Below are 67,962 nucleotides of genomic sequence, written 5' to 3'. Positions count from 1 at the left end.
CAATGGGGCATGCCTTTCCAGTTCTTGATTTTGTGTTGTTCCATTAAAGGATTTGCCGAAGAATGTCGTTACCAGTGAAAACCCAACTCCCAGTGTCTAAATCAGAACTCCTTGATGTCCTAAAATATTATACCATATATTTGTGTATTCATTTGTCAATCAATTTATAATGGTAATATTCAAGCAAAAAATCAAAATTTATATATAATTCTTAAGCAAAAAATTCTTATCGGTTAAATACAATAAATTTGTTTTCGGGGCCTTGACCAATTTTAAAACAACGAAGCCCTTATCCATTCTGTCTTATCAAAACTTAGAAAATGAACTGGACATAAAACATAGACTAGAAGAACAAGACAATAAACTAAAAGTGGGAGATTGAGATTCTTTGTATACTAAATAGAATGACGAATGTTTCTTTGAATAAAAAAATGTCAAAAATTATTGCTTGTGTGAGTGAGAGACTTAGTAGACTTACTTTACAGCTTTAATATTTTTAATGGAATTTGCTATGGACCACATGAGAGTTATGAAGACCTTATCTCCAATCTCCAATGTATGTGTTAAAGAAAGAATATTAAAAAAAATAAAAAGGAAATGCCCTTTTGGCTACAATAAAGACAAGGATGGCTCTTGAAAGATCTTGAAAAAACAATGCCGTATGAAAGTAGATATGTTAGGTGTGGATATTAATTATTTTGCATCTGTGTTCATGTTAACTAAAATGATCAAACAAATAATTGTTTTAGTGTATGCTACACTTTTCCTATTTTTAATACAACATATTTAATAGATAATCGAATTGAATTGACCTCATATTTTTTATTTTGAATTCAGATGAACATTTATCCATGTCGAAATTTGTCGTACTCTAAAATTTCATTGCAAATATCGGGACAAGAACTTCAGCACAAAGCTTTGGATTATGGACAGCAGAGGTAAAATTCACAACCACAAAATTTTTACTCAAACAAAAACTTCAACTAAACCCACTGTTACTCTACCCCATAGGTCTTCTGCATCAAAATTCCAATCAAGAAATAACCTTAGACAATGTTTTATGTGTTCCATCCTTTCATTTAAACCTTCGTTCTTATTAATACTATCGGGCTTCCTAATCCATCATGAGTTATTACCCGAGAAATATCACATCAAGCCCATTATTTTATATGAGGCCCAATTTTTTTCATTCCGATTCTGATTCGGAATCTGAGTCCATCAAAGCATGAAATCAGCTGACTTTAAATAATAATATATTATTGCCAAAATATATATTTTTTAAAAAAAATATCAATAATAAAAGTTGATATATTATGGATTTGGGGTAGAAAAAATTGAAATAAAAAAAAATGAATCGGAAAATGTGAATGATTTTTATGTTTGGTAGATTGTGTTCACGCCTGATTTCTTTTTATCTTTTTTTTTTTAAAAAAAATTCTTATTTTCAGAATTTGAAATTAAATTGGTCGTAGACTTGAAACCTGTGTGTTGTTTATCCAATATTTAGAGAAATTGATGTCGGCGCAAATATGTGAGTGCTTACGCATGTAAATGAAATCAACGCTGGCAGTAAATGCAAACAAAAACCAAGACCTGGACTTAAATATAAGTAATTGAAATAAAGTTTGGATTAAATTGCAAATTCCGTGTGCTCATCGGGAAATAATCATTGCAGAATTAAGTAAAATGATGAAAGACGCAGAGGAATATAATTTTTTATGACTTAAATGATTTTTTTTTATTTTTTTAAAAAAGATTTTATTTCGACATCTGTAAACTTTTTTTTTTGGGTTTTATAATATTGCAAGAATTAAAAGTCAAAACGGAATCTACGAATCTGAAAGCTATTACAATAATAATATTCATTCTATTTGACTTTTCTTAAAAAGATCCACCACGTGGGAAATGAAAGTCAAAGAGTCGGTGCATGGCAGACGACCAGTCCAAGTCCAAAGCCCCAAAATATTTTAAAATAAAAAAATAACATATCACCGAGTTAAGCACACCCCATGCACACAAAATTGCGTGTGTTGACTTTTTAAAATTTTGACTTCCCATTTCGATCTCTTCCCTCCCAACATATAAAACCGATCCTCCAATGCAAGATTTCTCAAAGCAAAAGCAAATAAACAATTACAAGACTCCATATTCTCCTAAGTCCTGTCTAAAGCTATACTTCAGTCATTCTCGATATATATATAGTATATTTCAGAAGAAATAAATGGCGGAAGTAGAAATTCCTCCATATTTTTTGTGTCCCATTACTCTAGACATGATGAAAGATCCGGTGACGATCTCTACTGGCATAACATTCGACAGGGATAGCATCGAAAATTGGATATTCACTCGCGAGAACGACACATGTCCGGTCACGAAACAGGTCCTCTCCGACTCCGAATTGATCCCAAACATCACCCTCAGGCGCCTGATCCAATCCTGGTGCACCCTCCACTCCTCGCATGGCATCGAAAGGCTCCCCACACCGAGATCTCCAGTCAGTAAGTCTCAGGTTCTGAAATTACTCAACGATGCCGATTCTCCACAGATGCAGATGGGTTGCTTACGAAGACTTAAATCCATCGCTTCAGAGAATCAGGCCAATAAAAGATGCATGGAAGCTGTAGGAACTGCCGATTTCTTGGCATCGTTTATTGTAAATAAAACCCTGGAAACTTATCGCGCTGACAACGAATCTGAAGCTAAATCGGAATCGAAATTGATGTGCGAGGAGGCTTTAAGCATTCTTTACAGTCTCCATCTGTCGGAATCGTGGTTGGAATCAGTCTGCAGCCAAGAGTTAGTCGAATCCTTGACCAATATGATGCAATTTGGGAGCTACGAATCACGGGCTTATGCTATCATGCTACTGAAGTCAATTCTTGAAGTAGCCGATCCAGCTCGAATCGTCATCAACCTAAGTTCCGAATTCTTTGTTCAATGTGCACAAATCTTGAATGACGAGTTCTCGAAAAAGACTATAAAATCCACGCTCAAAGTGCTGATCAACGTCTGTCCATGGGGAAGGAACAGGATCAAAGCATTGGAAGCAGGCACGGTCCCTTTATTGATTGACCTTTTACTAGATTCATCGGATAAAAGGGCTAGTGAAATGATGCTAGTGGTGCTGGAGATACTATGCCAGTTCTCGGAGGGTAGAGCCGAGCTGCTGAATCACAGCGCTGGAATAGCCATTGTTTCGAAGAAAATACTTCGAATCTCTCAGGTGGCAAGCGAGCGGGGTGTGAGGATTTTGCATTCGATTTCAAAATTTTCGGCTACGCCCGGAGTTTTGCAGGAAATGTTACATGTCGGTGTGGTGGCGAAATTGTGCTTAGTTCTTCAAGTGGATTGTGGGAGTGAGATAAAGGAAAGAGCGAGAGAAATGCTTCGATTGCATGCTAGGGCTTGGAGGAATTCTTCATGCATACCTCAGCATCTGATTTGTGCATATCCATCTTGATCAGTTGGGAATACATTTCTAGACTATATAACTAGTCGGGAAATTTTGATTTTAGCTAGAAAATTACACGGCCAACAAAAAAAAAAAAACTGGTGCTCATATAGAACATTTTCTTTGAAAATTTGAAGTTTCAGAACTTATTATTATTGGTGTAACTCCAATATATAATTTGTTTTGCTACATTAAACAATTTGAGTTTAACCAAACTGGACTCCAAACAATAAGCAAATTATTGTACAACTGGACTATCTGATTGGCCACAATTCAATTCTTGTAAGTTTGTAAATGTATATATAAATATATACACGAGTTATGGATCGTTTCACTGGAATTTATATCATAATATGATCACAAGACAAGCCACATTTGAAGGACTAGAATTTGGTTTCCATGAAGAAAATTCCACAAATAATGAGTTAAATGATTGACTTAAGGATATGAAACAAGCACCGGGAGATGAAAATAATCGCTTAATTTTCAAAGAAATAAAAACAAATATGCAAGCAAATACAACGAAAACAAATAAGAATCTAACAAAAAATAAACATACAAAAAAGATACAAAGAACATAAGCATATGAATATCACCATGATAAAACGAAGTAATTAAATCTCCCAAGATTGAAACTCAATATGTAATTCACTAGTTACTTCCATGGCCGAACAGATAGATCATTACTTCCATGGCCGAACAGATAGAACAATGATCCAGACTTCCATGGCCGAACAGATAGAACAATGATCCAGAAAATAATTATCAGCAGCAGAATAATCCCATAACAAGTCCGTTTCCTCGATTTCTTCTGATGTTTCCTATCAACCTCGAGCTGCTCAGTCCCACCTCACTCAAAAGAACTAGCCATTAAGCTGCTTCCCCATGTTCACGAAAACCTGATGCAGTTCCCGAAGATTCTTCTCTATTTCCTTTACAGCACCGTGCGTCTCTTGGATCTCCATTATAGTATCCATCACTTTCCTCTACCCTGCTGCTGATCTATCGCCTTTTGTAGAAAGCTCTCGCTCTTGCCTGTTTCTATCAACTGACCCAAAACTCCCTCATCCGGATTTTCACCAGTCACCGTGTAGTATCTCCGCTTAACCGTTTTCCAGTACTCGGATCCCGGAAAATTTCCATAAAGAATCAGCGACCACCTTACCAGGAATACAAGTTTTACTCAAAAATATGTTTTTGAATTCAGTGCTTGTTAAAATTCTTCAGATGGCTAAAATTTAACCTATGCATTGACGGTTTATTCATTTGAGAACCTCTCATAGGATAGGAGCATATATTCATACTCCACACTTGAGCTTGCGGATAGCCCTTGAGCTTATTTCTGAAGTTTCTTATATTCAGCGGTGCTCTCTTCTGAAATTTTCTTTTAATTCAATTTGTTGAATTAATTTATACACAACTAGTTAAAAGCACCTGCCTCTATTATTTTCATGATCGTTTTGAAAAAGAATTAAAAATATAAAACATGAATTTAATCCATCAACTTCATTAAGTAAGTTTTTGTTTTTCACAAATTGTAATTAAGTTTTTGTTTTTCACAAATTGTCTTTTGAGACGGAATTTAATCCATCAACTTCATTAAGTAAGTTTTTGTTTTTCACAAATTGTAATTAAGTTTTTGTTTTTCACAAATTGTCTTTTGAGACGGTCTCAAGATCAATTTCGTGAGTCAAATCTCTTATTTGGGTTATCCATGAAAAAACATTATTTTTTATGCTAAGAGTATTAATTTTCATTGTGAATATTAGTAAAGTTGACCAATCTCACAAATAAAAATTCATGAGACCGTATCACATGAGACTCACTCTTTGTTTTTTGAATTAGATAGGTTTTGAGTGTTTTTTTTTTTTTTGGGTGAGACAAGTTTTGAATATTGGATACCTATATGTTGCAAGTGGGCCAAGGCCCATTATAAAATGCTACCAATAGCCCCAAAAAAAAGGTTTATCTTGGGAAATGATATTTTTATTTAATATCTATGCTAAAAATAAACCAGGCAACACGAGAAAAAGTCTCGCGTTACTCAATGTATTATCAATTTAGAGGCAAATAATGAAAATTTCGCAGGGATTGTTTTGTAAATCAATACTAAAAGATATACGAGTACACAAAAAGTACAGTTCAGCCCGAATATAATTAAAATATTTGAATTCTTTTGGTGTGATTATGTGCACAAAAATCATATGTGAATTCAATAAGTCTCTTGCGGAACGATCTCACGAATCTTTATTAATGAGACGAGTTAACTCTTATCATATTTACAATAAAAAGTAATACTTTTGACATAAAAAATAATATTTTTTTATGAATGACTCAAATAAAATCTCTCACAAAATTAGCTTTTGAAATCATCTCACATGAGTTTATGTGAGACTAATTAATTTAAATTTTCATTATATCGAAAACAATTGCTCTAGCAGTATTTTATGGTCAAATCCTTCAAGATCCTTGTGCATTAGAAAGTTTATAATAGAATACTTTGATATAATCTTATCAAGATCCAAATTTACAGTATTAAAATAAAATGTTTCGGATTGAATCTATAATTTTACAAGAAGGACCACAAGCCTTGATTTCATTTCTAGAAACATTCTTCCGTGTCCATTATTGTTTTTTTTTTTTTTTTTTTTTTTTTTTTTTTTTTTTTTNTACTTGTCATTTCGTATCCTTCCAAAATATTTTCATTTTCCATTTGGGATAACAAAATCAATACATGTGTATCTCCCCTGAACCGGAAGATCATTTCGAGATCTCCGAACATATTCGAAAGTTTAATGTGACTATTGTAAATTTTTCCAACACACAAGATGAGACTTTACCGTAGTGGACCGGATCTTTACAAAAAGATGAAAAAGAAACTTAGTAAGATGTTGGAATAACAAAATATACAAGATCACAAACGGAGATTGCTAACGGGATCCATATATTTAAAGAGTAGGTCTCATGTGAGACCGTCTCACGGATCTTAATCCGTGAGATGGGTCAACCCTACCCATATTCACAATAAAAAGTAATACTCTTGGCATAAAAAGTAATACTTTTTCATGGATGACCCAAATAAGAGACCCGTCTCACAAATACGACCCGTGAGACCGTCTCATACAAGTTTTTGCCATATTTAAATATACTTTTTGGGTGTTTTGCGATCAAAAAGTAAAATGAAATCTTTCATCTTTTATATAACTCGTCCATTCTCCTTGGTTCTTAAATACAATAATATTCTTATAAAGGGTATCAATAAATTTTTCTTCTTTAATATAGATAATCCATTCTTCTTAGTTCTTACGTGATATATTATACAGTATGGTATAGTTTGATACATGAGATAAGAGAGAGATTGATAAATAATCATGCTTATCTCACGTTTGGTATCTTTTTAGAAAGCCCGTGATAAATAGTTTTATACAAGGATAATGTATCCCTTTTATGATATGTGATAATTTTAATTTAATGATAAAAAACACCACAAATGACTTAATTGCCCTCAATATATAAAAATCTTAAACCCTATCGTTCTCTCATTTCTCCGCCCCATCAAATAAATATTTTTATTTATTTTTATATATTATATAATATGATAATTATATAAATGACTCGAGATATTTATATAAATGATTTTTATAAATCTCAATAAAATTATTAATATCACTCGATTAATGTTAGTTTTGTCATTACAAACTAATAATAAATTTAATCACTCATATTAAAATCATACCAAACATTAAATATTAAATCATACATCTTATATATCCTTAATTTATCCTTATATTATATATCACATGTTTATCCTATCATATGTACCAAAATATGCCTATGATGTATGTATATATGCACATGCATGCAAAACATAACACACTTACCTATGTGCTCAATTGCTTGCTTGTATTAATTAAGAATCGATAATGTTTTTCATAAAGTAATTAATAAATCGGTAAAATAGATATAGTGATTTCAGTTTTAACAATGAGATCATTAATTTCTGGCAACCGTGGAATTTTCGCTGTTGTAAAATAAATTTCATCTGTCATCTTCATCGTCATGATTTGCCGACAAGCACATTCACTCCTAGATCTAATCATCTTTTCTAAAGTGTTAACTCCGATCCCATTGCAAAAACGGAGATTAATTAATGGAGGGTTAACAAAATAACTAATTAAACTGCCACTAATTCTCTGAAACTAAATATTTATATAGCTTAATACCTTTGTTTTTTTCCCGCTAATACAACTGATAAACCTAATGATTTCAACATTTTCTTTGTCCTCAGTGATATTTATCTAATCTTCATTTTCCAGTGAAGACAAACATGGGCTGACTGATGAACAAGTGGAAGAAGGAACCGACATGTGAGAAGTAAAAGAACGGTGGGTAGCAGTTGAAGAAGATGAGCAGCGTTTATCGATGGCGAGATTTGAAGAAATTTTGGCAGAAACAGCAAGATGTTGAAGATGAAGCATCAAATCCACAAAAGCTCCGACGATATACCCATGGTTACTTCTGCAATTTACTCTCAGATAGTAAGACAAGAGCTCCTCCAAGCAATCCCAATCATCTTTCAATCCATGGGCTTCCACCATTTCCTCCATTGAAGCCCTGAAGTCTGTGAAGGGGTCCCTGGAATCCATAGCCAAGATTTTGACACTTTTCGTACGTGGAAAGACGTGGGTTTTCGCTTCTTCTAGTATGGAGCTCGTCTCTCCAGGTTTGAAGAACAGCCTCTTCGACTTCAAACCTTGAATCACCGCAGTAGCTGCAGATGCATCGTTGTCGTTCGGATCTTTCTGACCAATGATGGAGATTCCCGAGTTGAAAGAGGCCGTGGCGCTGAAAAATGAATCTGGGTTACTGTCGATGAATTCAACGGTACTATTTCTATCAATAAGATCTTCGAAATAAGTTGAGTTCGTAACCTTGTACGTGTTTTCGTTGGTGTAAGAACGGAAAGAGAGGGTTCTGAGGTTGTTCACACAGGTTGGCCATAGCCAAGGAGAGGAGGTAGCGGAGGCGGAATTTTCTGTGGCTTTGAGTGTAAATGGCAGCTTCATTTTCTTGCTCATTTAGTTGGTTTTCTACCAAGTTTTATGACAGCCAGGGGACGAAATGTAGTTGGGTAAAAATTTTTTTTCCCCACTTTTATTGGTACGAGTACGACGCATTAAAAGCTTGGACAGGGTCGGTTCAACGCCAACGGCAGATTTGAACACAATAAAATAAAATATTTGAAAGTAAAAATTATCAAAAATAAATCGGGAAATTGGACTTAACTCTCAGCCGTCGTTTTTTTTTGTGTTCAGTCTCTGGGTACTTTTTTAGTATCACATTTTCATATGAATTATACCACATTTCCACATGAAGTACTGTACCACAATTTGTATGACGTAGTACCACAATTTTGTGGGTAGGGAGTGAACCCAAATAAATGTTTTGATTGGGGATTTTTCATCAACTTCCCCAAAATAAATCACACAACTAATATTAGGTTCCACCTCAAGAACGCAATTTCATACGTATCAGTGATTTCAATATGAACTCAATCATGTATGAAACAAGACCTTTGAGAGAGTGTCCGAATTGACGAATATTAATCATGGTCAAGAATTCGATTTTTCTATTAACACACACAATGTTGCTTTAGTACTCAGAGTTTATTGTCGAATGAAAAAGAAAAAAAAAAGAGTAAAATATTGTCTACTGTCAAAAGTATGAGAAGAATTCAAAGTGTAGTAGGGATACGCGTGTGCTCTGCTCCTCTCCAATGTTTAGCATTTATTGTAAAGCTTAGCAAGGATTGGAAGAGAGAGTTTCTGTTCATGTATAATTTGGTTTTGTGTCAACAAAGATATATTCATATTATGGTTTCAAAATTAAATGAGAGTAAATATTTTTGGCGGAATTGGCGGCTTCGAATATCTATCTATCTATCTGGTCCTGATAAGAGTATAGACAGACAACAGTTGATTAAATCAATTCATTTATCCCGTATTCAATGCATCTACTAATTTCTTTCATTTATTATTCATATCATCACATATTAAAAATTATTCATATTATTATTATTATTACTAGCTAATATATTCATTTTTAATCATATAATTTAATTCTCCCATACTTTTTTAAAAAAATTATTCATATTAATATATATAATTTACTTGGTATTTGTTCTTCTATTGAGGAAACCATGTGAAAATTATTTGTTCTTCACCTAAATTGTCTGACCAGACAAACTAATTCTGGTAGAAATAGAATAAAGGAACGTGTTGAGGAATTTTACGACATTATTAAAATCTGTGTGCAGTACGCATTGACCTAACAGTGGTCCAATTTAATTAATTATCATTTTTTAGAAAGTAATTTAAATTATTGAGTCCGGGCAAAATGTACGAGGGGTCAACATGCTGTTAGTTTACAGGACAAAATTGAAGGTAAAATAATAACGTCAAATCTAATAACATAGCGGCGGCACACATATGCCTAGATTTATTTAATTTTGACCAGAAAGTTTGTAATAATATATCATTGAGTTAGTTTAAAAGGCATAAAAAAAATTATTTTAAGTGCGAAAAAGTCTATAGGTCTTTCGTAAGATGAGTTTAAAGATTTTTATTCGTGAAAAAAGTCAATAATACACACATTCAAAATAAACAACAATATTTTTGACATAAAAAATAATATTATTTTTTTTTATAGATGATTCAAATAGAATCTTCGTCTCATATCCCACGAATTTTTATGTTAATCGAGATATACACATAGGCTCCCATTGTTCATCAATATTTTTGTGTGGACCATAGAATTGGGGATGTCGATTGAGAGGGTCCATTACACCCTTAGACTAGATATATATACATAAAAGCAAAAATTGTTGTCTTAATTGGCTAACTGTTTTAATAGCAAGGGGACATGTAACCACGTTACGGTGGACATTTCTGTAATTGGTCCTTATCATCGCATCCCTACTTCCCGGAGATGGTGAACAATTCCAATCAACTTTAATTTGTCGAAACAAATATTGCAATCAATATATATATATATATATATATATATGTATATATATATATATGATTAAATATTATATAGACAGATTTCCTTTCTTAACTTTTTGGCCAGTCTCTTCTAAAGGAATTGAGCCAAATGTTGGCTGCATTAAGATTGTGATTTGGGTCTAACTCAACTCTAAAAACTAGTTCAATAACAAATGATTGTCCAAATCTATATATACAACTCTAAGTGGTTTTATTCAATTAATGTGAGACAACCAACAAGCTGCATTCTAGATTCAAGAAGGCACCCTGTTGTTACAAACTTCAAATAGGAAGAAAAAACTCTATCCAACAGAGATCGATTGTAATATTTATTTCAAATTTTGTATGTATATTATGATAAAATATGACAAAATAAATAAATTCACAACATAAATGTGATTTTATCTATTATATTAATAATAATAATAATAATAATAATTTTAGCTTCTAATATTTCAACTTAACATTTCGAGTCCCTACCTTTTAAAAAATATGATGTATTTAGTCATTGCCATTAATTTTATGATTAAGGATAACAGTAGAGACTAAATATGTCATGTTTTTTGAAGTTTAGGGATCACAATTGTTAAAGTAGAAATGTTTACACAAAATATGTTCTTGTCTGAAAGTAAATCATCATTTTCCGCATATTATTGTATATATATACACATAAAAATAATATTTTGTATATAGTAAATATTTAGATGAAATAAATATATATGCAAAATTTCTTATTTAATTTATATGAATATTTTTTTGAGTTTTCATTTTTTCGCTAAAGTTTATTTGTTTCTGTTTTTGTTTTGTATGTTTTAACTTTGCTCCTTTTTTCCCCCTTGATGTATTTTTCTGGGAAAAAATTAAAATCAAATATATTCAATGTAAAAAGCTCATTCATTTAAAAAAAACAATAAATGGCATAACAAGGTATATCTGTACATACTACATACAAAGCATCTTGTATAGCAAGATTTCAGAATATTATTAAGCCAAACAATTAAACTATGACCCGGATACTTAATCCGTTAGCAGTAACAGCTAACAAACACAGAAATGTGAGGCGAGGCCATACAAGCACACAAGTATATTCTCATCGATCAAGTCCAAAGCCGAAACCGTGATAGAAATTACAATGTTCATAAGGAACAGTGATCATCTTAAACAGAAGTTCCATTAACCAAATATCAACACCACAGTTTCACAAATGGAGGTCCGCAGCAGCAGAAGAAAAGAAACCACGAATCCACGAACTTGGATAAGTGAGTTCCCCTTTACATCTTAATCCAATTACGAAACACAGATATCACCAAGCCTGATTAGGTATCTTCACACTAGAAATAGGTACCTTCGGGGGGCTGGACCAGCTTGCGGTTATGAGGAGCAGCCATCTCTTTCTTCAACTGAGTCAGTACATCTTCCATGGTGTACTCTCTTTGCCAATTTGCTAAAAGTTCGAACTTTTTTGCTTCCACCTATATGGTAAACGTCACACATCAATGCGTACATTTGTATGTGCTTTGACAGAGCTAGGAGTTGATAAAATCCTCTTAAATGGAACTTTATAAGATTTGATAAAATGGATGCAAATAACTATCATACAAGCCTTGGTTCAAATGATGCAAAGTACAATGAAGAAAAAAATTTAACAAACTAGTCTCTGTATCTAATAGTCACTATCACAAAACGATACAGAGGCAAGGGGGGGTCGTCTGTATGACAAAAGTACTGAGATAGATATGACATAATTGTGTTCGTACCAGTCCATTTTCATGGTTTACACATGTCATGTTAATCCGAGAATGGAAACGGACTGCAGGAGGCTTCTCTGGATAATCTTTGTCGCAAAATAGCTTCAACTGGTATATTCGCCCTTCATGTACAGACTAACAGGAATGGAACAAGATTTCAATGCATTCAAGTTATTGGGCAGACTAGAAGAAAAATCAATTGACAAACTACAGTCATGTCAACTTTTAATGGGGGCAATATGCATCAGGAAACCTGAAGGAATCTTTAAAAGCACAGTTGCTGAAATTAGAAACCATTATACTGAAATATTATTACAATTTACAAATAAATGGTCACCAGTGCAGAAAAATTTGAAGTGATCTCTAAAAGTTTGTAAAGTCGAACCTCAAATACTAGCGCAGCTTTGCTGTTATCTAATGTAACATTAAAATTTTATTGTGATTCATCCCAACACAAATGGCTGAATTCATATTCACCGAACAATTACCACAGCCGTCCACGGGCAATGGCTTCAAGATTCTTAAACCACAACAACAAATCCACTCAACATAGATAAAGCAATTGGGAAACCTTATATCATTAATTCTCGCACGATAAAAGAGAAATTTAATATTGTGTCTATGAAAAACCAATCATGTATGAAATTCCCGTGATAGATTATACGTATGATGCACAAGAAAAGGTTTGAATTTACATCAATTCACATCAAAACGAGATGACATGTAACAAGATGCTCACATTATGAGGACCTATTATGGTACCAGTCCAGGATCGCATGTAAATGTCATCTCCATCATCCATTCCATAACTTACAGTGCCATCTCCAATTCCTTTTTCTCCACGTTCGAGTTCCTCAAGCAACCTGAAGTTTCGAGGTACTGCAAAAAAATAATAAGTCTTCAGGTTTCAAATGTTTTTTTTCTTACTTCAGCTTCAGGTTTCAAATGTTAAATACAAGCATATCATGAAAATATTTAAACGCCAAAAGGAGCAAGTTCAATAAAACCGAGTACATGTTTGTTGAGATTATAACTGGAGATTTGATTCCTATAACATTCAATAAAATTTCAAATAGAACAATCTCAATCTTTTCCTCACCACCACTCAAAGAAGTTGTAATAACAGTGACATTTCGCACATAAAGCAAACGCTGGAAATAAACACACTCCCAACACGAGAAACAAACTAGCAACTGAGATTAGATCAAAATTCTAATGCACAAATAAATCTTCACAGGGTGATAAATTATCCGACAAGTCATCCATTACAAGTAAAGAAATCAAATAGAAGCCAGATCAATAAACTCCATCACAAAATACGCATTTCTTTCAATCAAAATTTTCCCAATGATACCAACAAAAAAGGGTTTAGATCATCAACATAAGCCTAAATCAATACCCCTCGACTTAATCTTATCAATCAACTCAACAACCACCACCACATAAAATGACCCAGCATTTTAACTCTTAAACCAAATGTCCAATCTTGCTCGCGCGCGCACTAACTTTCACAAAATCAAAAAACCCTTTTGCAGATTCACCATGGAAATCGACCAAAAAAAATTTCAAAGAAAACAAGAGATTGAAAAAAATAAATAATTTCAAAAAACTCTTTCTTCGTGAACTAAAAGAGAGCTGACCCACGACGCTGGATCCTCCCGAACCAAGGGTCATGGCGTTAATACGAGAATCGGAATATTAAAAGAGATCGCAGCAAAAAAGATATTTTGGGGAAGACGGCGTTGATAGAATCTTGAGAAGAGGAACGCTAAGTTTGAGGCCTCAAGTTGAAATTCAGGACTGCAGTACAAACTCAGGTAGATGTAAATTACTGAGAGCTGCCACAATTTTAAAATACCAAATTCCTGTGGTTAAATTTTTTTTTAGACAAAAAACCTTAGAATTAGACACATGTAATATTTTTTAAATTAAAACATAATATAATCTAAACTTCACATCGACCACTAAACACACCTTTTGAGAAAATCCTTAAAAACTATATTTTTTATTATTATTATTATAGAAGTCATTCAATTAAAATTTATACAAAAAACACTATAAAAATTTTGACAAATTCTTAAAATATCGAGCCGAAACCCTGATGGCCTCATGTCTTTCAGCCAGAACATTTTAGTTATCATATAAAAAAATGTCACATTGCTAGTAATTTAAACAATTGTTTGCATGATATACAGGTTTGTTCAGGCTATTTTCAAATCATATAATGTCTTTCCTTCGAAAAAGATGGCATTTATTTTGTCACAATTGAATTACCAAAGTACCATTCCTGTAGTCGGGTAGAAGACAGTAATTTAAAACAAAATTATTCAAACACCGATTCTGTAGTGTTCAACTCAGTTTGTGTGGTTTTGGATGTTATTTTAGTACCAATTCATACTGGAATTTAAGCAAAAAAATGGAATGAGATATACGCATAAGATTGATGGTGTGATATTCTTTCTTCCTTGTTTTCTCGAGGCACTGGCATCCTCAAAATTCACTAATATCTTCACGCGACAACATGTCCGCAAAATACAGCTGTAACCAATAGAGGTATCACGCCATGTAGGAAAAGAGGAAGAGCGAAACTGAGAAACAGAACTCATCAACATAATCATTTATAAAATGATTTTTTACGTTAAATTTACGGTAAGAAATCCCAAGGACGAAAAAGAGAGTTGCGGCAGAAAAAGGGATCCAAGAGTTGACAGGAAACAGCCTACATGGACTTTTCCTTTACATTTTAATGCCAAGTTACTATACGCTAGTAAACCATTACACTAAAAATATGTCCCTTCAGGAGGCTGGACCAGCTTGCGATTGTGAGGAGCAGCCATCTCTTTTTTCAACTGTGTCAGTATGTCTTCCATTGTGTACTCTCGCTGCCAATTAGCTAGAAGTCCAAATTTCTTGGGTTCCACCTAGACCATAAACAAATAAGATGCCCACTACAACATCCTCACTCAACCATAGTTGCATATTCTTGATAAAAATCATAATATGAAATAGACAAAAGAGATAACCGTGTTCATACCACTCCACTATCATGGTTTACACAAGCCATGTTAATTCGAGAATGGAAACGAACACTGGGAGGCTTCTCTGGATAATCTTTATCACAGAATAGCTTCAATTGGTAAATACGCCCTTCGTGTACAGACTGGCATTGGAGAAAAAATTCAAGTAATTTTCGTCGATGTGACAAATGTTCAATGAGGAAAACTGCATGAATATGGAGTACAAATAACATAAACAAGGAGGATAAAAAGCCTACACGTTTCAGACTTTCAGTAGTCACTTCTGTAAGAATTTCATGACCATAGTATTCAGATCAAAGCACTCCATGAGAGGACAAACACTTGATACATTGAAACTGAGGAATGGTGTGCTTCGGTGTGTGTATATGTGCTATTAAAGAATGCGGTGAAATGTAATAATCAAAAGATACTCACATTGTGAGGACCTATAATAGTACCAGTCCAGGATCGCATGTAAATGTCATCTCCATCATCCATTCCATAGCTTACAGTGCCATCTCCAATTCCCTTCTCTCCACGTTCAAGTTCCTCCAACAATCTGAAATTTCGAGGGACTGCACAAAACTAGAGATATTGAGATGCTAAACGTTTCCATAGGTAATAAAAAAGCACAGATACTGGCAAGTATAGTCCCAGTGATCATTATTCACTAATGCCAAATGATAAGAGCACAGAGCAACAGAAATGTAAACAAAAAAAATGTAAACAATTTGCATTTACTCAAAGAAAAAGGAATAATATGATACAGGAAGTCAACTAAAACTTGATTTACCCCACCACCAAGCCAACAAAATCAATGGATAAATTCAAAATCATGCCACTAAACACCATTTTCAAGATTTTTTCTTGACTTCCTAAAGCGAACAGATTTTTAATAAACAAGAACTATCCATAAACTTAAATCCTTTTGAAACTTGTCAAAACAATAAACTCGCAACATAAGTACACAAAAGGAAAGACTACTTTTCCTTTTCATTGCCAATCAATAATCTCAATGGTGGACCAGTTCAAGATTTATGTTAAGGCTCAAATTACACCAGGTGCGTGCATGGGTAATTCCTTAAAGAAGAGAATAGTTAGCATTATAAAACACAGCACTCAGATTGAACTAAAGAGCAAGCATTACATGAAATAATTCATTCACCCAACACATAAATAATCAAATTACAGACATAAAATTTATAAATCAAAGTCTTACATCAGTTCAAACCAAAGACAACAGTAAACCCATTAAATCAACATCTTCCTTAATTTCTAGTCGTTATAGAAAACCACGGATACAATAATGAAACTTGAATTAAAACCCGAACTGCATAATTTTGATATTCAACTTAACAGGAACAACTCGCAGTTAATATCCAACACTTGATTCTTAAACCATAAAATCCAACAACCCGTTAACGGATTTACCTTTAGAATAACGGAAATCGATAAAATTTCAGAAATCACAATATTGAACAAAATACCCGAAACTTTTCTCAAAGAGAGGAATTAGTATTTACCCACGACGCTGGATCCTCCTGAACAAAGGGTCATGATTAGATATATGTATCGGCTTTCGGAGCAGATATCGATTCGATGGAGAATGGAAATTTTGGTGAAGCCGATGGCAGCAGAATCTGAAAGCAAACAGGGAAGGGAAACCCGAAATGGGGAATCAGGAAAATAATATCAATAATAAATAATAATATTATCATTAATAATAATAGATAATAATAAGTTTTGGTTTGAGAAAATCTCCGAACCGAATTTTATCTTGCTCTATTAATATTTTTGAAACGAAAATTTGGACGGACATGAGAAGTTGATCCATACGATTTCGGGTTCGAGGATTTCCCGAATCCGAAAAAAGCAGAGATCGGGACAGATATGAGGGTAAATATGGAATTCGGAGACGAAGATGAGAATGACAAACCCATCCCCGTCCCGTCTCATTGTCATCCCTAGATAGATTGATATTCAAAAGACGATTGCTGGTATTGAAACACAAAATAAAATGAAAACTTCACCTAAAATTAAAAAATAAAAAAAATCAACTTAAATTAACTTTAAAATCGACTCAAATATAAAAAACTTAATAATGAAAAAACTCAACCCAAATTAATCTAAAACTCGATGAAAGACTTCATTCAGTTATAAAAACTCTGTCCAAAATGAAAAAGTTAGCCCAAATTAATCTAAAACTCGACACAAATATAAAAAAGTCCCACTTCAAAATAAAAAACTCAACTCAAAATGAAAAATTCGACCCAATAGTTCGTTTGATTTTTTATTATATATATATGATAGAAAAAATTTGATCAATTGGCTAGATGGTATGAATTGTTCTTGATATAAATACATGTGTGGGATCGATTCCAAGACATCTTATCAAACGGTACCAATTTTTTGTTTTGTTTTAAAAAGTAGGAATCATTCAAAACCGACTCAAGGTCCATGATGTTGTCCTTTCGGCAAGATTCTTGGATTAATCTATTTATGTGTTAATAAGTTGTGTCCAAAATCGTGTAGGAATTGGTAGCTAGCCGCGATGTTGGATGATTTGATTTTCTTGGCTTGTATAAATGAATGAAGTCTATTTTTGTATTATTGTTTGTGGTATTCTGAACCAGTTGATATGCATGCTTAGTGTTATATGCTTTATGAATTGATCCCCAACAATCCTCTTTGAGAAGAGAATGTGATTTGCATGATTTTTCATTCATTTTGGTTCTCTTAAGTTAAGATATGACACGGTGGAAATTATAAATAACGGGAAGACGTGAAATATCGAGGGTGTCTGATAATGGAATACTTCTTTTAGTGTCAATTGACACCAAAATTATAATATAATTCTATTATACCATATAATTGTATATTATGATGAATAATTATCCGCGGTCGAGCATTGGGCTCCTAACCTTAGGATCCCTTCTGCTCTCGTAAAAAGTAGGTTAAGATGAGCATCGAATATAAAGACAAGGGGAAAATTTTCCATTGAATTCAATTTTGTATTCTTAGCATATGATGTATTAGCTTCATCATTCTCAACGGTCTCCATTACACTTGCATTTATTTGGTATATCAATGGTTCTCAATCTAATACGCTACACTTTTCTCCTCTTGTACAATTACAAAATCATCCTTCCACTGCTCACAACTTCTTGTTAACACCGAACGGATATTACATTGCGTTGCATCATGGAATTGAAAATCTCAGTTGTTAGTGGAAGTAAGCCTTATGGGCTATGGCCAATATGAATTTGGAGGCTGAAGTAAATTTATGCCTAAATGTATGCAACATCAAAGGCTGGTTTTTTTTGTTATACTGCAATTTTAAGGGGCTTTAGTGCTGTGATTCGATGAAGAACTCAAGTCAAGCATATGCATATCTAAAAAAGGCTTTAAAAATGCGGAACAGAGATTACATGACATTCTGATAAGGAAACTTGGGTGCATGAACCTTTTGTTATTGCAAAATATCATCACCAACACTGCTTGACTGGAACAATTTCCTAGACTGCTTGAAAAAGGGTAGAAAAATAGGCAAGAAAAACCAAGAAAGCAGCACTATAAAGGCTCCACTCTTTTCTTGCACATACTGATAAACTAAAAATGGAGCATCAATGGTGCTACTTTCCATAGACTCGAGGGTGGGGTAGAACTACCTAGTAATACTAACAGCAGGATTTGAAGATTTTGATTGCACCCTTTGGTTTTTCAACTATTTTGTGATCTTGGTGGTGAGTTTCTTATCATGGCTAAAGTCGAGTAAAACGGTGCTCTTGCATTTGGGGCATCGGGGATCCTCCTCTGTTAGCATAACATACATGAGGCACCTTGGGCACCCTGCCAGCATCATTGAAGTGGCTTCTGGGCTGGTGGAGTATTGGAGGCCCTCATCTTGCTGGTTAGTCTCCAATGACGACAAACATGAATGAGTTGGGGTTGTCGGCGATGATTGGCTTGGGGATTCAACTCGAGGATTGCTCACTTTCGGTGGTGACAAATTTAGCTTTAGATCGAGTTTTGGTTCCTTCCTTTGACTCATAGCTTCCAAGATTGTTAATCGGCAAGTGACCCTTTTTCTTCTCTTTGAAATAGTAATACTTCAGCTGCACAAATTACAACAACAAAAGAAATCAAGAGAGTTGTGAGAAAAGGATATCGTGATTACAAGAGTGTTGCAAGTTACAATCATTATGTTCACCTTCTCTCAGCCTGAGGGAATGAATAGGATTGGCTCTTATATTTGTATATGATATCAGATGAAGGTTGTAAATGCACCTCCAACATGAACTTGCTGAAATATATGTCTTAATGTGTTGGTTTTGGATCTCAAAGAATCATTATACACACACGTATATATATACATATACGCGCACGCACACACGCACGCTCACACAAGAGGGTTGAAGAGGAGAGAGATGAGATTTGCTTTGAAGTGAAAATAATTATGATGAGTGGTGGAAGGTGTAGAAAAAGCTGTTGTTTAAAGGAATGTGCCTGTTGAATTTGAAATGCATTGAATGGAGTTAAATCGAATTGGATGAAGGATGGGTGAATTGGGTATATTCCTTTTGTTATTTTAAATTAAATTGGCTAAACTTAGCTCTGCAAAATCTATATATGTGGTTAATAAAAAAAAAAAAAACCCTATTGTTTTCTAAATTGATAGTTGAACTCTCTTGTAATAATAGTTTTTTGTCTCGCATTAATTTATACTGGTCTCATGTTGCACGCGGTGTGTGATTATACAATTTTAGGCAAAAGACACATGAATGAACCGATCTTACACCGGAAAGAGAGAAATTCCAAAACTATTCAGGTATGTGACTGTGCAGTTGAAGATGACTTATAAGATTTGATAGTACTACTCATATTAAGAAATTGTATCTTCGATAGGTACTACTCATATTATAAAATTGTATCTTTTTTTCGAGAGCTCATCACATAAGAACTCTAAAGTTAAGCGTGCTTGACTTGGGACAAATCTGGGATAGGTGACCTCCTGGTAAGTTTCCTAGGGTGGGTGTGAATGAGGACATAAGCACGATAGAAAGACTCGTCTTAGTACAATGAGAACAGTCGTCGAATCTAAGGCGTTTCATTTTTTGGTAACAACACTTGTGATGCGTTTTAAATCCGTGAGATTTCGAGTCAAAGTGGACAATATCACAAATAGGCTGGGTCATGACAACGACTGGTAAGTCGGTAATTGTAGAATTTAAACATATGATGTCAATAGTTGTTTGGTGACAAGGATAAAATAGACTTGGTTTTTCTAATATACGGAAAAACGAACGCGCTTTAATTTGTTTTGAATATCTTCTTGGTCTCTATAATCTGCGTGGGAGTTGGTGTGCTTGAATTGCTTAATGCTTTACACGCAATAAATATGTTAAAATTAATTCTAATTTTGAATTTTCTCATAACCGACCATGAACAATATACAAACTTCCATTTTGACGTGCATTATATATATATATATATACACTCTTCACCCCAAATATAAATAAATATTTTTTATATATATTCTAATACTTAAATCTAATATTATTTTATCAACCTATCATAGACGGTCTCACGAATTTTTATCTGTGAAACGGGTCAACTCTACCGATATTCACAATAAAAAGTAATACTCTTAACATAAAAAATAATACTTTTTCGTGGATGACCCAAATAAAATATTTGTCTCACAAAATACGACTCGTGAGACCGTCGCACACAAATTTTTTACCAACCTTAAATAAATTTCTTATTTCCAAGAAGTTTTAAATTAAATTTTCTCTGTAAAATTTGTTTTTCTAATAATTTTCTCCTAAATTTACAATTTCATTCAATTTTGGTGGATGTCTTTATTGTATAATGTGGAGTCAACATTTGTTTAAGATGTTGGAATAATTCAAAAACAAGTAAAGAAATCATTTAATATAGCTTCATTGGTGCGACATGCTATCACAAAATAAATATAACTCGTTGATTAGTTCAACCAGTCAAGATTAATAAGCAGACAAAGTCTTAATTAAATCATGTGTAGTATATTTAAAAATTAAAAATCCAATAATTGAACTAGTTAAAACTATTTTTAAAATGTAACTATTTTTTCATTGAGAGAAACAAAATAATAAAAAAAAATATCATGTTAAGTTAAGAACGACTATAACTCGTATATATATTATTGGCGTAGAGAGAAACCAAGAAGGGACGATTAAGCATTATTTTGAACTTTATTTTAAAAGGGGAGTTGGATTTGGATTTGGATTTTGATTTGGATTTGAGGGAGTATTTGAAAAAATGATTTAAAATAATTTTATGTTGAGATGAAATTAAAATATATTAATCCAAGAAGGGGTGATTAAGCATGATTTTGATCTTTATTTTAAAAGGGTAGTGGGATTTGGATTTGGATTTTGATTTGGATTTGAGGGAGGATTTGAATAAATGATTTAAAATAATTTTATGTTGAGATGAAATTAAAATGTATTAATCCAAGAAGGGGTGATTAAGCATGATTTTGAACTTGATTTTAAAAGGGTAGTTGTATTTGGATTTGGATTTGAGGGAGGATTTTAAAAAATGATTTAAAATAATTTTATATTGAGATGAAATTAAAATGTATTAATCCAAGAAGGGACAATTAAGCATGATTTTGAACTTTATTTTAAAAGTGTAGTTGGATTTGGATTTGGATTTTGATTTGGATTTGAGGGAGGATTTTAAAAAATGATTTAAAATAATTTTATAGTGAGATGAAATTAAAATGTATTAATCCAAGAAGGGGTGATTAAGCATGATTTTGAACTTTATTTTAAAAGGGTAGTTGGATTTGGATTTGGATTTGGATTTGAGGGAGGATTTGAAAAAATGATTTAAAATAATTTTTATTACAATATTTTTTAAAAAATAAATGAATTTGTTATTCATCAAATGTCCACGGGCCTTTATGTTTGGCCAACCCGTTTGCTACAGATTAGATGTTACACGTTTGAGTGTACATGATAAAGCCCAATACATGATATGGGCCGGTTTTATGAAACCGGGCCCATTGTTTCGGAGAATTTGGAAATCTGGCAACCAAACAAAGCCTAAGAAACATGGCGAGTAGGCACTACACCTCATCACTAGCCCATGACTGGATAGTGGATGTCATAGAGAATTAATCGAAAATGGCGACTGGGAATTAACCAGAACAGTTCGGAGAAATGGGCAATTCTGGATCATCGTCTTCCGCCACCGATCCCCGCTTTGGTTCCGCTTCCAGGTTTCCTTCTCGAATTCCAAAGATTTCTTCGTTGCATAGCTAATCTTTCTGAATGTTTCTGTATTTGATGATTATAGAGCTTTTACTCACAAGGGATTGGAAGACTTGAGATCGCTATTTGACTCACTCGCTGCCAAGTCACAAAGCAATGGAAACTACGTTTCTCCTCCAGTTCTAAAGGTTCCTTTCGTACCTGATCTTTTAGCACACCACGTTACTCCTCTTTCTGTCTCATTTATGGGAACAAAACTTGCATGCCTAGGCCTATATTGGGATTGACGGGCCTCTCGGGGATAGAGTATTTTACCTGGTTTCGCAGAAACGGAGGGATCAGAAGCTTACTTTCGAAGACCTGGTTATTGCAAAGGTAAATTTAAATCATTTTCATCGACATTCCCGTTTATGGTTGCATATCAATGAACAATGAACTATCAGCTACTATTTCAAGGGGAAAACAAAAGAAGAAAAATTCAGTTCTGCTACTTCTTTGCCACTTTGGTTTTAAGCAATTTTTTCAAAGCTTCCGTGAGTGGATATGGTTGTGATTGGATGCAGAATACTTAGATGAAGCATGATTGAGTTAAAACTCAGTGAAGGATTTCGTTTGGTGGTGGTGGTGGTGGTGGTTGTTTAAATTGGCTTAAAAAAATTTAATGATTTTAATACTATTGTGGTTTACGAAATGTGGAAAATTGAAAGTAGTTGAAGAATTTGTAAGTAAACTCCTTATGCTCATCTCAAGCCCTCCGGACTATATCTACTTACTTTGATAGTACGATCCAATGCATTAAGAAAATATAACAAATAAATAAACAAAAACCTTTCTAACTGACCAAGGAGAAGAAATCATAAAACACTTATAAATTCCTGTTGGCAATTTTGTAGCACAAAGCACAATCAGTGTCCGCTAGAATAAGCACCTGGAGACTTAAAAAGAGAAAATGTAAAATGTGTGTTGTGTGGAAGGGGTGATGGTTAGTGTAGAATTGTTTTTTCACAAACAGCTGCAAAGTAAAGATTAATTATTGGAAGTCTTCAGAACTTCTATAGAGATCAATGCTGTTGAAGAATATTCAAGAACACATTGCTGCAGCAAAAAGATTTTGGGTTACGGTCTTCGGCCATTTAGCGGCGAATCAATTTTTGGAGAAAAACATGTTTTTGAAATAGCTTAATTGGATTAGTTAAGAATATAAAAGTTTTAATTTTCTTTGGATTTATCAACATTTGAAAGGGGCACACACGTTCTTATATTTCACGAATAACTATGACTTGAATTTGTGCTTGATTCTTAATAATAGGGAACATATGAGAAGGGGACAAATGATGATATTGATGAGTTCATTTACCAAATATTAGATGTTTCTGATGATGGCATCGTGGGAAGGTAAATTAGTGGGTGGTTTACCATCGTTGAATTGTTTTCTATGGGTTTTTTCTTTCAATGATACTTTTGATTTGCATTATGGCAGGTCTGATCTTGAAGCTGTTCTAACCACCATGCTTGATAACATATTTCATAAATCTTACTCTTCTGAGCCCAAAGCAGGATCTTGTCAGGAAATTATGGAGGCTTTCATCCCTGATGTGAATTCTACGAATGATGAAATGTCTTTTGAAGATTTCAGAAAATGGTGTGCCTCTCTGCCATCAATCAGGAAATTTCTTTGCTGCTTGCTGATGCCATTTGATTCAGGTATATCATATCTGGTTATATTTCCCCACTCTTTAGTATTAATTATCTATTTTATGGAATATGACAATCATATCACCTTGACTGACCAGTGGTTATGGTGTTTCTCACATATTATTTCTTCTTTGTAGGTTCTCAAATTCCACAACTACTGCGCGAGGATCACATTGATCCTAGTTTGATACTGTTGAGGAAGGAATATGCTTGGCATATTGGAGGAGCACTGCCCCAATATGAACTGGAAGAGTGGAAGCTTTTGTATCATAGTACTGTTCATGGTTTAAGTTTCAGCACATTTTTTGGCAATATACCGTGAGTAGCTCTATAATGAAAATAAATCTGCTTCTTTTATGAACATGTAGGTTATACTTGCCATCTAGATGTCATTTTAGGGTTCGAGTTTCTTCATTTACATGGTGCTTGATTTGTGTGAATACAAGCTTGGATGTGAGAGTTTTGTCATACTATGTATTTTATTTCATAAATTTTGTGAGAGGGATGATCCATGGGTCAAAAATCCTTGAGACGACTGTTTTTCTGCCAATACACATCCGTGCCGACAAGATTTCTTTCATATACTTGTTTTTATGTGATCAGATTTGTGGTATAGTCTTTCTTTTGATCATTCCCGAAATTCGTTATTGCCTCCAAGCTGATTTGCCTATGCTAGCCATTGCAGTTCGGAATATTTAGGCACGTCTGTTTTCTGTTTGTAGATATCTGTTGTCAGGACAAAAAGTTGCTGCTACTTTCTTTTAATAAGGTGGAATGGGTAATTGTTCAAATTGAACTGCCTGCAGAGATGATGGACCTACTCTGTTGATCATTAAAGATAAAGAAGGTTACATCTATGGAGGCTATGCTTCTCAACCATGGGAAAGACACGGCGATTTTTTTGGGGATATGAAATCTTTTCTTTTTCAACTGCACCCAAAAGCTTCAATTTTCCGGCCAACCGGAGCAAATAATAACATACAGTGGGTGAGTCCTAGGATCTCTCCTATAAAGTAAAATCCAGTTCTGATAGAAACATATTGTTTTATGGTTATCATATTCTTAAAATCCTTGTATTTGCAGTGTGCTGCAAATTTCAGTTCGGACAGCATTCCTAATGGCATAGGTTTTGGAGGGCGCGCAAATCATTTTGGACTGTTCATCTCCGCAAGCTTCGATCAAGGCCAGACCTTTTCCTGCAACACATTTGGCAGTCCATGCCTATCCAAGACCAGTCGTGTATACCCGGAAGTAATAGAATGCTGGGGAGTGATTCCAAGAAGGGCTGATCAAGATAGGCCTGAGGTGCTGAAAGGTACGGTACTGGAAAGGTATAAAGAAGATCGCCATATGCTCAACATGGTCGGAATTGCTAATTCGAGCGAGTAGTCAACATCTTGGTTGTGCTTATGCAACTGTCCGCCTTACTTATTGTTTTGGGGGAGCCGTGCACTCTTTTGCACATGAAAATTTGGGGCTGTGAAACAATGCATTACTCTTGGGAATTTTTCAGGACATAATAAATTGTACACATTAAGACGAGTATATTCATTGTGAAGATTTGTTAGATTTTTTTTAAAAAAAAATAGCATACTCTTATAAAGTTAGATTCCGGTGACTTTTATAAAATCTCACGTATTTCTAAATATTTACACATAATATTGAACATTTATTTATTAAGATTTCTGTGGATATTTGTAAATTTTCATATAGAATCTTATAACTTATGAATTTTGTAATTTATGACTTTTTTTTTGTTTTTTTAAACTTTAAAATATTTTTATCTATCATTACAATTTTTATTGATTTAATTTACAAAAGATGTAAATAAATCAATACTAAATTTATTGTAATTAATTTTCTTATCAATTCAACATGTTTATATAATTAATATTAATATTTTAAAAAAATATAACAATAATTTTCAACATTAATAAATAATCAAACTTAAAATAATATTATTAATATTAACTAAATTTTGTATAAAAAATATATCAATTTTGTTTTTCACAATATAATCAAAAATAAACAACATAATTAGTTATGCATGCCAGAAGAATAAATATTTTAAAATATTTATGATTAGTTAGCTTCATAAAATTTTAATATATTTGATTTATTATAATTATCTTCATATATTTGTTAATAAATTTTTATATTCAAGTGAATAAAATATTTTAACAATCAGATGCAAATTTTAAGTTATAATCAAAATTAAGATATAAACTAATTAAAATTATTTAAAAACAATTTAACATCAAATATTATATAATAATAATAATAATTAATAAAAAACTGAAATTTAGTTATTAAAATAAATTATTATTTTCAATTTATAGACAAATAAAATATTATAAATTTTTTATTGTTGTATGATAAATTTTTATCATAATTTTAAAGTTCACGAGATAGTGTGACTAGAACTTGAAAAACAAAATAAAAAATTTAATAATATTGATTTTAAACTATTGTTAATAATAAAAAATATGTTTTTAAAAAATCCAAATAAAATTATAATATATGAATAAAAAATGAATTAATTAATGTTTATATTCATATTATTTTTAAAAGAAATGAAAGCAAATACTTTTGTTTGAGATATTTCTTGATATAAATTGTTTCTTAAAAACTTGTTTTTCTAAACTTTTATGAGAGTATATAAAAATCTACATTAAATATCTTTATATTTTTAAACTCCACAAAAATCATTAAAAATCTAAACCAGTACACAGCTAAGACCCTTAAAATGACCGACTTTTGCAAAACATATCAATGAACAAAGCAGGATTTAATGAAACAACAATGCTCATTTTCTTAATAAGGGTATTGCAAGTTTGTTTCGGGGAACTTCACAGCACACCATCTTGGTTTTTTGGGTCCAAGAAAGCGTTGAGAAACTTGTACGAGTAATTGAACCGCAGCAGTTCTTCAAAGAAGTCCAAAGATTCAAACTTAGTCCAACTCACCATTGAAGTCCAAAGGTATGTATAGACAAATATCAGGTCGTTTGATCAATAAAAGAAGAGGATTTCCGAGAATTTCAACTATAAAGTAGGAATCACAATTAACTAGGAATCGTAGCTAGTAACCGAACAAAATAACAAACAAGTAACAATAGAACAAGCTGCAGGATAAACAACAGAATAACTTGCCCAAACAAATCAAGACATAGTAGCGTGAGAAACCTATCATCTTCAGCAAAGAAAGCACATTACAAACACACACACAAGACAAAACACAACAATAATCAACATCTCCAAACTCAATAGGTAATAACCAAGAACTCCAAACTCAATCGGTTCCAGCAGGATAATCAGGCATCAGCACAGGTGCAAGTCAAGCAATAGCAAGATTTTGGCTTTCAAACAAAATTATTAGCAACGTTGCACATAACAAGTAATCAAAGTCACAATCAAACAACACAAACTAAATTTCAAAGCTACCAATTATATTGAATAGCATAAAGAGAACCTTGACTATAAAAAAATGCAAAATGTGAAACATTAAAAACACATAAAAAAAACTAGTCTCAAATTCCCAAAATGCAGTCTAATATAAAGTCCCTTTATGCAACATTTAGCAAAAATTAACAGTAAACCATCACTGAATAACAATTAAAATAGAAAAGAAACCTCCAAGAAAAGCCTTTTCCTTCCTCTTAGTATCTCCTTCCACCGCCACGGCCGTAGTTCACCGGTGGCGCAACATCGATGGGTCCCTGATCCTCCCTAAGCACAACACCAGGGAGCTCCTTCATCCCCATGGACTCCAACAAATCAACAGTTTCCTGGTCAACCTCAATGCGGTCAATCTTAATGGCTGATTCATCGGGCACGAAATCCATTCGGCGCTCGCGTTCCTCCTCCTGAAGCTTCAGCGAGATACCACGAACGGATCCCTTCTGGATCCGCTTCATCAAATGAGTGGAGAAACCAGCTATCTTATTGCGGAGGCGCTTCGAGGGGATGATGGCCACCTCCTCCAGAATCTTCTTGTTGGTGTGGAAATCAAGGGTCATTTTCGAATAGTACTTCTCGATCACTTGGCGGGACGACTTCTTCACTGTCTTCGTACGAACACGACCCATTTTTGCCTATGTCTAGCCGGTGAGTGATGCCGCTGCAGATGGTTGAGGGGAGCAGGAGTTGAAAGGATTAGGGTTTGTCCAATAAAAGTTTTGGATCGAACTATATGTGACTGGGAAATGGGCTTCGCTGGGGTTTAATGAATCCAATTATGGGCATTCGCAAATGCACCCTCGTAGGTTTTTTATTCAACAATCACCCCCTAAATTTTCTTCAATAAAAATTAATAATAAAACATAAATTTGATGTTTTTACTACGGGAAATTGGCCTTCCGTCCCAGCCGTCGATTTTTTTTCTGTTCAGTCCTTGGGTACTTTTTTAGTACCACATTTCCACATGAAGTGTACCAATTTCTACATGAAGTGTGTCACATTTTGTATGACATAGTACTACAATTTTGTGGATAGGGAGTGAACCCAAATAAATATTTTGATTGGGGATTTTTCACCAACTTCTCTTTTTTACTACATGGGGGATAATAAATACCGAATAATTATTCGATATATTTCCATTACCAAAATCATATTTGTCTAAACACACAAATAGATATTAATTAATAAGAATTTTATAATGAGGTTCCTAATATCATATTGTGAAGTGACTAAATATGTACCACCGTTGTTTTCTAGTTTATCAAATCACTGCAAGAAAAGAAATTCAACTTGTGTTGCCTTTTTTGTAAAACAACAATAATTCAAGAGTTTCTTATGAATATGATTCTCTACCCGCTCAAGCTACTTGATCATCACTTCCCACAGGCATATGATCAACTTCGCCAGCTCCAAGATCCACCCGCTCTTTCCTTCCTGTGTCTTCTTTTCCTTTCGTCCATGCCGGGACATTGCATCTTTGCACCCGTTACTTGGCCGTTTATTTGTGAGAAAACAATAATATACACATGAATAATTGATGATATATAACATAATATTCAGTACATGATATATTTATTTTGATAATTGTATTTTAAGATGTGCGTTGTCGACAGTTTGATTGATTGGTGGCAGACAATGATTTATGGACGTGTCAACGCTAGAGCTTCTGAGAGATGGAGTATAGATGGACGTTTTCATGATGAACAGATCTGCAATCTCGCATAGAAGAAACAAAACCTGGTTTGTGTTGGTTCATTCTTTCCTCTTTAATTTTTTTTTTGGCAAATCATTGATACTACTAAAACAATACATGTTCATGCACAATTATGTTGATTTGGCTTTCCCTGTGGTGATAATACAATTAGTTTTTTTTTTTTGTTAAATATTATTTATGTTGATTCGGAGTATAACAGACGAATAAGAAAATAAAATAGAAATTGGCGCAGAAACCAGACATCAAAACCAATGTTGTGACTTAATTGATTTTTTTGAAATAAAAGCACAATTTTATACATTAGAGAAGAAACCCCATTACAACCAACGGGGTGGCAGAATTGCAGTAATATATCCCAGCACAAGCCCTTGGCTCTAAAACTTTCATATTCCTACACTAATTTTTATACCTTCACCAAATACAAATATCTATTTGAGTAGTTCCTATCAATTCATCTAAGCAATTTCAGCCCAAATTCTACCAGAGCACCATCCCAAATACGGCGTGTCGTAATTCACAGGGCACCTTCAATTCAAGGAATTATCGAACATTTCACGGTCAGCACGACTTGCCTTGGTTGTTGGTTGTTCTCCTCGACGACTCGTTTTCTCTCGATTTGAAGTGCTGAAGGAGGAAGATGGCTCCATGATAAACCCATTGGTCTTGATGGTGGGTTGTGCAAGGGGATCATTTCCAGAGATATTTATCTTTGCTGGGTCAATGAATATAACAGCTGGATCTTCTGAAACAGTTTCTTGTGAATGAATGTCCTGTTTCTGTTGCAACATTTCAATATGCCTCAAAGATGGCACGTCATCCTTGCAGTATCTCTGCCACATGTACCGGTAGGCTGACTCTAGGCCTCTTGTGAATTTTGATCCATCACATAAGGGGGATTTGAGCATGAGATTTCGCAGACTCATTCTCAGGCTTGAGAGGGCTGGTATATCAGAGGATAACTGTAAAGCCAGCTGTACGTATTCCTCTTCATTCTTGGCGACTAAATTGCTCAATCCTGAAAGTATTAATCACCACACAATCTGATTTATCCAACCAATATATAACATTTTCAAACGGTGCGGTGCTAGCCTGCTCGTATAATTATGTTTGAGGGGAAAAATACATACCAACTGTGTCGAGGAGACTTACACCAACGTTATGAGCATGAACTTGACCTGCCATTGCAATACATGGAACTCCCATGTATAGAGACTCGCATGTGGTAGTTGTACCCGCATAAGGAAAGGTATCCAAGCTAGAAATAGAAAGAGTTTTGTCACTCACATCAAGAAAAATGTGATTCATTTTTAAAAAATCTAGCAATAGAAGCTGGACTAACAAGGAGTGAGAAGCAAAACTGCAAACTTTATTATCCCAGCGACCATATGACAGAAAAAAGATGATACCTGATGTCCATTAAAGAGTATGCTTGCATATGATCATGGTTGAGAAGAATTAAAGGCAGAAGATCAACCCGTTGTGATTCTAAACCCAACTTTTCCAACATCGAAAGAAATTGAAGTCTCACACTTTCAGAGCAAAAAGGCTTGCACTTCACAATAAGCCGAGAATTTGGAACTGCACATAAAATCCTCGCCCAGACTTGAAGCACTCCAGGTGTTATCTGACGTATTTGAAAATTTTTGAAAAAAAGAGGAGAGAGAGAAGGCATGATTTAACTAATAAATGCGAAATGCTTAGTGAAAACACTTGCTCCACTTTTATTAATACCTTTGCAAGATTGTTGAAGCTACCAAAAGTAACAAAGCCATTGGATTGGGCAGGAGTTGGACACACTGGCCCTGCTTCTAGCGAAGGAGTGTAACAAAGGAAGGACTCTTGTAATCGAACTAACTCTTCAACATGTCTGGCATCCATGGAAGAATTGCACAGAATTTTAATTCAAACTAAAACAAGTACTCAACTTCGGAACCAATAAAGAAAAATTCAAAGAAAGTTGACAAAAACAGTTACTTTTGTTTTGTATCAGGGGGGTCAGCAAGAGCATCAGTGATTCTATAATCAATGGTAGGCAAACCAGTTGTATTCGGGTAACCAATCCAAGTCACCTAAAGCGCCAAGTTATTCAGAATCACAGATTGAGTAAATAGCAGGGAAAAAAGATAGATCCTGTCAAAATCCAATAGTTATACATGTTATACTGGTCACTTGCTAATCATCACGCTAAGATTATGGTATCAACATCTTTAAAAAATCAGAAGAATGATAGATTTAGCAGAAGGAACTGAAGAAGACAAGGAACTACAGCATTGGCCAAATTTTGACTTAAACATGGCTAACAGAGAGTTATCCATCGATTATGACTTCAAAATGTATGAAAAACTTGTTCATATCCATTCAAAAGACATATTAGCAAAAGTTTTCAAACTCGATTTGGAATACCAGTTCCCCAAAACCATAAAAGCAGAAAAATGGAGCCAGATATTGCTCAGAGATACCTGAACAGGCGCAGGTCGGCAAGCCATCATCCCCAACTTGTTGTTCGCAGTATGGCCAGTAAGTTCCACCAAGATATCAATTTCATCTTCCCTAACCATACTTGCAACTTTTTTCTCGCCAATACCATAAATGTCTCTCCACTTCCCTCCATGCTTTAGGACTCTGTCTCGGAACCTGCTAGTTTTTGCATCCGCCTGCGTCTCGCAAAAGGAAAAGCTCAAAAGTAAGAATCACAATTGAGAATCTAGATTTGCTTTTGAATTGTTAGCGCATAACCAGAAACTAATGGCCGTCCGAAAAAACCAATACAGTAATGTATTCAGTAAAACTGACCAGAAACTCAAGTACTTTGGGTTAGGGATCGGAGAAGGCGATGTAGCCGTACCTTTACAACTGCTGAGAAAACAACCACCTTGTAGTTCACATAGTCATGATAAATCAGTGGTGCTTCAATGAAATATGACACAGAATGGGTAAAATAATCAGGAGACACATATCCAATCACAATTGGCCTTTCTGGATCCTTAGGGTTGTCCCATGAAGTATACTGTGGAAACAGTCTCATAAAGCGCATACCCCAATCCCTGCAATTGCATTTTTCAAATCAGAGTAACCCAAAAATAAAAAAATTGCACATGCTACCAAACATCAAAAGGATAATCCAGCCTATCCTGATGTTAACTAGAGATATAAGTTCACTCTCATGTAAAAATGTTATCATACAGCAAAAATGCATACATACACACGTGTGCCAACTACACTTGAATAAACACAGAGGTACAAATCAATGCAAGGTCATAATACAAAAGATTTATTAATTGTTAAGAATCAGAAAAGGCCACTAAAATTGAATTATTATGACACCTATCATCAACTCAAAGATTAAATAGTTCTTACTACATTGTCACTGAATGAAACATACCCTGCAAAAAGATGAGAATTGAAAGATTGACCATTTTTTCCTCCGACCACCCTTATTTCCACTAATACCGTACACCAGATTCTCTAAGAGTCGAGGGGATTGCTAAATGTGCTTTCAATGTACTTTGTATAAATACTCTAATAAATACATACTCTTCCTAAATTCTCTTAACAAGATGAATACACTAATATTGTAGCAGAATGTATGGGGGGAGCTTCATTAAGCAGAAAGCAATCATGCATTGAAGAACATACTACTGAATGCAAAAACCTGAGTTCACAGAAATCTACAGATCTAACCCTATTCAAACACTAATATGCCACTTGAAACTACAACAGATATTGAGAACTAACCATTTATCACAATGTGAAAAATTGATAGTTGCAGCACTTGAGTGTCAATCTTATTGAAATAACATAAATTGTAAAAATATGGCCAGATGCTTGACCTGTGAGCCTCATATAACTTGTCATCGCTACTCTCGTTTATGTAGTTCATGGCAAGCAGACGATTCTGCAAGATATTAGTAAGGTGATACTAGGAATTCGAATAACTAAAGAAACAATAGATCCATCGCAAATGTAATCCAAGCAGAACTTTTATTATTAGGACAAGTAATCAACATTATTTTTAATGGTCAGTATAGAAAGAACGCCATCCAAGTACCCATTAACTAGTCAAAACCAGATACGATCAGAATACAGAGCACCAGAAATAAAGAGCCACATTCTGATGCTAGAAAAAAAATAAAAGAGCACAAATTGATCCATGACGATCACATGCAAATTGCAAAGGCTCGCCACATGATTTTACTAATTACTTTAACAACCTAACAGAATAACCTGGCCTGCATTGCGTGAATCAGGATCTATTTTGAGGCAATGCTCATATGCTTCAATTGCCAGAGATATGTTCCCAGCATCCCTGTAGAGAACCCCTGCAGAATAAAAATTACAAATTCAATGCCACACATCAGTATGACTGCTAAGAAAGGGATTCCGCAATAGATTTCAACATCCAGCTCAGTTAATAGTCTGATGACCTACTAGATAATTCTAAGCATGATTATGAACAATGCTAGGCGAAGACCAACCAGGAATATGAGTAGGTTATGTTCTCGCAATATCCACTGATGCACATACATAAAAAAAACATTATTGACATTTACCCATACAAATCCAAATTATTATTTCCCTTTCATGGGAAGCAATTTTAAAAGTATCAATCTTTGGGTGAAATCATCAAGTGCCCAAAATAAGCAACAGACTTAATACAATGGCACAGTAAACCAAACAATTTTTTTTTTCATTCCAGTAGAAGTAAAGATGGAAAGGGACCTAAATTATTATATGCTTCTGCATAGGTAGGGTTGGCAACTATAGCTTTCTCAATCATGCTCGCAGCAGCATCCATTTTACCCTGTATATAGTGACAGAGGTACAATTTTACCAACCAGACATGTCTACCATCAAAAAAAGAAAAGAAATATGAAGAGAACTACATATACAGAACCTGGACGGTATACACCACTCCAAGATTGTTTAATGACTGGGAAAAGTTCGGTTTGATCGACAATGCCATCTGTAAATACATATATGTATTATACCAATAAAAGATAAACATGTAAGATATTTCATGAAGAAATAATTGCTGGAGCCAAACTTGCCTGATAACACTCTACTGCTTTATCGAGGTTATCTCGATCTTTGTATATCACTCCTAAATTGTTACATGCCTCTGCACAATGGGGATTGAAGTGGAAAGCAAGTTCATAAAATACAATGGCCTGCATAAATAGGATGTTTTACTCATATACATAAATTATAATCAGAAGATACACCACTCATTATAAATTTAAAAGCTAAAACCACAATGCTAAAAATACAAATATTAAAAAAAATCCAAGTGATGTGTCTTATTCAAGATTATCTCTCAAAATAGCTGCCAGGATTGCAATAACAATTTGGCTTTCGGCACTAAAAGGGCAAAGATGTCCATGTATTTTATTTTCAATTACCATGTCAAACTTCAGCATTTCTCCATATGCAACTCCAAGATTGTACATGGCATCAGCATAATGCCAGTTATAATACATAGCTTTCTTATATAATGCCACCCCATGACTGATGTCACCCTCCAATTTAACCTGCAAAGCAGCAACCTCCAAAGTACTCAACCAGATAATATCATTTAATATGCGGCTATCACAACTTCATTCAAAGATCCCATTTGATTAAGTGATAGAGAAGAGGAACTGAAAACAGCCTTGTGAGACCCGAGACTCTAAATGAAAAAATATTTTAACCTAAACTGCAAATCATGATATATCATAATGGAGTCAAAAGAGTTTCAGTTTGCCAGCATTTTAACATCAACCATTGAGGAAATATATGATCATCATGCTTCAGTTAAACGCCCAAAAGATGGAAAAGGAAAAAGCAATCATTTAGGACGAAAGGAAGATGAGGAAAAAGCAATCATTTAGGACGAAAGGATAATGAAATAGACTAATCATTTACATTCGTAAAAATCAATTGGACTTGATTAAAAACATAAATGAGTAAAGAATATCTAGAAATTACCTTCGTGCCTAAATCAGTTAATGCAATAGCCATGTTGTTTTTTGCAATCTCAAAGTTTGGGGAGACAGCCAGGCACCTGCATACAAATTAAGCAACAGAATCCAGTGCATATTTTGGAGTAAAGTAAAATTAGTAAATTAATCAAAAGATGGTAAATAGTAGTAATCTGCGAACCTCTCATAACAAGCAATAGCTGACTCCAGATCCCCTCGATTTTTGTAGATGACACCCATATTGCAATATGCTTCAGCATACAAGGGTCTCTCAATTGCAGCTTTTTCATAACAACTGAGGGCCGTGTCATATTGCATCATTTCTGAATAGACGACACCCAGATTATAATATGCTGGCTACACATGAAAAGGGGGGAGAGTTAAAATTCAAATGCCCGTGCAGAAAGGTTGAAATTCATTAGAAATCACAAAATGGAAACCATGAAACATGGAATTACAGCATAGCGTGGATCAATTTTGATAGCTTCATAATACTTTTGTATTCCCTCCTGAGTGCTACCAGCCAGCTTCAAGCTTGTTCCAAGATCTGTTAATACGATTGCCAAGCATTCCGCGGCTAGCTTGAACGTAGGATCAGCCTTTAGAGCTTTCTGATGCATCTGTATTGCAGGCATCTTATAAATATGAAACAAAGCCTAGTATTCACAGCTTGAGGCAAGCTCCAATTGCAAAGACAATGACTACTAGCTTTTCAAAGTAATGGTCCAAACATCCAATAGTATTCAGGAGCTTCCCAGCTACAACTCGAAAGAGAACATAATTATGCAGTTACACACAACCGAGAAGGAAATTTTTTTTTCCATCACAAGCAAATGATAAGTTTTGTTCTTAAATCCACAAATATGTACCAAGAGAACAAATCGGGAGAAATTTATTTTTCAAATGAGAAAAAGATATAAAATCCATTTCTGTGCATTTATAATCAATCACACAGAGAGCAAAGAATACAGTAAAAGGCTAAAAAAATTTATAATGAATGTTTGTATAATGAAAGTGACCGATAACAACTGAATTCGACACAAGAGGGTGAAAAGGACATTCTACCCATCAATTGGGAAGAGGTAAAACATCTGGTTCCAAATGCCCACAAAAAATAAGGCTCCATATAGACAGATATTTATAAATGTTTTTTACAAAAAATTTACAAAAAGATATAAAAGTTATTTTAAGAATAAATATCTGTTTGGGCAACTATTCTACAAAAATGTTCTTTTAAAAAAAGTTTGAACAACTTTCTCTATTGTTCTAAAACATCAAAAAATACATCACTCATTCTTTAAAAACTATACTTGAAAAACAGTTTTTTAAATATTTTCATAAACTTTTTACAAAAATAGATTTTTAAACACATACTTAAGTTTTTTTCTCATTTGTAAAGCACTGAAAACGTTTTTAAAGTACTTATCTGAATAGAGCCTAAAATATTGGGAGGAGAAGCAACTGAAACATGATCTCAACATGGAACAAACAGCAGGGCTGGGGAATAAACATAGGGTCATGAATTAGCATAAATTACACATTTTTATTGTGCCTATCCCATAATTCAAAAATATATCAATTCAATTTTTTTACAACTTATTAATTTTTACATTGAGTACAAATTTTGTCTTTCACCAATTAACCAAACACAAGTATCAGATTCAAGCAAGATCAGCATCCACATTTAATGTGGCAACCAAAACAAAATTGGAAAAGTGACATGTTGCAACAGTCAAGCAGCACCAACAGTTGGGCTATCATACCTCAGCAGCCTCCACCAGCCTACCCTCGTCTTTAAACAAAATCCCACAATGTGTGAGAGCAAATGCATTTTGGGGTTCCAAACGAATTGCTTCGGTAAAACTTTCACATGCAAGGCTGCCCAAGTTCTGCATCTGCAGGCAAATTCCTTTGCCAATGTGAGCTTCAACATTTTCACTATCCTTTTCCAACACACTCTCATAAAAAGCAAGTGCATCCACAAACTTATTCCTAGAGCGAAGAATGTCTGCATAGGATAGGGCATTTTTCCCCTGAAGACTTTTTCTGACAAGGCCATTGCCCAGAGGGCTTCTGGTTTCAGGAGAAGGCTGCGCTGGATAAACCTGACCATCAAGTGGTTCTTCTCTTTTTTCCTCGCCAAGATCCTTTTCAGTTGACCCCATTCAAGTAAATAAAAAACTTCAGACTCCTAAAACAAGACACTGAAGAGTAAGAAACAGACAAGACTATAACAAACCATTACAATAGCTACGTATCTTTGATACAAACTCAAATATAATTCCTTCCGACCATGCCCGAACCCAGTAACTGAGAGGCAAGCACTGGGTTTTCAAGATGGGAAAAATAAATTTAACTTTGACGAGTAATTTTCAAAAGTCGTTAGCTTTGCCACCAAAATAGAGTCAATAGCCTCCTCAGTAAACAAGAGAAACCGGGTTTCATGCAGGAATTAAATTACATTTACTCCACATAATTATACATCAAATTTTATTGTCGTTCCTCACCCATCTCACTTGGTCTGTCCTGAGTTTCACCAACGAAAAAACTGCAACTTAGCATAAAAAACAGAGCGAAACTCCGTACCCAAATTAATAGTGCACAACCTAGGTTTCCCCTTCACTTCCCAACACAAGTGCCTAAAAGCTGCATAATTGGGAGAAAGGGGGGGGCGGCACAACAAGGAGGAGGAATCGAGTTCGGTTCAGAGGACGTAAGCTTATCTTTCCAAAAATTGAAATCCCAAAGCAATCACTTCATACCATCACAATTGGTTGCTTCCATTTTACTCAAAAACAAAAGGGCTGAGCAGAAATCAGACTCAGAATCAAAGGGCTTCGCCCGCGGAACAGCCAAAATTTTGTTTTCGTGGATCAGACCTCATGCGAGTAAAAATATTTGTCCAGTACCTGATCAATACAAGAGTAGAGGGAAAAACAAAGAATGCATCTATCCTAAGCAATAAAAGTTTGAGTAGGTCTCACGTGACCGTTTCACGAAAAAGACGGATTAACCCTATCGATATTCACAATAAAAATTAAAATTTTTAACGTAAAAAGTAATAATTTTTCATGCATGACTTAAATAAGAGATCCGTCTCACAAATACGACCCGTGAGACTGTCTCACACAAGTTTTTGTCTAAAAGTTTATAGCTATTTGATTTATATATATATATATATATTTTATACTAGTTTAGTGGTCAATGTAAACAATTTTAAACTTTTTTATGATATTCAAATTTAGTTTTTAAAAACTTTGCAAAAATCTAGATAAATTCAAAATGAATAAACTTTTAATTACTTCCTATAATAATTCAATTAAGGATAAGAAACAAGGACTGAGATACAATTATTTAATTCAATTGAAAATTTTGGATGAATTTTTAATTCAGAATATCTCAATATCAAATGTTTAATTTCATTTCTATTAAAAATAGTATGGATGTAAATACTAGTTAATCCATTCTCTTATATTTCATATATTTTTCATTTTTTAAAAAAAACATATTTTTTCTATTGATAACAATAGTTTAAATATGAATATTTAAAATCTTTCATTTTAGTTTTCGATTTATTGTCACCTCATAATGATCGACAATAAATCGAAAATCTACAAAATTTTGTGAAAATCTTTAAAAAATACTACAAAAATCAGTCGAAAACTACAAAAAGTAGATCTCTTGTGAAACGGTCTCACGAATCTTTATCTGTGAGACGGGTCAACCCTACTGATATTCACAATAAAAAGTAATAATCTTAGCATAAAAAGTAATATTTTTTCATGGATGACTCAAATAAGAGATATGTCTCATAAAATACGACTCATGAGACCGCTCTCTACACAAATATGTTATTTAAATAAAAATCAATAAATCTATGTAAGAATACCATGGAAGCGACTGTTCAAGTTTGTGGGAACTGTCTTGCTGGCTGTCCTTACAAAGCTAAAAATTCTACCGACACAACTCTTGGGCTCATTCGACCTACTGCCTAATCTCAGGCCCAAACGTTGGACCTAAAACCCCGTCTATATAAGCACTTCATCTTCTCCGATCTCCGCACTCCAATTCTTGGAAATTAGGGTTCTTCGACGGTAGCTGCACTGCTTATATTCCATATCCGTAATAACCTTTTTTAAGTTCGATTGTCTTCAAATTTTTGCAGTGTTTTTAAAGGCATTCTTTCAATGGTTTTCTTTCTTCAGAATCCCATTTTACCCCATCCGTGTTTTTATCTGTCTCAACGAAGCTATTCATTTGTTACTCCGGGAGAATTACTTGTGCCGGTGCCTCGAATTTCAGGATTTTTATCGATCCGAAGTTATTCGATTCTGAGCTACAGGCTGGGGGACATGTAATTTAGAAAAATACTTTTTTAACGTGGCAAGAATGATGAGACAATTAGATGTATGAGAGGTGAAATGTATCATCTCTTTGAGCTGAGATACGAGGCTTATTGATATTCTGACTTGCCGTTTTTGAATTAATCAATTTGGCTCCGAATAGAGCTTTTGTTTTCATTTATGCTTCAAATTCTTTAATAAATGGGAAGAAATAAATAAAGGCAAATACTGTGAGAAGGTCTCACGAGTCGTATTTTATGAGACAGATATCTTATTTGTGTCATCTATGAAAAAATATTATTTTTTATGTTAAGATTATTACTTTTTACTGTGAATATCGGTAGGATTAGCGTTGATCTTTCTCACAGATAAAGATTCGTAAGACCGTCTCAGAAGATATTTACTCAATAAATTGCTTATGAATTGGATTTTCTACTTGAATTGAAACCATCTAGATTTATCAAACGAAAAAAATGGTTATCGGCACGTTTGAAAGAGTATATTATGGATAAATCTCTACCAATATAGTTTTATTTCTGTTTAGTATGTGTCAGACTAATTCTCACACAAAATAATTATGTTATATATGCTTTTCATTGTTTTCTCGGATGAAATTCGTTATAAAATATCGAAAATATGATATTAATATATGATATCTGAATATAAAATATTTCAGATATGATATTAATATATGATTTTTTTAGTATTCGAACATGTATAATAAATATTGATTTTAATGACAAGTCTTTTAAAAATATGATACTAGTATATGATATTCGAGTACAAAATATTTCAGATCTTGTATTAATATATGATTTTTAATTATTCAAACATGTATAATAAGTATTGAAATTAACTACACATGCTTTTTTTGATGTAAATCGGTACAAAATAGTAAAAATGAGATACAAATAAATGATATTTCATACTACTATATGATATTTGATTACACATACAAGTACAACAAGTGTTGATATAATATAGTTGTTTCAATTTATACTCAAAATTTTATCTTTTATATAAGATGTAAAACAATTATTACTTAAATATTATATATAAATTATTGATTTTCAACGTTTTGTAAAATATATATGTGCTCAGAGAGTGCAGAAAATTTATTTTTTTGTGTGAATTAAAGACATATTTATAATGCAATAACACATAAATATTATGAAACTTATATTTTGATAGCTATCAAAATATTAGAATTTGGTCTACAATATTTTTTGAAATTAATTAATTACATGTTTGGATTGTCGATTAATTCTAACGTGACGATAAAAAATTAGTATTTAAGGGAATACTTCTCTTGATGGTCTTGACGAATTCAACTAGCTAGGCTTTGTCCGACAGATTGTCTCCTTCCATCAAATTTTTGTTTATTTGAAAAAAACGAGGCTTATTAATATTCTGACTTGTCGTTTTGGAATCAAATTTTTGTGTTATTGGATCCGTATTGAATCTTATTTTGTCGATTTTTAATTTTAATATTAATACTCAAAAAATTTTATTCTGAAATCTCCGACTTATTTAAGGTATAATCTTTCCATCCTCCTTAAAAATTTCCTATCATTACCGGTGTTCTCTGGATGTAACAACTTGTCGATTGGATGAGATTTGCAAATTTGAGACTTATAATTGTTTTAATTGGATATTAATCAATCGGCTTCAATTCGACCTTTTGTTTACATTTAATAATACTTCAACATTTTAAATTATAGAAGAAATAAATGGCTCAAGAATGGGATTTTCTATTTGAAACTATCTAAAATAATATCATTGAGAAATTATTAAAATTAATATCATTATTCGTTTGTGACAAACAAAATTAGTATTTAAGAGAATACTTATTTTGTTGGTCTTGACGAATTCAACTAGGCTTTGTAACAAATTGTTTGCTTCCATGTGTACGTCCAGCCAAAAGTAGAGGAAATAAAGTTAAAAAAATAGCATATTAAATCACGCAGAATCCTAGCTAAGGTCCCAAGGATTCAGTTTTCGGCCTTATTTATGCATGTTCTCTAGTCCAAGATACATGTAATAATGGAAAATTCCAATCCAGATGATTTTCTTGATGATGGTTATGATTACGACGCTGTTATTGTTGGGTCGGGATATGGAGGTTCTGTTGCTGCTTGTCGCATGTCAAATGCAGGATTTAAAGTCTGTTTGTTAGAGAAAGGACGACGATGGCAAGCTAAAGATTTCCCTACCGACGTTTTTAGGATGATGTCTGCTGCCAGGGTCGAAAATAACAATTTCGGAATCGGCTTAGGTCCAAAGGATGCTCTGTTCCAGGTCCTTGACAAGCGATACTTCACACAGGATAGGCTTTTTTTTTTAAAAAAAAAAAAAGTTTGAAGTTATTACCTTACGGTGCATGCATGTCAAGAAAGCTTAAAAACAAGTGGAGATATTCTCTTTTCTTTGTATCCTTATTTTTTTATCAGTACCATTGGTTATATTGCTTTGTTGTTTGATCATGATGATTGGCTTTGCTCACCGTTCGTATTCCTTGTAAATGAAAACCGCAGATATATCTCCAAGATGATTCTTTAGCAGCAATGGCATGCGGCTTGGGTGGTGGCTCACTAATAAATGCAGGAGTAATGTTACCAACACCGGTTCGTGCACGTCGAGACCCTAAATGGCCTCAGGCTTGGGAGAAAGACTGGGATATGAGTGAGGCTTCTGCTAAAAAAATGCTAAGAGTACAAAGTATCCCAGTAAAGTTTCAAAATGCTAAGATCATGGAAGATGTGATTGAAGAAGAGTTTGAGACGAGCACAGACGATCAGCTGACAGTTGGCATGAATTTTGATATCGAAGAAAAATTGTTCCATTCAAAGAGGTCTCATGGAGCTGGAAGCTGTTTAGCTTGTGGGAACTGTCTTGCTGGCTGTCCGTACAATGCTAAAAATTCCACCGACACAACTTATCTTGCCTCAGCTGTCGAAGTACGTATATTGCTCCAACAATTTCGAAGTTTTTAAGTTTGCTTGTTCGGTTAAATAGATTTCTTATTACAGGCAGGATGTCGTATTAAAACAGAATGTGAGGTTCAGTATGTGGTAAGAAACCACGAAAAAGACTGTGTAGATGAAAGAATCCATGGAAGACCAAGGCGTAGATGGCTGGTATATCTCAACGAATTTGACTGTTTAGCAGCAGATTTTGTGGTACTCTCAGGTATACTTGCAGAACACGACTTGTAAAAGCTATACTAATTCAGTTGTCACGTAAATTTTTATGCTATTATCATCTGCAGCTGGAGTATTTGGAACAGCTAAGATACTTTTTCAATCTAAAATGAGGGGCATGCCAGTTTCGAATAAGCTTGGCTCAGGATTGAGCTTCAATGGAAATAATGTTGCTTATCTTGCTCGAAGCTCAGCAACCTTAAACAGTTATGCATTGAATAGGAAGCAACTTTCAAAGATCCCTTTTCAAGAAAGACCAGGGCCCTCGATTTCTTCCTCATTCACTTCTTCTTTGGGTTTCTCGATTCAGGTTCATGCAATACTAATTTTGGGTCTTGTGGGAAAACTATGTATAAAGATGTTACGTGAATTATGTCGAATCATTTTTTCCACTTCATGCAGAGTGCAATAATTCCAACCGCTTATCCGTGCTTGCTGTTTGAAGGAATGACGACTTATGGATGGCAATCTGGCTACTGGTTCTGGCACAAAATAGTCGACAAGATCAAGCATTTTATAGGTTTAAAGTGCAGGCAAGCAATGGTCCTGAATGCGATGGGATATGATGACAGCAACGGGACTCTTATCTATGAAAAAGTTACAAAAAAAATCCTCTTTAAACCACCTCACGATCCTTTATTACCACAAAAGATTGAAACTTTCAAGAAACTGGCTGACAAATTAGGAGGAACTCTTCTCATGTCGCGCTATAGAAGCACTTCAGTACATCACCTAGGAGGTTGCGCTGCAGCACAAGATATCTCCTCTGGAGTTTGTAATCCTAATGGTCAAGTTTTTGACACAACATCTCCCACTGGAGTGCACCCTGGTCTTTATATATGTGATGCCTCTGTAATACCGTGTTCTGTTGGAATCAACCCTTGTCTCACTGTTGCTGCAGTTGCTGAGCATGTTAGTCGACACCTTTTGCAGGATACTGTCAAATACAGCAGCAATTTTAAGAAAGAATGCTTTGATAGAAAACTTGATTTGATCATTAATGATGAGATGAAGAAGAGAGAAGATTCAAAAGTTATGATCAAAGAAACAATGAGAGGCCAAGTTGGTGGTATGCTATGTAGTGCACATCTTAAACTCAAGTTCAAAACGTCGCCAAATCTTGAGAAAACATGTATTCGTATGGGTAAATCACATCCTATTTTACGAGGAAAAGTTGGTGGATATGTTGTATGTAAAGGTTTAGAGATGGATGAACTTCATGTAATCAAAGGGGAAGTAGACTTGTGTAAAACAGATAACAAGACACCATATACGCACTATATGCACTATCATCTCCTCCTAGCTGGTTCGTCTGGATCAAGGTAAGATATTTATATCATAGATTTTCAATCATCAGTTTCTTGAATTCAAATATCAAAGTGACATGAATAATCATTTTATTAAAGATATGTTCTTGGAGGGATAAAAATATTGAATCCTTATCTCCTAGCACTTAATGCATGGAGAGAATCCACGACGCTGCATGTTTCTTTGAGAAAAATCACGAAGAGCCTCCCAGAGGAACAAACAAGTATAAAGGGGGAGCTTCATATTTCTTTTACAGAAATTCTGAAAAGCTTGTACAGCCTTGAAGGTGGAAGCAGAAGCAAATTTATGCGTATTTTTATGCGATCTCTATTTAGGACGTATATCTTACAAAAACCTCGAGAAATTCATGCAAATTTCTCCCCCACTAAACTAGTTCGTGAATCATATCCTAGAAGTACAAATCATGAAATAATCACAGGTACTCGCAGTTGCAACAGTATTTCGAATTCTTATAAAGCTAAAAAAAATCAACTTACCAAATTTACCAAATTTCAGAAGATGGTTTTGAAATTCGTTGTCAACACTGGGAGTGCAGCCACCATATTCCACCAGAATCTGCAAAAAAAACCTACCCTGTATTGCTTATAAACGGTTATTCGACCGAAAGCTTTTGTTTATCAACTGAACCAAAAGATCTTGTCAGAACTTTACTTCAAGAAGGGCATGATGTGTGGTTATTGCATGCAAGATTACACTCATTGAATCCTCCAAACAACTTTTCAATCAAAGACATAGGGAAAGTAGACATACCAGCAGGTGAACTTACATAAAAATCGCACATTTCCCTCATTATTTTTCTCTAAGTAGCTCAAGAGTGGTTTACTTATTGACGCTCTTCACTTTTTTTTCCTGCAGGATTAACTATGATTGCCAAGTTCTACGGAGAAGCTATAAAAGTACATGTAGTTGCACATTGTGTGGGAGGACTGGCCATTCATATTGCACTAATGGGAGGCTATGTCTCAGCCAAGAAGATAGCTTCTTTGTCATGCACCAACTCTTCAATGTTCTTCAAGCTCACCACATCATCTTTAATCAAAATGTGGCTTCCCCTTGTTCCAGTAAGCAAATCCACGTTTCTCAGCTAGTTTGGTACTAACACTTGTATCTGTGATGAAGAATATTTATTTCTTGACTGATCTAAGATGATTTTTCCTTGCTTCCAAATCACTCACTAATTCTAAAAATAACTGCTTTTTTTACATCTTTGCAGATCTCCATGGCAATAATGGGCAGGGATAGCAAATTACCGCTGCTTCAAGCATCAACCTCCAGCCTTAGGCATAGGTTCCTGAAATCAATAGCACGTTTTCTACCACGGTATGAAAGATGCATCTGTGACGAATGTGAGGTCTTTTCCGGCATATTCGGAAACACGTTTTGGCACCAAAACATAAGCCATACAATGCATTATTGGATGAACAAAGTGAATCTAAGACAACGTCCAATGGCTGCATTTCCACACCTCAGAAAGATCTGTAACGCCGGTTTTATAGTGGATGAAAATGGCAAAAACTCATATCTGATACACCCTGAGAGAATGGCACTGTCGACCCTTTACATATCCGGTGGACGTTCCCTCCTTGTGACACCCGAAACCTCATTTCTCGCTAATAAATACATGAAGCTGCACCAGCCTTCCCACAGACATGAAAGAGTGGTAGTAGAAGGATACGGCCATTCTGATCTCTTGATTGGCGAGGAGTCTAATGTAAAAGTTTTTCCTCACATTATAAGCCATATCAGATTGGCAGAAAAGGAAAAAGATTCTTCGGTGAGTTTAACAGTGAAGAAGTACAAGAAAGATGTCTTGGAATGGAGCAAGGATCCATACGAGGATAGAAGAAGATTGGGAGATTGTGCTTTTAACTTGATCGCCATCATATTAATTGTGCTGTTTTTTAAAGGCTTAATTTCACAGTTGTTTTCAAATTTTATGCAAATCTATTTTGGGCTCACAATCATATTATTTTTTATGTTGTGCTTGAAATAATATAAGAATTAAGGTGGTATCAGTCTCCAGTTCCAAGAATATGTAGTATGGATATATGTTATCTTAGCTACTTCATTGATGTTCTTTTGTCAATTCATCTCGTTTGACACTCAAATGATAAATAGAATTAACATGTGAAGTATAATTGCATTGGCATATCTTTCCAATTAAATTTTCTTCTTTCATATATCATTTTTCTTATTTTAAAAAATATGTATATTATCATATGCGGTTATTTTGCCGAAAATTCATATAATTAGAGAATAAAAATAATTAATAGAGGAGTCAATTGCTGATAATATAGTGTACAGATTATTAAATGTATTATAATTATTTATCAGCAATAAATGAACAAGAAGACAGTTTGGCCGAGTGGTCTAAGGCGCCAGATTTAGGCTCTGGTCCGAAAGGGCGTGGGTTCAAATCCCACAGCTGTCATATTCTCACTCTCTACAATTTTATTTATTTGATTATTTTTTAAAAAAATTAATTTATATTTTCTATCTTCCAATCACGGGATGATACATAAAAATGTCCCTATTGTTTATACATTTTCCCATGTTTGTCCCTAAAATCTTTTTGTGTGCCATTTATATCCCTCATCAATGTATCGTCTCTCAAATCACCAATTCACCGTTAATTCCAAAATCCAGCGTAATTAGTGAGTGAAAAATGTCGAGAAGAAACGTTTTGACTCGCCTTGTTCACCGGGTGATGGCCGCTCCGGCACCGGCCCTCCACCACTGTACTCGAAGAATTCAAACCCTAGCCTTTGAAGAGATCAAAGCCTCCCCGGAAAAACCACACCAATACACGGCGATGATACTTCACGGTCTCCTCGGATCCGCTCGAAACTGGCGTTCTTTCTCACGCTCCCTTGCTGCATCCCTATCCCCCGCCCGTATGTCATATTTTACCTTTCATATTCATGCAATTCTAGAAATTGTTTTCTCTTGTTTGTATCACCTCAAACTTACAAACACAGACTGATGACTCGAAACAGAAATGTTCTTAAGCGTTGCTGTAAGAACTAAATTAGTTCCTGCACATATATGTAATGTAGAATTTTATAGCCAAAGGTTAGGGGTATGATGCCTTTGCCTACTATGCTGCTCAAGCATTTGAATCATTGTTTCTTATCATTTATTGTGATATAAATTTTAGGATAGCTTAGTACCAAAATGATTGGGATGCACTTGTGCTATTCTGACGAGACATGTGAGTTGCTCACTAAAACAATCGGAACCAATCTGTATGACTACAAGTTCGCACAATTGAATACACAGCTGAATGCTTTCTCAGGTCTTTCTCATTTCCGAAAGACAATAGAATCGGGAGGAGACAATTAATCAATGACTTTTGACGTGTTGTTAGCAGGGTCAATTCAATCATTATTTGTGCGAGCCAGTGTAAATAATAAATGCACTTAAAAGATAATCTGAGGGTTTTTGGCATGTCTTCACTCTGACTACATTTTCCATTCAAACAGATCTCAACGATGTATCATGAATTGATGAAGATCTCACTTTTGAATGTATTGGTTGTGTTTATTATACTTGTCGATACTTTATGCATTACTTGACTGTGATGTAAGTTTTGGAGTATGTGCATAACCCAAGGACAAGGGACATAGCTCACATTCTCAGATATGATTGATCATTTAGTCTGATATGAACAGAGTGGAGGATGGTGCTTGTGGATTTGAGGAACCATGGGAAGTCAGCTGAACTAGATGGGTTTTTGCCCCCCCACAATTTGGAAAATGCAGCAAAAGATCTGGCCAATTTGGTAAGATCTCAGGGCTGGGATTGGCCCGATGTTGTTGTGGGTCATTCAATGGGTGGAAAGGTTGCTTTGCAGTTTGCTCAAAGTTGTGCAAATGGGGATTATGGGGACATTGATGGCTTGCCCAGACAGGTAATTCCTTCTACGGAAAAAAACACTTTTTCATGCTTATGATCTCTATGAAATCTTGATATTCTGGATAGCTTTGGATTTTGTGTTGGCTAACTGATGTGTGAAACTTTTGCAGAACAGCTGTGGGTACTAGACTCTGTCCCTGGTCAAGTAAGCCGAGACAACAGTGACGGTGAGGTGGAGAAAGTATTGCGAACTTTGCAGAGTTTGCCTTCAACTTTGCCCTCTAGGAAGTAATGTCTCTTTCCTTTCATATTTTCTATCCAGAAGCACTATCTTTTTTTGGGCGTCCAGTCGAAATACAGTGGGAAAAGTTGTTGGGTTTTTGCACATACTCTTTATTTTATGCTTTTAACTGGCAATTCTGTGGGGGTTGCAGGCAAACATTAAATTTTTCATGATTGAGAAGGCGATTTGTTTTAGTTTTTCTTTCTGTATGCGAGGAAGGATGGTTGAGTTGGCGTTACTAATATCTCACTTCTATCAAATAATTTCTTGAATATTTTTTAATGATCTATATATTTTCCCCCATGTGCTTATTGTCATGAAATTGGTTGTGTTCCTGGTTTAAGGTGGCTGGTAGATCACATGCTTCAGCTTGGGTTTTCGAATTCGTTATCACAATGGATTGGTAGCAACCTTAAAACATCAGGAAAAGAAGTGACTTGGGCTTTCAATCTAGAAGGAGCTGCCCAGATGTTTCATTCTTACGGGTATAGAATCACACTCGAGTCTTGGTGAATATCATTAACTAATTTAATGTTAACACAAAACGTGCATTTTCCATGTATGATGTAGAGAAATGGATTACTGGCCCCTATTGGAGAACACACCCAAAGGCATGGAAATAGCCATTGTGCGTGCAGAGAAGAGCGACAGATGGAATGCAGACGTAATAAAGCAACTAAATAACATTTCTTCTAAAAGAGTCGACGAAACAGAAGGGAAAGTCTCGTTTCATGTTCTTCCTAATGCAGGCCATTGGGTTCATGTTGATAATGCCAAAGGGCTTCTTGAGATTATTGCCCCCAAAGTTGCATCATTGGTTTAGCCACCTCCTCGTTTTCAGAGTTCAGTAGCCGGTTCAAGAAATAACCCTCGTTTTTATTATTATTAAATTTCACAATTTTTTTTATTATCTCGGAGTGTGTTGAGTGACATTTTTTAACGTTTATACGTGAACAATACATGTTATAGCGTGTTGAATATCATTTAAAATAAGAAATATTTGACAATACCTATTTTATACCAAATTATTATAGACTCGATGGATTTTACAATTGGTTCACATTTTACCTTCGGTAATTGAATGCTTTCTCAAGTGTTTTAGATTTAAGAAGCTTATTGGATATTTCGTTGTGTTATATTTGAAATAACCATGTGAATATTATTACAACAAGTCTGAAATAATTACATTGGAAACAAAAACAGTGCACTATGTGACTCATGTCACCGACACATAAAATAGTTTCTCTAGCCAAATCATTTGATCCTAAATTATAATTGCAAATACTAAATGATAAAATTGTAAATTTTACAAATAATAGTTAAAGACTATCACGTTTCAAATTTTTATAGCACAAATGGAATTGCGAATTATGTTAATCTAAATTTAGAGTAACAAAGAGGATATATTTTGTTCGAATTTTAGTTTAGGTAGATTTGGCAATTCAAAGAAAGACGGGGGGTTATTTACGGTACACCGCATTTATCTCTGGTTCCAAACCCTAAATATAAAGATCGAATCACTAAGTCGCTCAAATCTCTTGCCATTAGGGTTTTTCAAAGAGAAAATCAGAAGCAGCGTAGCTACATTATCCTCTCCCATCAGTGCTGCAGCAATGGTAGGCTCCCCTTTCATCCAAACAACACACACAAGAACACCTGTTCATTATTAATACAGTATTTTTTTGGTCTATAAAGATTTTCGGTGCTGTTTTTTTTTTTGTGCATATTTGATTGCCGAGTGCGTATATCGTCGTCGAACCGGTCTTATTTGATTTTTTGGATTTACGATACTTAAATTTTTAAAAGATTATTTAATTGTATCTCAACGTAGAAATTTCTGCCATATAGTTCTTGGATTGATAATAAATTAATTAAGTTGCAAAAATTCTCTTTCGATGGCTTGGATTGTAGTCTATCGAAGATGGATGTTTTTTGTGAAAGTATTCAGAAAATTTCTTCTTCGGTATTGTATTTATCCCGTGGATTGATTTATGGAACTTAATCTTCTTCAATTATTTATTCACCTGATGAACTTTAGTTGACAGTTGAATTTACTGGTAGTAATTGCTGTCAAAATGGCTATTATAAAAATATGTTCTCGTCTTTTAGGTATATTATGTTTTGAGGTTTGATTTTTTCTCTTGGTATGAGAAAACTTTGTTTTTCATTTAGTGATCTTCTGCTAATATCTTGAATCTGCTTATTTATTTTACAATTACTGCATTTAATTTACAATCTTCACTTTGGGTTTGACAGTCGAAAAGAAGGACCAGAGAGCCCAAAGAGGAGAATGTAACTCTTGGACCTGCCACCAGGGATGGAGAAATAGTGTTTGGCGTGGCACACATCTTTGCCTCATTCAATGATACCTTCATTGTGAGTATATTGGTAAACTGCTATTGTATGTATTTTTTGTTGTTTTGGATGGTTTTACTTGATTGATGTTTTTGCTTGCAGCACGTGACTGATTTATCTGGAAGGGAAACCTTGGTTCGTATCACGGGTAACAGTCAGCTTTTTGTTTTTTCGCTTTTTTTGCCTTTTATTGTATTTTTTCCTCCAAATTGTTTCTACATTATCGGACTCAATCACTATTAAATTTTATAACCTTATTTCTGTTAATTGGTTTCCATTCAATATAATACTTCTAAATGTACCTTTGGTGATCACGTTTCTGTTTACTAGAGTAAATGTGATACAATGTATTTTTGTAATACAATTCATTCAATATCAGTGCTTTGCACTCGGTGTCTGTTTTACACTCGAGGTCTGTGTAATGAAACAATTGTTATTACTTATTAGTAGCATTTTAGTAAAACTTCATTATTTAAGTTGAAGAGTATGATATTTTCTATTTTATACTGGAAAATGATTTCATGCGCAGCCACTTTTATAAATCATTGATGAACTTAGTTTCTGGTGCACTTTCATTCGATATTTGTCCAAATTTACAATGTTACAGGTGGTATGAAGGTGAAGGCTGATAGGGATGAGTCCTCTCCTTATGCAGCCATGCTTGCAGCACAAGATGTTTCTCAGCGATGCAAGGTTTTAGAATCTTCTATCATTGTTGTGTTATTCTAGTTCATACCTGTCATTGTCAGTTACTAATGCTTGCAATCCCCAGGAACTGGGAATCAATGCTCTTCATATTAAGCTTCGTGCCACTGGAGGCAACAAGACTAAGACTCCTGGTCCTGGTGCTCAATCTGCTCTTAGAGCCCTTGCTCGCTCTGGCATGAAGATTGGTCGGATAGGTAATATTATTTCCTGATATTCATTATTCATTAAAGACCCGGTTCTTTTTTGCATTTTAGAGTTTGATTTCTTCATAGCTCATACCTATGTTCAATTGTTCTTTCTTTTCCTTCTTCCATCTTATATCAGTTGAATTGTATGTTTTTGCTTCTTTTTTATTTATTTCAGAGGATGTGACTCCAATTCCCACCGACAGCACCCGAAGAAAGGGTGGTAGAAGAGGAAGGAGGCTTTAATATGTCATCTGTCGCCACACTTGCTTGCTGATATTTTGAGATATTTTTGTTAAATTGCAAGTTTCGATCTTTCTTATGTAGTAGTTTGAACAAGAATTATTTCAACGGTTTACCCTATGAAACTTTGAGAACCGATGTCATCCGTGTTTGACTGTTTGTTTCCTTTCACCGATGATTTTTTATTTGTTTGTCATTATTCTGGTTTTAGATGCATGACAATGTTGCAACGGTTAGCGAAACTAAGTTGTCATCTTACGCCATTAGCAACATCTTTACATAATTTCTTGAATTATGGGAATGTTAATGTTTGCCTCTGTTGCCTGCAAAATGCTAAAGAGGGTATAATACTTCCCTATATCAATTGCCATTCTTCAACTTTGTCAGCTGCTGTACATTTTTTGCAGTTGATTTTCATAGCTGGTACATACTATTTTTGCCTTTCATTGTTGTAAGTTTGCCTTAAGAAAATTTAATTATTTTACAAATATTTTATTTACTTCATTGATAAAAAATTTTTTTACTTTTTTTGTCATCTAATTATCTCTGCTTTTCAAAGAGGGGCATCTATCTCCCAAAATGTAAACAGCAATTTTGCACACCTATCGTTACAAATTCACCTGTTGGATTTACACACCTATAAACCAACCTCGAATTCCAATATATATCAATTTCATACGTCGGGTGGGATGCATGTTTGAAGAATACAAATACAAAGGGATAAGAAAACATCGGGCTACAACATTGATTGCAATTACTAGTTAATCTGCGAAAGAGGGGCTCGAGGAATCAGAGATGGCTTTATTTCCTTTACTTGAAATGATTCTGATGAATTGTTTTCCCGAAATTCTTCTTGAAGAACTTCCATTGGCATTGCTCGAAGGGCCTCGATGGTGCCCTGGCTGGGAATGTTAGACTCACACCGAATTGGGGTCGTCCCTGTCGGCTCATAATCCTAGCATCAGAAAATAAATTGAATACTTTGCACAGGGATAAAACTAATAATTGAAAATACTTAAGTATTACAGTAACTACGTTAATCAATTGCTAGATAAAAGAGTTCTAGCTGGTACATTTTTATGTCGACTGATAATATTCTGGACTGATGTATTGATGTGATCGTAAACACATTATATGTTATGTGACATCAATGTATATATGTTGGGAACATGTAACATTTCACCAACAGTTTCTAACATCCGAGTCAGAATAGAACATACCATATATTTTTGCCTGAAAGTATCAACGGCCTGATGTTCGATAGATGCTGACTGCTGGGAATGATCTCTCTGAAGGTTGTCAAGTGTTTCTGAATGAGCTTTAGAATTAGTCAGAATTTCAGAAACAGACGTTCTCTCCTGCTCTGATAAACCTGGAATTAAATGAAATACGGCTAAAAATAAGACAAAAGCATCCCGATTTGCACAATATTTCAACATGTCTGGATCACCCTGGTCATGTGAACCTTCAACACGAATGGGAGTAATCAAAACAGAAACTTGCTGAAGCAAGTACAACTAACCATCAAAATACTGTATTATATCTTCGCTATTTGTTTTGATATCTTCCTCAACAGTAATTATTGCAGCTTCTATTTCATCATTATGTCGTTCATTACCCTCGCATATGTTCCTGAAACATGAGTTCTTAAAATGTAAAACAAGTATTTTAGCTTTGATCACTCCTAGGAAAAAAAGCATTCGTCAGTGAACTGAACAAACCTAACGTTTCCCGCGATTGCTAAGGCATGTTGGCTTCCCATATCACTTAATGATTCTTGTGTTTTTTGCCACCGTTTCAAAGCATCGTCAGCATTGTTGAAGCTGAAAATTCAGGGGAAACAAATTCAAGAGACTAAAAATCAAGAGTAAAGATGCAAATAATGCTCGAAGTGGAGCAGCGCACATTGACACACTAAAAATAACCGCATTAAAAGTTTTTCTGACCATTTCTGTAGAAGTAACTCCATACGACAATGCTTAGCTGCAGAAAAGTCAGCATTGTCCTTAAAGTTAGTCTCTGCTTGTGTAAAAGAATCCTGCCATTTCCTTTTTAAATCTGTTGTAATGCCATCCATTGTTGAAACATGGCCTTCTAAGAACATCTTGTTTCCAATTACAGTTTCTTTTATATCACCAAGCCTCGCATCCACCTATCAGAGACCCATTAAGGTGTTTACATAGACTATCAAAGAGAAAAAAACAAATAATGTAGCATCTAAGAGCAAACCATCTCTTTCTGACGACGCATGCAATCAGAAACAAGAGTAGTCACATCAGCGATAAGCTTCTCTGCAACTGATCTTGATTGATCCTGCAAACACAACAAAATTGCCATGTAAATCTAAAATAAATAATAGTTTGAAATTGACATAGATTTTGATTTGTAAACCTCGTAGGACTTGTGAAATTCAGCAATACACTTGGTTTGAATTTCATCAACTTGAGTTACATGACGTTGAAGTGCTTTTGATTCTTCTGAAAGCTTATCAATGAATGCATTAAGGGATCCTGATGTCTCCATCAATTGCCCTACACTGGCATTAAATCTCTGCAAAAATTACAAGTAATAACATATATTGATAAGGTTGAACCAAGAAGAAATTAAAAATTGACTCGAAAGATTCAATAAATATGCAAACCTGCCGTAGCTCACTTGCCAAATTAGCCATTTCCCCCTGATGGTTAGACAGAGTTTCTTGAAGATCATTGAAAATTGAATTCACTTCTACAGCCTCTGTAGCTAAAAACTATATTAAGGATTCCAATAAAGAGGGTGAGTGACAACTACACAAGGTAACATTACAGTTATTAACCCAGTACAAACAAAAGTTCTTACTTCTTGACAAGACTTATAATTAGAAAATGCCAAAACCGAAAGTTCCTCCAAAGCAGCATTTGAACCAGCTTTGTGTAGCCGGACAACTTCTTGTACAGCCTCAAAATGTGATGAATACAAAGCCTTCGAGACACTAACTTTATTTTTTAACTCTTTGGAAGCCTATGACAAAAAATTTTGTAGAATAGATATTCTCAAGCCTTTGATAAAACTGGAAAACTAAAATGCTACTCATCAAAATAATTTCAGGCACAACACGCTCGAAACTTGAAATAAAGATATTTCGAAGATCCCAGAAGTTAACCATATAAAAATGACAATAATGTAAAGATAAGTAAAAAATTAAAAACAAAATCAAAGATGGCTTTACGACCTTGTCATGTATTTCAAGAAAGGAAATACAGAGATTGTCAACAAGTTGAAGGTGTTGATTTTGTTGAGAAAAAGATGCAGCCAGCAAGTTGCCAAGAGTCTCAAGTTGCTTGGCAAGTTCAGCTTGAAAACTATTCACAATAGACCTGTTATATGAATTCAATTCGTCCTCTCTGGCTGTGAAAGTAAATTTAGAAGTAATGAGTTGCGCCCTTCAAGGTTAATTGTGTTGAAAATATTAAATGACAAAAAACTACCAACCAATTTTGAGGAAAAGCGAGGAGTTATCCTTGTGTGATTTTTCCAAGTCAGCACGCAAAACACATGCTTGATGAGCCAGCTCATTTTCTGTTTCCACTCCAACAAAATTTACATATCTCCAGAAAGGTAAAAAAATCTAGTACTATAGAAATGATAAAATACCAGATTTTTTTTGTTCTAATATGATGAAGTCTCTCTCCTTAAGAGAATAATGGCATCGACGTAACTCATCCTCAGTGCTTTCCAACAATATGCTAGTATGGTTCAAATCTTTCTGCAAACAACTCCGAGTAAGAAGCTGCGAATTAAATCATTATGATTACGCCATACATGGAAGATAACTTACCTGTGTCACCTCAAGTTTGTTGCCCAAATAAGAGCATTGTTTGACCTGAGCATTATATTTGCAATGTAATTCCTCAATTTGCTGTGTAAAATGACCAAACAGATTCAGCACACTTTCATAGGAATGCCTACAATTTACTTTTTTTTTTTGTATAGAGCCTCTCTCAAGCTGACCTTCTGTTGATTTTCGATTGTTGATCCCAATTGTTCGATCTGATCAGCCATAACCTAAATGGAGTAATTCATTAAGATAATAGGTTTTAGATAATAAAAAACAACGCATCTAAAAGCATGCCATCACAACTCTTAGTCCTGTGAAGAAGATATATGACATATGAGAGCCAGAGTTTAGAAATCAGCATTAGATCACAGCATTTAATATGCGACAGTACAGTACCTTTCTCTCACTCTCCTCCTGATAATATCGCTCCTTAGGAATGTAGACTCCATTTTTCTCTCTTGCAGCATAAACCTCTACACAGAAAGAAAACGAGGCACAGGGTAAAAATGCAAGAAACTCAACTTTTGAAGGCCTATTGATAAGTCGAGATATACATCCCATCATAACAACAAAACCTTTACCTCCCTTAAGCCGCTCAATTTCACCATATAGATCTTTAATCAGAGTTGATTTCATCATCTTCTGATTCACCTACAAGTTCAAAGAAAATATCTTAAAAATTGAACATTTCAAAACTGCTTATGTTTTAGAAACCAATGCACAGATGAAAGACCACCATTTGAATTAATATTTACATTCATGAGATCGCTAAATAGATTCATTGACAGTTTGACACTAACTATATCATGAATCAAAACAAGAAAATAAGGTAGAACTCGAAATTCAAAACTCATTCAAATCGATAGGCACCGTTCGTTAATTAATTAGCATAAATGATGGTGATATCTGACAAGAAAATAAAAGAGCGAAAGATGGATTTCAAGAAAATATCTTCGCTCAAAAAACAGATGCAAGAACATAATATTTCCATGAAAGTTGCATGAAGAAATCAAATTTAAGGAAACATTTAACAACGAATAAATATGTAAAAGCTTCAATAAAACCTCTGGTTTATTCTTTATATTCTTAGCCCTATGAGCATAATCTAAAGTGCTAAGGGTCTCCTCAAGACAATGAACTGCAGGTGACACTGTGGCAATGATGCAGGTCTTGGTTCTTCCTCCCAAGGAATCACGAAGTAATCGTGTGAGCTTGCTGTCCCTATCAAAGGAGTTAGTAGAGATGGTCAAGAGATAAATGCTGCTCAACCAAAGATATTTAAAGGAAAGAATAAATTTAATAACTCGAAGTTTAACCTGTATGGAATATGTCCAAGATGCTCGACGAGTGCATTTATTACTCTTCCTAATGTAAGCAAACTTTTATTTATTTCTCCTGCTTCTCTTGCCCTACCCTGCACATATTCTAAAGATATTAGGCTTTAGGATAATTCAAAATTTCAATGAGAAAGACAACTTTCAAAATAAGGAAACCCACTTTATGCAGAAGCCAAACTTACCTCCCTGGCACCAGAACGAGAGATGTTCTCTGAACCAGCTAAATCAACCAGATTCAACTTGCCACATTTAATCAATTCTTCACCTTCTGGTGTAGCTTCCTTTATATGTATTGTTATGGAAAACAGAGAATGCGATCGACTGAAATTAAAAGGAATTGTAATAATATCTTTTTGAGAGTCTCGGAACACTATCACACAACTAGAAGCAGAGAAATAACAAGAACCTTGATTGCTTATTCAGTAAGGTTTCAGCAGTTCTGCGTTTAGCAGATCCCCGTTCAAGTAAAGTGAAAATCTCAGATGCACTAGCTACAATTTCCTCTTCCAGTCCTCTGACAAGAACACCACCTTTCCCATCTTCCATGAGTGGCAATAGCTTTTTCTGCTTGTCCTCCATGGTAACTCTAGACATGTCTTCTGGCGCTAACAAGTCAGTTATTTCTTCATTATACAGCTCCAAGAAAGTAACTTTCACACTGTATTCTGCGTTTTGACTCTCTAAGGTGTCAAATATTTGTTTTACTGCTCGCGGTATAACTCCTGCTTCTGGAGGCAATTCTCCATTTGGACCACTCTGCAATATTAAGCAATAATGTAAGTTAAATCCAAGGCTAGTCCTTGTGGTGCAATAAAACACAATATTGATCTGTAGAATTAGAATAATAAAATAATAACAAACTAAGTACCTTTGACCTCTTACATTCACCCTCCATCGTATAAGTTTTTCCCGTGCCAGTCTGTCCGTAGGCAAAGATGGTACAATTAAACCCTTCCAAAACCTCATTAACTATGGGAACAACTGCTTGTTGATAAAGATCACTTTGTTGGGCATTAGGACCGAAGACCTGAACAACAAAGATTAGTTAAGTGCATCTTATAAAGCGCTTATTTGAGCATGTTATAATTTTGTGCAGTAACATTCAAAACTCTACGTAGTGTATTTACTTGACAACAGTTTCTATACCCACACACAGCACAGTTTTCAATGCAGACACAAGAAGTGTAAATTACCTTTACTGCAAAAATACAGCGAGTTTATGAATTTGAACAACCCATATTAAGATAATTGTTTAAATAATCACTGAGAAGAAACTCCATAACAAGAAACTAAACACAATCACCTTGTCAAAAGTAAAAACCCGATCCAAGTGTTTTCCTGCGATATTCTGCGAAACGGAGACCTCTCTTAAGAACTCATTGCAAGTCACCACCTGCGGCGCATTATTCCGCAACTCGTCCTCGCTGAAAGGCCTATTACATACACACAAAAAAACCAACAAGAATCTAACATTAATACACAAAACACCAATAAATTTTTAAAAAAAAAACAAAAACTCTTGCATCAAATCAATAACGCATTACCTGCACCGAAGCAGCACCTGAACATTTACGCTCTTTTCTTTCTCATGACGATTCGACATCCTTGAGCGTGTGTCAGTGAAGTTTGTGTTAGAATCAATCCTCAGATCTCACTCTCGGTCCGTGAGGGAAAGAAGAGGAGCGGGATGGATTGGGGAATGAAATTTGAAATTTTGAGGAGCCGTTTCGGAGCGCCAGCTGTTTATATTTGACCCGACGATGAAATTTGGATCTTCAATGGATTGATTTATTCGAGAATTCCATGGGCTTGTTTAATCTACCTGGATTTGTTCGGACACTAAGTGGGCCGTGTTGGCCCAAACCAATATAATTTATTTGCCCAAATTTCAAACAAAAACTTAAATTCTTCTTCTTTTTTCCTTTTTTTAAAACTCAAAACTTCATGAAATGTATTACTCTTCGATTAAAAAAATAGCAAATAATTTAGATTTTTAATTGAAATAAGATAAAATTAAAGTTATAGTTTCATCATAATGATTTATTAATTTGATTCAAAATTATAACTTTGGATTTATTTTTAATTTACATTAGTGTACCGAACAATATTTTTATAGTTTATTTGGTTTATATTTAAATGAAGATCAAAATATAATTATAAGAAATAGTGAGAAAATATATTGTAATTTGTATACATAAATTAAAAAATAGAAAGGAAAAAAAGAAAAAACACTCAATTAAGAATTGAACTTTCAACTGAATGTTTAAAAAATAAAGACTCTATCTGCTAAGCTACATATAACTTGCATTAAATTTTTAACATTTTATTAATATTTATAAGTCTAAAAATATATCATAACACCAAAAGTTAGTTATTCTAGGTGTCTCAAACTTAATAATATAATAATTAGTAAAAGATGCACACGCGTTACGTGTGTTATTATTATTTTTAATTTGATCAAATATTACTAAATAATTAACACGGAATTATTTTCGATTTAGAAGAGTTATTCGATTTAAAATGGAAGTTTGTTTAGATTTATTTCTATGTAAAATATGGAGTGATTTGATGAGGTTTTTAGTATGGTAAGAAAGATAATTATGGAATTAAATATTTTGATGTCCTTTTAAATAGTTACTCTAAGGGTCTCAAACTTAATAATATAGTATATATATTATAGATGACTTGTCTTGAATTTTTAACACTTTATTAATATATATAAGTATCAAAACAGACCATAACACCAAAAGTTAGTTACTCTAAGTATCTCAAATTTAATAATATATAATAATAACTAGTAAAAGATGTACATGTATTGCATGTATTATTATTATTTTTTATTTGATCAAATAATACGAAACAGTTAACACGAAATTATTTTATATTTAGAAGAGTTGTTCGATTTAAAAAGAAAGTTTTCTTTAGATTTTTTTAGTGTAAAATATGGAATGACTTGATGATGTTTTAGTAGGATAATTATGAAATTAAATATTTTGGTGTCCTCTAATGTAGTTACTCTAAGTGTCTCAAATTTAATAATATAGTATAGAATAGTACATATAATAATATAGATGCATGCTATTATTCTCATTCCGAGTACATTGATTTTCAAAATATCTATTTTTTCTACATCAGAATCCAAGACATATCTAGTATTTCATGAGACCTTTAATTTGATGAAATGAGATGATATTTACTTTTAGCACCTCCCAATTTTCATATTCCATCTCTCTAGTTCAAAGAGTACCACGATTTATCCCATGCGTACGTTAGGTGTTTTAAATTTATAGAATATAAACTAAATAATAAAATAATAATTCGGTTTTGGGTTTTTACACATTTACCCGTATATTTAATGTATTTGACACCTACCTCGGTTAGGCAACAGTGCCCATGAATATATAAAGAATATCATGGAGTTGAAAATGGTAGAACTTGTACATGCATATATAAAATACATGTCTATTATATATATAAATATAATATTTTGATCTGATGCATAACCATTGTGAATACTTAATGCAAGCAACAATGAATTGACACTCACCTATTGGATGTGTAATTTTTCTATGTTTCAACATGATACCCCCGGAACGGAGAGAGGTCCGGCCCACTCTCGGTAGCCCAAAAAGAGAGAGCCCACAAGGGTATTCGGAAAGCCTCGGAAGGTCATCTTCGTGACAGAGCCCATCAAGAGGTCACCTCATTCACATGAAGACGGTGGGAGGTCATCCGGGAGGTCATCCAGACCGACCTCCCGGATTCACATTCTCGTCGATCAGTGAGATGGCCGACCTCCACCGCCGACCTCCAAGAACGAAGCCGAGCCGACCTCCCATAGGGTGCTTTCACGACGATTGGGAATGCTTTGGCCGACCTCCCACGCCGAGCTCCAATGCCGAGCTCCCAAGAGTCCCGAGCCGGCCTCCCGTGTAGTGTGATCGTGCCGAGTTGACATGTTGTGGCCGACCTCCCGAGCCGATCTCCCAGGGACTAAGATGATAGGCGGACTCATGACTATGATAACTCTTGCCTAGACGCCAACAGATAGCCCACAAAAATCTAACCAAATCTAGAAGATATGACCAAATCTTTCACAGGATCTAAAACAAATCTTGCAAAATTCTAAGGATCTAAATATACCAAAATCAGGACTCTATTGTTCTCCTATAAATACCAGGTTTCGTTCACTATTTATTGATTCATATATTCACTCGCTTTACACACACAGTACTCTCTCAGTTTTCTATCTCTGACTTGAGCGTCGGAAGGCTACGCCGGAACAACCTTTCGGCCCCCTTCTAACGTTCTTGTTCGTGTTGCCAGATTTCGAAGGTCCAATCCGAGCTCCCCAAGTGAAGATCCGACCTCCCAGCCACCGCTCAAAGGTTTGATCCGACCTCCTAGTTATCATCACCGATTTTAGCAACATCAATTGGCGCCGTCTGTGGGAAATACTGAGCAAAGACGTAGACATATGAGAATGCAAAAAGAAATTGGGTGGAAGAGCTCCCAAGCGTGCTATGGTTGTACATGACCACTCCGAAGCGGGGGAACACCTTTCAGCTTGGTTTATGGAAATGAAGCAGTGCTTCCGGCAAAGATTGGCGAAGAGACCTCTAGAGTAATATGCTATGATGAACAAAACAATGAGAGACGAGCAGCAGACTTAGACTTCTTGGAAGAAAAGAGAGAGGCCGCAGCCATAAGAATGGAAGCTTACAAGAGACGTATAGCCCGATCCTACAATAAGAAGGTCATTCAGATAAGCTTTAACGTTGGAGACGTAGTTTGGAAGAAAATTCAAGATGTTGATGTTGGAAAGCTAGATCCAAGATGGAAAGGACCGTTCAAGGTGGTAGAGAAGCTCAGCTCTGGTGCCTATTACTTAGAAGATCTGGCAGGGAAGAAATTGAAGAGGCCATGGAATGCTTATCACCTCCGCAAATATTATACTTAGATATTATTATACCTTTAATTTCTTTTATTCTGTCAGTTACTTTTGTAGTAAGGACATAAGGTTTTAATGTTACATGCATTTATATTAATAGAATTACACGTTTTTATTAGATATTATTGAAGGAAAGGGTTTTCACCCAATCTCAGTTCAGGAGCCTCAGAGCTCACCTCATCTTGGTCACGTCAAGTTTATAAGGGTTTTCACCCTAAGTCAGTTCAGAAGCCCAGAGCTCACCTCATCTTGGTTACGCCAAGTTTACAAAGGTTTTCACCTGATGTCAATTCAGGAGCCCAGAGCTCACCTCATCTTGGTCACGCCGAGTTTATATGGGTTTTCACCCGATGTCAGTTCAGGAGCCCAGAGCTTACCTCATCTTGGTCACGCCAAGTTTATAAGGGTTTTCACCCTAAGTCCGTTCAGGAGCCCAGAGCTCACCTCACCTTGGTTACGCCAAGTTTATAAGGGTTTTCACCCGATGTCATTTATGGAGCCCAGAGCTCACCTCATCTTGGTCACGCCGAGTTTATAAGGGTTTTCACCCGATGTCAGTTCAGGAGCCCAGAGCGCACCTCATCTTGGTCACGCCAAGTTTATAAGGGTTTTCACCCGATGTCATTTATGGAGCCCAGAGCTCACCTCATCTTGGTCACGCCGAGTTTATAAGGGTTTTCACCCGATGTCAGTTCAGGAGCCCAGAGCGCACCTCATCTTGGTCACGCCAAGTTTATAAGGGTTTTCACCCTAAGTCAGTTCAGGAGCCCAGAGCTCACCTCATCTTGGTTACGCCAAGTTTAAAAGGGGTTTCAGTTCAGGAGCTCAGATGTCACCTCATCTTGGTTACGCCAAGTTTATAATTTCACTTTAAGTCAATTCAGGAGCCCAGAGCTCACCTCATTTTGGTTACGCCAAGTTTACAAGGGTTTTCAGCCGATATCAGTTCAGGAGCCCAGAGCTCACCTCATCTTGGTCATGCCAAGTTTATAAGGGTTTTTACCCGATCTCAGTTCAGGAGCCTCAGAGCTCACCTCATCTTGGTCACGTCAAGTTTACAAGGGTTTTCACCTTGTCTCTGTTCAGGAGCCTCAGAGCTCACCTCATCTTGGTCACGCCATGTTTATAAGGGTTTTTACCTGATCTCAGTTCAGGAGCTTCAGAGCTCACCTCATCTTGGTCACGCCAAGTTTACAAGGGTTTTCACTCTAACGCAGTTCAATAGCCTCAGAGCTCACCTCATCTTCATCACGCCAAGTTTACAAGGGTTTTCACCATGTCTCAGTTCAGGAGCCTCAGAGCTCACCTCATCTTGGTCACACCAAGTTTACAAGGGATTTCACCCGATCTCAGTTCAGGAGCCTAAGAGCTCACCTCATCTTGGACACGCCAAGTTTATATGGGTTTTCACCCGATGTCAGTTCAGGAGCCCAAAGCTCACATCATCTTGGTCACGCCAAGTTTATAAGAGTTTTCACCCTAAGTCAGTTTAGGAGCCCATAGCTCACCTCATCTTGGTCACGCCAAGTTTATAAAGGTTTTCACCCTAAGTCAGTTCAGGAGCCCAGAGCTCACCTCATCGTGGCTACACCGAGTTTTTAAGGGCCCTTACCCAATCTCTGCTCAAGAGCTCCAGAGATCATCTCGGCTCGGTTAGGGCCAGTTCACAAGGAATTTATTTATGCAGACCTCAGCTCGGCAGGAACTTATTCACTCGGTTGCTATTTTGATAAGTGTTGGGCCGAGCTCCCATGGCCGAGCCGAACTCTCACTCAGCGAGACCTCATCTGGTTATTATTTTGTGAAGTGTTGGGCCGAGCTCCCATGGCCGAGCCGACCTCTCACTCAGCGAGACCTCATCTGATTATTATTTTGTCAAGTGTTGGGCCGAGCTCCCATGGGCCCGATCGACCTCTCTCAGTGACCTCTCTTTGTTGAGATTTTATTAAGGGTTGGGCCGAGCTCCAAGAGCCCAGCCGATCTCTCTCAGCGTGACCTCACCGGGTTATTATTTTATGAAGTGTTGGGCCGAGCTCCCGGCCGACCTCCTTCGAGATGACCTCCACGGGTTATTATTTTATGAAGTGTTGGGCCGAGCTCCCAGCCGATCTCCCTCAGGATGATCCCTTGGGGTTCTTATTTTATGCCGAGCTCCATGCCGACCTCTCTCAGGATGACCTCCTCGGGTTATTAGTCTATTAAGTGTTGGTCCGAGCTCCCATAGCCCGGCCGACCTATCTCAGGATGACCTCGTCGGGTTATTATATATTAAGTGTTGGCCAAGCTCCCATGGCCCGGCAGACCTCAATCAGCGTGGCCTTACCTGGTCAATATTTTATTAAGTGTTGGGCCGAGCTCCCATGTCCTGGCTGACCTCACTCAGCACGGCCTTACCTGGTCAATATTTTATTAAGTGTTGGGCCGAGCTCCCATGTCCTGGCTGACCTCACTCAGCACGGCCTTACCTGGTCAATATTTTATTAAGTGTTGGGCCGAGATCCCATGTCCTGGCTGACCTCACTCAGCACGGCCTTACCTGGTCAATATTTTATTAAGTGTTGGGCCGAGCTCCCATGGCCTTGCTGACCTCACTCAGCGCGGCCTTACCGGGTCAATATTTCTGTTTGGGCCAAGCTCCCATGGCCTGGTCGACCTCACCCTGCGGGAGCCTATCGGGTCGTTATCTTCTTAAGTGTTGGACCTAGCTCCAAGAGCCCGACCGGCCTCTCTCAGGTTGAGCTTCTCGGGTTATTGTTTATCAGGTGTTTGGCCGAGCTCCAAGATCCCGGACGACCTCTCTCAGTATGACCTCATCATGTTATTATTTAGTGTTTGCCGAGCTCCAAGTGCCTGGCCGACCTATCTCAGGACAGCCCATGGGCCACCGAGAGCTCAAACCACAACGAGCTTCTGGTCTACGACGTCAGCTCGACTTGAAAGGGGGGACTCGTGATACCCCCGGAACGGAGAGAGGTCCGGCCCACTCTCGGTAGCCCAAAAAGAGAGAGCCCACAAGGGTATACGGAAAGCCTCGGAAGGTCATCTTCGTGACAGAGCCCATCAGGAGGTCACCTCATTCACATGAAGACGGTGGGAGGTCATCCGGGAGGTCATCCAGACCGACCTCCCGGATTCACATTCTCGTCGATCAGTGAGATGGCCGACCTCCACCGCCGACCTCCAAGAACGAAGCCGAGCCGACCTCCCATAGGGTGCTTTCACGACGATTGGGAATGCTTTGGCCGACTTCCCACGCCGAGCTCCAATGCCGAGCTCCCAAGAGTCCCGAGCCGGCCTCCCGTGTAGTGTGATCGTGCCGAGTTGACATGTTTTGGCCGACCTCCCGAGCCGATCTCCCAGGGACTAAGATGATAGGCGGACTCATGACTATGATAACTCTTGCCTAGACGCCAACAGATAGCCCACAAAAATCTAACCAAATCTAGAAGATATGACCAAATCTTTCACAGGATCTAAAACAAATCTTGCAAGATTCTAAGGATCTAAATATACTAAAATCAGGACTCTATTGTTCTCCTATAAATACCAGGTTTCGTTCACTATTTATTGATTCATATATTCACTCGCTTTACACACACAGTACTCTCTCAGTTTTCTATCTCTGACTTGAGCGTCGGAAGGCTACGCCGGAACAACCTTTCGGCCCCCTTCTAACGTTCTTGTTCGTGTTGCCAGATTTCGAAGGTCCAATCCGAGCTCCCCAAGTGAAGATCCGACCTCCCAGCCACCGCTCAAAGGTTTGATCCGAGCTCTTTAAGTGAGGATCCGACCTCCCAGTTATCATCACCGATTTTAGCAACATCACAACACATCCAATAGGTAAGTGACACGTCATCTGTGCTCAACTTTAAAAAAAATGTTTCAACACATCCAATAGGCAAGTGACACGTCATCTGTGCTCAACTTTAAAAAAAAAAGAGGTGGACTCTGATACAACAGTTAAAGAAAAGTTGCCATTGCTTTACAAATTGAGATGGTGCATGGGGTCAACTTTCTCTTAGATCATCTCACACGGCTTTATCAAATTAACAAGGCAAGTCCACAAAATGCATAGTGGCACTCTATATAAGAAACAAGAGGGTTAATGATGGTCGGTACGATGAGATAATAGAGACATAGAGTTATGCTAAGCGAAGGAGAACATAAAAAACCGATCTCACATTATAATGACATCGATTTTAAAACTGTGCAGGTATCGAAATGTACCATTGTGAGCGCTTAAAAATTTAGATAAATATTACTCTTATTAACAAGATGTATATTCTTTTCGAAAGTTTATAAATTTAAAAACAAGATTTTTTTTAATACGAGTTATTTCGTAAAATACTTAAAATCTATAAAATTTGGCTTTTAAAAAGCATTTATTTTAACTCAATTAGTTCTTTTATAAAAGCACTACAATACCTATATATCCAAACACGTATAAAACTATTAAAGCACTTTTATATATATATATATACGCTTTTAAGAAGAAAAACTACTAAATCCAAACGGACTCTTTTTAAGCGCTTAAAAAGCTTCTTTCAAGTTTCCAAATAATTAACAGGTGACGTAACAAGGGATACATCACTTTTTTTTTTTTTATGGATCCTCCAGGTTGAGGAGTTACTCGCTGCCGATATCAGTATCTTTCGTTTCATATTCACGAGTATAATAAGTCAATTTGTGATTCTTATCTTATTCAATGTAAGCACGTTTTTTTCCTTGCGTGATAGCGCCATGTTCAGATCTTGTTAATGAATTTGGACAAACATTTTTAAACGATTAATTAATACATACATATCCATCCAGATTTGTTACCACAAATTTCTATAACGTGAGCATCTTTTCTTCTTATTTTTTTTCTTTCTTAAATATGTATAAATATTATCTCGTTAGATCTTTTGTGAGCGAGGGTCCGACGGATTTTTATCTGAGAAATCTGACAATATTTATAATAATAGATAATATTTTTGACATAAAAAATAATAATTTTTTACGAATGACCCAAATAAGATATTTGTTTTTGTATAATTTGAATCATTTCAGACTAAATAATTCATATGACCCCGTTTAAGTTCAATTTACTTGCAATGGTTTTCTTAGAATAGTTGAACATGCACGGGCGACCTAATTTCTCGTAACTTTGACTCTGCCCCTTAATCCATGTTATTCAGTCATGACCGGACGCACATGCACCACAGCTGTTGCACACATGCAATTAAAATAAAATGGGGAAGTAGCTTTTTGATTCACTTATTTGTCTTATTTTGGTTTCGGTATATTAAATTTTTAAAGGTTTGAATTTGGTATACTAAATTTAAATTTTGGCTATTTTGGTCCTATTATTGACGTGATATCGGACAATTCAGTAATTTTCGATTTCATTTCAGTAATTTCTATTGTCACACCAATATTCCAACGAAATAGGAATGAATGTAAAAAAATCAAATTTAATATACCATAATCAAACTTTGAAAACATGATAGATCATAATATAACATAAGAACGGCAAATGGAACAAAATAAGTTTTTCTCAAATTTAGATTTGAGAAAGTGAAAGGTCATCCAAATATTATTATTTATGCGCAGCAACAGAGAGAAAATAAATGTAAAACACCCATTTTTCATGTCATTCATCTATTAAAAGATAAATTATTTAACTTTATATATATATATATATATATATCTGAAAATAGTATAAATAAAAAATTGATTTTAAAAAAGAAGATTTTTTAGTACAATAATAATTTATAACACATATAAGTTGTGTGAGTGCGTAATTTTTAATACTTATAACTATTGAATAGTTATGTTCTCTCAAAATAATAATGATGATAATAATCATTATTATTATTGAGAAAGATGTTACTCACGTCTATGGACGGAATTTCACGTCTATAGTATAATCACATGTGAACTACAGAACATACAAGTAGGGGTGTAAGAATGCAATACGACCCGTCAACATGACACGACCCAATACGAAAAAAATCAGGTTCGGGTTGGGGTTT

The 67,962-nt window shown here is 35.2% G+C and overlaps 10 protein-coding genes, 1 long non-coding RNA gene and 3 other non-coding genes across 19 annotated transcripts; 8 read left to right on the top strand and 6 right to left on the bottom strand.

Moving 5' to 3' along the window:
* Positions 1-2,128: 2,128 nt before the first annotated feature.
* Positions 2,129-3,713, top strand: LOC140977290 (E3 ubiquitin-protein ligase PUB22-like). Its single transcript, XM_073441984.1, has one exon. It carries the CDS (start codon positions 2,222-2,224, stop codon positions 3,458-3,460), a length of 1,239 nt encoding a protein of 412 aa, XP_073298085.1. The 5' UTR covers positions 2,129-2,221; the 3' UTR covers positions 3,461-3,713.
* Positions 3,714-7,474: 3,761 nt separating this feature from the next.
* On the bottom strand, positions 7,475-8,615 carry LOC140977291 (transcription repressor OFP13-like). Its single transcript, XM_073441985.1, has one exon. It carries the CDS (start codon positions 8,527-8,529, stop codon positions 7,750-7,752), a length of 780 nt encoding a protein of 259 aa, XP_073298086.1. The 5' UTR covers positions 8,530-8,615; the 3' UTR covers positions 7,475-7,749.
* A 2,948-nt stretch (positions 8,616-11,563) lies between these two features.
* On the bottom strand, positions 11,564-14,098 carry LOC140977286 (ubiquitin-conjugating enzyme E2 variant 1C-like). The gene is made up of 4 exons (XM_073441977.1): positions 13,883-14,098; positions 12,982-13,121; positions 12,252-12,377; positions 11,564-11,966 (listed from the first exon to the last, which is right to left on the bottom strand). Exons 1-4 carry the CDS (start codon positions 13,914-13,916, stop codon positions 11,826-11,828), a joined length of 441 nt encoding a protein of 146 aa, XP_073298078.1. The 5' UTR covers positions 13,917-14,098; the 3' UTR covers positions 11,564-11,825.
* A 733-nt stretch (positions 14,099-14,831) lies between these two features.
* On the bottom strand, positions 14,832-16,942 carry LOC140977288 (ubiquitin-conjugating enzyme E2 variant 1D-like). The gene is made up of 4 exons (XM_073441978.1): positions 16,783-16,942; positions 15,695-15,834; positions 15,277-15,402; positions 14,832-15,163 (listed from the first exon to the last, which is right to left on the bottom strand). Exons 1-4 carry the CDS (start codon positions 16,814-16,816, stop codon positions 15,023-15,025), a joined length of 441 nt encoding a protein of 146 aa, XP_073298079.1. The 5' UTR covers positions 16,817-16,942; the 3' UTR covers positions 14,832-15,022.
* Positions 16,943-22,369: 5,427 nt separating this feature from the next.
* LOC140977285 (uncharacterized) lies at positions 22,370-25,779 on the top strand. 2 transcript variants are annotated; one of them, XM_073441975.1, is made up of 8 exons: positions 22,370-22,526; positions 22,604-22,706; positions 22,789-22,893; positions 23,828-23,913; positions 23,999-24,222; positions 24,351-24,531; positions 25,020-25,200; positions 25,297-25,779. In XM_073441975.1, exons 1-8 carry the CDS (start codon positions 22,468-22,470, stop codon positions 25,600-25,602), a joined length of 1,245 nt encoding a protein of 414 aa, XP_073298076.1. In that variant the 5' UTR covers positions 22,370-22,467; the 3' UTR covers positions 25,603-25,779. The 2 variants fall into 2 exon arrangements, with proteins under 2 accessions (XP_073298076.1, XP_073298077.1); XM_073441976.1 differs by lacking the exon at positions 25,297-25,779 and having other exon boundaries at positions 24,936-25,200.
* A 1,915-nt stretch (positions 25,780-27,694) lies between these two features.
* Positions 27,695-28,416, bottom strand: LOC140977284 (small ribosomal subunit protein eS17-like). The gene has a single exon (XM_073441974.1). The coding sequence runs from the start codon at positions 28,298-28,300 to the stop codon at positions 27,872-27,874; it is 429 nt and encodes a 142-aa protein (XP_073298075.1). The 5' UTR covers positions 28,301-28,416; the 3' UTR covers positions 27,695-27,871.
* Positions 28,417-29,627: 1,211 nt separating this feature from the next.
* On the bottom strand, positions 29,628-38,275 carry LOC140977282 (probable UDP-N-acetylglucosamine--peptide N-acetylglucosaminyltransferase SPINDLY). 5 transcript variants are annotated; one of them, XM_073441970.1, is made up of 18 exons: positions 37,929-38,275; positions 37,106-37,546; positions 35,801-35,962; positions 35,524-35,699; positions 35,350-35,425; positions 34,785-34,913; positions 34,434-34,553; positions 34,280-34,348; positions 34,105-34,186; positions 33,610-33,704; positions 33,216-33,280; positions 32,231-32,429; positions 31,845-32,039; positions 31,360-31,454; positions 31,117-31,252; positions 30,792-31,009; positions 30,513-30,640; positions 29,628-30,400 (listed from the first exon to the last, which is right to left on the bottom strand). In XM_073441970.1, exons 2-18 carry the CDS (start codon positions 37,505-37,507, stop codon positions 29,913-29,915), a joined length of 2,835 nt encoding a protein of 944 aa, XP_073298071.1. In that variant the 5' UTR covers positions 37,508-37,546; positions 37,929-38,275; the 3' UTR covers positions 29,628-29,912. The 5 variants fall into 5 exon arrangements, with proteins under 5 accessions (XP_073298071.1, XP_073298070.1, XP_073298072.1 ...); XM_073441969.1 differs by having other exon boundaries at positions 37,106-37,533; XM_073441971.1 differs by having other exon boundaries at positions 37,106-37,489; positions 37,929-38,274.
* Positions 38,276-39,720: 1,445 nt separating this feature from the next.
* On the top strand, positions 39,721-39,820 carry LOC140977906 (small nucleolar RNA Z266). The gene has a single exon (XR_012175472.1). It is a non-coding gene; the product is annotated as a small nucleolar RNA Z266 (small nucleolar RNA).
* Positions 39,821-46,565: 6,745 nt separating this feature from the next.
* Positions 46,566-46,645, top strand: TRNAL-UAG (transfer RNA leucine (anticodon UAG)). Its single transcript has one exon. It is a non-coding gene; the product is annotated as a tRNA-Leu (tRNA).
* A 173-nt stretch (positions 46,646-46,818) lies between these two features.
* Positions 46,819-49,374, top strand: LOC140977281 (uncharacterized). The gene is made up of 5 exons (XM_073441968.1): positions 46,819-47,108; positions 47,886-48,124; positions 48,245-48,357; positions 48,697-48,837; positions 48,923-49,374. The coding sequence occupies exons 1-5, from the start codon at positions 46,880-46,882 to the stop codon at positions 49,173-49,175; spliced, it is 975 nt and encodes a 324-aa protein (XP_073298069.1). The 5' UTR covers positions 46,819-46,879; the 3' UTR covers positions 49,176-49,374.
* Positions 49,375-49,763: 389 nt separating this feature from the next.
* On the top strand, positions 49,764-52,028 carry LOC140977280 (small ribosomal subunit protein uS11x). Its single transcript, XM_073441967.1, has 6 exons — positions 49,764-49,968; positions 50,609-50,728; positions 50,810-50,855; positions 51,315-51,400; positions 51,480-51,609; positions 51,779-52,028. Exons 1-6 carry the CDS (start codon positions 49,966-49,968, stop codon positions 51,844-51,846), a joined length of 453 nt encoding a protein of 150 aa, XP_073298068.1. The 5' UTR covers positions 49,764-49,965; the 3' UTR covers positions 51,847-52,028.
* Positions 52,029-52,173: 145 nt separating this feature from the next.
* Positions 52,174-52,274, top strand: LOC140977909 (small nucleolar RNA snoR99). Its single transcript, XR_012175475.1, has one exon. It is a non-coding gene; the product is annotated as a small nucleolar RNA snoR99 (small nucleolar RNA).
* Positions 52,275-52,395: 121 nt separating this feature from the next.
* LOC140977279 (kinesin-like protein KIN-5C) lies at positions 52,396-58,633 on the bottom strand. Its single transcript, XM_073441966.1, has 23 exons — positions 58,542-58,633; positions 58,301-58,430; positions 57,866-58,024; positions 57,404-57,753; positions 57,180-57,318; positions 56,977-57,074; positions 56,725-56,881; positions 56,242-56,311; positions 56,057-56,133; positions 55,834-55,887; positions 55,661-55,741; positions 55,477-55,588; positions 55,315-55,401; positions 55,055-55,230; positions 54,682-54,843; positions 54,485-54,592; positions 54,235-54,393; positions 54,073-54,156; positions 53,790-53,995; positions 53,565-53,666; positions 53,366-53,475; positions 53,064-53,215; positions 52,396-52,798 (listed from the first exon to the last, which is right to left on the bottom strand). The coding sequence occupies exons 1-23, from the start codon at positions 58,598-58,600 to the stop codon at positions 52,601-52,603; spliced, it is 3,030 nt and encodes a 1,009-aa protein (XP_073298067.1). The 5' UTR covers positions 58,601-58,633; the 3' UTR covers positions 52,396-52,600.
* Positions 58,634-62,120: 3,487 nt separating this feature from the next.
* On the top strand, positions 62,121-63,523 carry LOC140976604 (uncharacterized). Its single transcript, XR_012175240.1, has 3 exons — positions 62,121-62,220; positions 62,488-62,757; positions 63,486-63,523. It is a non-coding gene; the product is annotated as an uncharacterized lncRNA (long non-coding RNA).
* Positions 63,524-67,962: the final 4,439 nt, after the last annotated feature.

The sequence above is a fragment of the Primulina huaijiensis genome, chromosome 5 (genome assembly GCF_012295235.1).
Source record: "Primulina huaijiensis isolate GDHJ02 chromosome 5, ASM1229523v2, whole genome shotgun sequence".
Lineage (NCBI taxonomy): Eukaryota > Viridiplantae > Streptophyta > Magnoliopsida > Lamiales > Gesneriaceae > Primulina > Primulina huaijiensis.
This window is presented reverse-complemented; position numbering and strand designations above follow the sequence as displayed.

What these genes read in the sequence shown, in the direction of transcription:
- LOC140977290 (XM_073441984.1), top strand. Translation starts at nt 2,222, where the DNA reads ATGGCGGAAGTAGAAATTCCTCCATATTTTTTGTGTCCCATTACTCTA.
- LOC140977291 (XM_073441985.1), bottom strand. Translation starts at nt 8,529, where the DNA reads ATGAGCAAGAAAATGAAGCTGCCATTTACACTCAAAGCCACAGAAAAT.
- LOC140977286 (XM_073441977.1), bottom strand. Translation starts at nt 13,916, where the DNA reads ATGACCCTTGGTTCGGGAGGATCCAGCGTCGTGG. An exon ending in GGGAGGATCCAGCGTCGTGG is followed by an intron (nt 13,122 to 13,882) that starts GTCAGCTCTCTT and finishes ATTTTTTTGCAG; the next exon opens with TACCTCGAAACTTCAGGTTG. An exon ending in TAAACCATGAAAATGGACTG is followed by an intron (nt 11,967 to 12,251) that starts GTACGAACACAA and finishes TTTACCATATAG; the next exon opens with GTGGAAGCAAAAAAGTTCGA.
- LOC140977288 (XM_073441978.1), bottom strand. Translation starts at nt 16,816, where the DNA reads ATGACCCTTTGTTCAGGAGGATCCAGCGTCGTGG. An exon ending in AGGAGGATCCAGCGTCGTGG is followed by an intron (nt 15,835 to 16,782) that starts GTAAATACTAAT and finishes AGTTTTGTGCAG; the next exon opens with TCCCTCGAAATTTCAGATTG. An exon ending in TAAACCATGATAGTGGAGTG is followed by an intron (nt 15,164 to 15,276) that starts GTATGAACACGG and finishes TTTATGGTCTAG; the next exon opens with GTGGAACCCAAGAAATTTGG.
- LOC140977285 (XM_073441975.1), top strand. Translation starts at nt 22,468, where the DNA reads ATGGGCAATTCTGGATCATCGTCTTCCGCCACCGATCCCCGCTTTGGT. An exon ending in CGCTTTGGTTCCGCTTCCAG is followed by an intron (nt 22,527 to 22,603) that starts GTTTCCTTCTCG and finishes TGATGATTATAG; the next exon opens with AGCTTTTACTCACAAGGGAT. An exon ending in ACATTTTTTGGCAATATACC is followed by an intron (nt 24,532 to 25,019) that starts GTGAGTAGCTCT and finishes AACTGCCTGCAG; the next exon opens with AGATGATGGACCTACTCTGT.
- LOC140977284 (XM_073441974.1), bottom strand. Translation starts at nt 28,300, where the DNA reads ATGGGTCGTGTTCGTACGAAGACAGTGAAGAAGTCGTCCCGCCAAGTG.
- LOC140977282 (XM_073441970.1), bottom strand. Translation starts at nt 37,507, where the DNA reads ATGGGGTCAACTGAAAAGGATCTTGGCGAGGAAAAAAGAGAAGAACCA. An exon ending in AAATGCTGAAGTTTGACATG is followed by an intron (nt 34,554 to 34,784) that starts GTAATTGAAAAT and finishes CTATTTATGCAG; the next exon opens with GCCATTGTATTTTATGAACT. An exon ending in AGAAGCATATAATAATTTAG is followed by an intron (nt 33,705 to 34,104) that starts GTCCCTTTCCAT and finishes TTTATTCTGCAG; the next exon opens with GGGTTCTCTACAGGGATGCT.
- LOC140977281 (XM_073441968.1), top strand. Translation starts at nt 46,880, where the DNA reads ATGTCGAGAAGAAACGTTTTGACTCGCCTTGTTCACCGGGTGATGGCC. An exon ending in TGCATCCCTATCCCCCGCCC is followed by an intron (nt 47,109 to 47,885) that starts GTATGTCATATT and finishes TGATATGAACAG; the next exon opens with AGTGGAGGATGGTGCTTGTG. An exon ending in TTGATGGCTTGCCCAGACAG is followed by an intron (nt 48,125 to 48,244) that starts GTAATTCCTTCT and finishes TTTGCAGAACAG; the next exon opens with CTGTGGGTACTAGACTCTGT.
- LOC140977280 (XM_073441967.1), top strand. An exon ending in CATTCAATGATACCTTCATT is followed by an intron (nt 50,729 to 50,809) that starts GTGAGTATATTG and finishes TTTTGCTTGCAG; the next exon opens with CACGTGACTGATTTATCTGG. An exon ending in CATGAAGATTGGTCGGATAG is followed by an intron (nt 51,610 to 51,778) that starts GTAATATTATTT and finishes TATTTATTTCAG; the next exon opens with AGGATGTGACTCCAATTCCC.
- LOC140977279 (XM_073441966.1), bottom strand. Translation starts at nt 58,600, where the DNA reads ATGTCGAATCGTCATGAGAAAGAAAAGAGCGTAAATGTTCAGGTGCTG. An exon ending in TTCTTGAAATACATGACAAG is followed by an intron (nt 54,844 to 55,054) that starts GTCGTAAAGCCA and finishes TTTTTGTCATAG; the next exon opens with GCTTCCAAAGAGTTAAAAAA. An exon ending in GAGTTACTTCTACAGAAATG is followed by an intron (nt 53,667 to 53,789) that starts GTCAGAAAAACT and finishes CTGAATTTTCAG; the next exon opens with CTTCAACAATGCTGACGATG.